The sequence below is a fragment of the Thermobia domestica genome, unplaced genomic scaffold (genome assembly GCF_964235325.1).
Source record: "Thermobia domestica unplaced genomic scaffold, izTheDome1.hap1.1 HAP1_SCAFFOLD_931, whole genome shotgun sequence".
In the NCBI taxonomy this organism is placed as follows: Eukaryota; Metazoa; Arthropoda; class Insecta; order Zygentoma; family Lepismatidae; genus Thermobia; species Thermobia domestica.
In genome coordinates, this window is record NW_027656641.1 from 1 (window position 1) to 72089 (window position 72089).

The following is a 72089-nucleotide window of genomic DNA, read 5'->3' on the forward strand; positions in this document are numbered from 1 at the left end:
GCAGTGAAAATAAATGAAAACATATACCGAATCAGATAGAACAACGAACTACACAATAGATACAATGATGCAGACATAGTAACGCATATAAAACATAGCCGTTTACAATGGATAGGGCATATTGTCGTAAAGAAAATTTTCTTAGTTGACATAGGAGGTACAAGGAGAAGGGAAGACCGAGAAAAAGATTGTGGGACATGGTATTGGGGGATATGAAGAACTCCGAAATACGAAACTGGAAAATAAATGCGGAAGAAATAGAGGCAAATTCTGACAGAGGCGAAGGCTCGACTAAGAGTTGTGGTGCCATAGAAGAAGGAGTATGTTGTCACATGAAAAATCAATCAGACTTGTTTTGTGCTATGTAGAATGTCAATTTCTCTATTTTCTAGACAACTATGAAAACTAAATATTCGAATTTTGTATTTCTTTACCAAATTTTACTCGATAGCGAAATTTATATTTGGTCCAGTAATAGATGTAAACAAAAGCTATATTGTACGTTCGTAAGAAACAGCTGTACCTTGTGTACACTTTAGTACTTTGAAAATGTTCAGAAATGTTCTTTACAGATTCCACACGAAAATATTTCACTCTCTAAATGTAAGAGATCTAGAAGCATATAACAGGTTCTTTAGTTTTAGAACCTGTTATAAAATATATATATATATGTCTAGTTTGGTTGTTATTTGACAAGATGTATTGGAATTATGTGAAATTATGCTATTTTAAATATTTGAATTTCAGATCATCCTTTTTGAAACTGGACGTGATAGATAGGCACGTCTTTAAACACTTTTGATTTAATCGATCTCCTCTAGGTGATGACTATATTTGTTTCTATCTTTAACACTTTCGATTGTCACTTAACACATAGTCTTCATAATCTTCCCCCCTTTTTTTCGAAAATACATAATAGACTAATTATATATGTTGAATAAATCTATTTTGTATAAATGAATAATAAGCAACACTTCTTCAATATATATTAATGAAAGGAGGAAACAACCGATTTATTTTACACACCACAATTCTCTGTAGGTGCAAATTAAACAACTTACAAAGAGTCAAAAAGTAGCCTGACTGAACCGGGACTCGAACCTGAGATCTCCGGCATACCTTGCCGATGCGTTAACCACTACGCCACCCAGTCCACTTCCCAGAACAGCCAAACGCTCTCACACTCCTGCAGTCAGTGCTCTCAACTCAGACCATATGGCTTGTACCACAGTCTAAGCTGCTGTGCTTGGACAATCCAGTGTCCATAAATTGAGAACACCTTAACGGTGGGTGGCGTAGTGGTTAACGCATCGGCACGGTATGCCGGAGATCCCGGGTTCGAGTCCTGGCCCAGTCAGGCCACTTTTTCACTCTTTGTAAGTTGTTTTAACACTTCTTCAAGTTTATTTCTTTCAATATTGTAAAACTTATTATCAAAGTCACCATTAAAAATAATTAATGTCAGTTTTATTGAGCGAAATAATTGTTAGGAGAGGCCAAAACTTCCAGTGACGAAAATTTGATTGAAATCAAAATATCTTTCGGAGCTTACATTTTCTTGACTCGTGTGTTTTAACTCCTGTCAGAATTAGCGAAGTATGCCCGTAAAGTATGCTTTTTCTAAAGCAATATTAAAAACAAAGTCATATTTTTGACGTTATAACAAACGCACGACAAGCCTATATACATATTTGATTTAAAACTTAAATATCTTCCAAATCTTACAATTAATTGATCTACATGCTCTTATTTCTGTCAGAATTAATATAAAATATGCTTATTCTACATGTATTATTATTTAAAGCACCGTCATAATTTTGACATTAGGACAAATGTAAGATAAACGGTACTTTCACTTTTTTCCTTTAAATATCAAATTCAAATATAAGGCGATTAAATTATGATGTCTAAAATACGACTGTTTTGGGGCGTTCTGCACTTAATAGCCAATAAATCCAACATAAGCTGCAATAAAGAGTCATTACTTAAGGCATTTATATTGTGCTGGAGATATTCAATACAAGGTTTTCACATACCAAAATAATAACCACAAGCAACAAACTGAAGGAGTTAAAAATGGATAAACATGTCTATACTTGCTTAAAGTCTTACGCATGCATTGTGCGAATATAGTATTATACATAGATGAAAGGTTAGAAAGTAGAATAAGTTCATACATAATAAATATATACATAGAACTACAAAGTATATATTCCTAGATATCAAATATTGGTAAGATTGGTACTAGAAGGAATATTAGATAACAACAATAGTTTTAATATGTGAATCATATATTCTGTAGCTCTCTCATTTCATTAACACAAAACTCACACCTTTTACTTGAATGCATACCGAGAAGAAACATACGTTAAATTTCGTTACATATATAACATCTATTTTTACATACTTCTTGAATATGAATTCATTTACTGTTAAACAAATTGTGTTATTGGTCATTCAGCATTGCAGGTTTTTCAAGACCGTTTGCTTAAGTCAGAATATGAATAAAATAATCTTTTTAATATAAAAGCATGCATACAATGAAGAAAAGTTCAATACAAAAACTGCTTTCATAGTTTTGGTAATTCTTGAAAATATACAGAACTGGAAGTTTCCCATTATCTGCGTTCGTATAATTTTAATTAATTAATTTATTTATTTATTTATTTATTTATTGTCAATGTTTCTTCGTCTTGTAGTACCATCTCTAACCTATTATTTACACTAATTTACTTGTGAACAGGTCTTCTCGGGCTAGCAGACAGGTAAGTACTGTTATATCTTGCGACGTTTCGAGGGCTGACATCGTCCTCATCTTCAGGCTAATATGATGGTGCAATAGAGTGTATGGAATATATATACTCATGTATGTATGATTGGACTTTTCTGATTGGTGGTTGAAATGGCGGCTTCTGATTGGTGCTTGAAATGGCGGGATATGATTGGTGTCCATGTTTTACTCAGTTGGAATCCTGTGTCTCTGTTAAGGTTCGTTTTTCACATATCAGAAGAGTCCAATCATACATACATGAGTATATATATTCCATACACTCTATTGCACCATCATATTCGCCTGAAGATGAGGACGATATCAGCCTTCGAAACGTCGCAAGATATAACAGTATTTACTTGGCTGCTAGCCCGAGAAGACCTGTTCACAATACGTCGCCAGGAAAGCTTCAATAGATACTAACTTACTTGTACAGTTATTTTGTAATACTAAACGAATCCACAGACATTGTATGACTTATGGGGATACGATTATCCGCCAGTTAAGTTTACTTTCTTAGGTATATTATGAAATGCTATAACAAAAATAAAATAATTATATTATATGAACTAAAATGGTACTTACGTTCTTAGCTGTTGACATATACATTAATTAAATGTGACATTAACAAAAACTTTAGGTTATAAAAATGGCAAGAACATCTAGTTACATATTTATACAATTATACAACCAATAGAATTGCACAAATATTAAGAACCAGTCGAGGTTTTCTTCCTTTTTTCACTCTCTATTTAAAAGTGATTCGCATGTCCTACTAAAGCACCTTTGTTGAATATATACATTTACCTGACTTCGTTCAGTATAGCGTAATATTTAGTCATGTTAAACTTCTGATTTGAGGTAGCCATTTGTAGAAAGCCTGCATGGGATTAATCTGCAAAGAAACCATAGCTTCTTCCCCCCCTTTGACAATGTAGTCCAGTGGAATATACATAGTAAGTCATAATTTCTTCTGAAGTTTTCGGACACAATATAATAATAGTAGAAAAACAAAAGAGAGACAAACACAGCTGAAAAAGGTCCAAGAAAATTACAGATAATAGCACAGCGTGGTGCTATAAATTAGCATCTTTTCTCAGGAGCATCACGTCGCTATGATATCATATACAGGCGAACAGAAAGAGTTACGTGTGTTGAAGTCTCTTAAAAATCAGTCAATAGTGGAAGACACAATAAACTTTTCGTATGAAGTATCACACAGAGGCAATGCATACAAAACAAGTGGTACAGGAATTATGGAAGATGGATTGCCTTGCCATGTGAACTTAAATGCTAGGTTATTGTCTAGGTTATTGGATTGGATGTTTTTCTGGAAATGAGCTGGAATTATCACCTAACTTCATTTCATATGATTTCTTCCTATCAGATTATATCAAGGATTTCGTGAATAAGCCCTCCTATTCCGCGTGACCATAGATTCGACAAAGGATCATGGTTACTATTATTAATCCATACGTGCTACAAAACGATGGCAGAAGGTAGATTACAGGATTGACGTTTGCAGCGTCTATATGGAAGGACATACTGTCGGAACGTAGTAAGCTTTTCTTTCTGTTGAGTGTTTTGATCATTTTTTTTATTGAGTCCGGAAACACTGGAGGAAATTTCGATTGTCACATAAGATTTATTCGTTTTATTTCTAAAACAACAAATGTGACAAATTTGGAGACGTAATTCAATACATTAAGTGGAACCAAAATGTCCTAATAAACATGATCGAAAACGGCATCCTTTCAGGATTATAAGCTGCAAGAGAAATAAGAGAAAGATAAATCTGAAATCTAGCCTTGCGCGATGCCTATAGAACTTAGAATAAGCTGTTTGAAATATAAAATACTGCCTACTATCTGTGTTATTTAAGGATATGTTACGCATCTTTATAATAATTTCTATACCTACTCTTTTATTTACTCCGTTTAATACTTAATATATGAATGATAATAACTGTATTGTTCCGATGTTTCCTCACATCCACCTCAGCGGATTCGGACAACTCGTGCGCAACTCATCTCACTTCTCAGGATTTCCTCTTGCTTAAGTAATTACAAAAATCTTTTGAGTAATTTTCCATAGCAATGACACTTCTAGAAAGAGGATTTGAGTACAAGGAATTTGTATTATAACATTAACAAAACAGTGCAAGTGTTGTGAGATGGGCTGCGTGTGAGTTACACGGATCTGCTGAGGAAGGTGTGAGGAAAACCTAAACAATATAGTTAATAGTATAGTGAATATTAGACGTTGTAAATAAAAGAATGCGTTTTCAAATCAGTATATGTATTATTATTTTCTCTTATCAATATAGAGATATATCTAATATGTACAGTATATACATTCGTGCACAAAACTTAAGGAAATGTTAATTTCGTTAAGTAACTCTTATGACATGTTGATCCTGTGCATGTCAGACATTGGGCTCGCTTGACTGAAATGACATAGGAGCATCCCGTTAGGCGATACAGGCGCACTCTAGACTGCAATAACACGAAAGATATCCGTAGTGGAAGAAACACGTAACCAGTGAATTGTGGTTTTCGGAATGTGCAGTGCATATCGATATGGTGAACTTGTTCTAGGAACACATGACGGCCCACCGAACACGTGTGGATAATGAATGCGCGGTCGGTTCATTGATAGTGTTACTGGAAGCGAAATCAGAACCGGCAACTTTATTTACATCTAAATTCAGTAAGTCATCCCTTGAGAGCCTAACAGGCTTCGCTGTTGAAGTTCATCGCCTTTAGAGTTTATTTACACCGACCATCGACATCGTCAGCTGACATCGTAGTTTCAACTGGGAAATAACTAATTACTTTCTGTTTGCATTACTACAAGGAAGTCCTTGTATTTGTAAATAATATGCAATAAATATTGGTAGCACTTCCCATTACCTATTTCCCCTAAGTCACATTACTAAAGTCTAACATGCGTTAGCTGAAATTCAGTTTTGTTTAGATCAGTTTGTTTTTACTGAGCGCTCATTGTCATGCACCAACATCGAATCAATTCTGTTCTAGATTTGTGGAATATCCGTACAACGGTTTTAAATGGTAATGCAGGGTACCGAAAGAACCTGTACCGTGATTTAGCCTTATACTATTAATAAAATTGTTACACAATTACCTAACAATTCTAAAATACGGAAATGGATATTACTAGTTCGTGTTAATTTCTCAAACATTCTTTTAAGATCCAATAGTCTAGCCAGATTACATTAAAGATTTATTTTTCCTTGCTTTCAGCATCTTATAACTGAGAAGGGACCTTTTTTCTTTTTTTAATTTCGACCCGAATTTATTAGGACATTTTCTTAAAAAAATAATTTGATGTATTGAATTTCTTCTTGACGTATGTCACCATCATTGAAACTTCCCGATGCATATTTACTCTCTATAGCACATTCGTGTATGCAACTTGAGAACAATATTGCATTCGCCGATAAACTAGTTGTGAGTTGAAACGCTTTCAAATTAGGCGTTTGCTTTTTTCAATGTTATTTACAGTTTAATTTGTCATTGAAATCATAGATATTACAATATAGCAAAATAGTATATAATGAATATGATCAATGTTAAACGAAAAAAAATATCTTCTGACTCTAAAACGTGTATCTTCACTGCAAAATAATAAAATATTAAAAATGTGTCTATAATAAATTCTAAAAAAGGATGATAAGATTATATGATATGATACTTAACTATTAATATAAATTTATTAAAGTTTTCAAATAAAGCAAAGGCAGACTTACTCATCTTCCCATGGACAAATCTCGTTGATTTTAGCAGTGGGAGTCTCCTCCCAATTTGGAACAACAGATGACGCCTTCTTCGGTGACGTCGCGCCAGTCGTCGTCGTCGTCTTCAGTTCAGTAGAAGGCCCTTCTGTGGGGGGAATCGTAGTCGTTGCCTCTTTTTGCTCTTGTTGGTGCTGATATCCTGATTTCACTGATGTGTCTATTTTTGCAGTAGAAGAAGAGGATTCTGCTCCTTTCGAACTTGACTTCCCGCCACCAATAGCAGCGGCACTAGAATCTTTACTCGAACCTGGATTGCTCTCTACAGAACCTGAACTCACCATAGGCTTCAAGGACGATCTTTTACGATGGTGGTGCTTTGTAGTAGTAATAGAGCTACAGCTGGATTTTCGCACTTTAGGTGAGTCACTAGTCTTTTTATCGTCTTTCTTATCAGTCGCTTTATCTACTTCACAAGTCTTGTCTGCTATACTTAATTTTCTACCGTCACTACTCCCTGCTTCCTGCTTTGGACTTGCTCCTGTGAACTTATTGGTATCTGCCACAGTAACCACTTCTTCTTCACACACTTCTGGAATAGGACAACTTTCTAATGATACACAGCCTCCAATATTAGTAGTAGTTGAAGTAGTAGTAGTAGTAGTAGTAGTAGCAATAATAGTTGAAGTAAGAGTAAGAGTAGTAGTAGTAGTAGAAGTGTCAGTAGTAGAAGTTACTTGTTCTGATATTATTGTAGAGTCCTCACTACTTTCACAGATAACTTTTGCGCTTAGTGTCGCAGCACACACACCAGATTCTTGAGACAGAGCGATACTTTTTGTGTCGCTAACAGTCTGCTGTTGTGGCGATTGCGGCTCTAGCACAACAGTGGAAAATTTCCGCGACGGAGTAGTAATAGCAGTAGTACTAGTAGTTGATGCAGTTGTAGCTGGTATACTCACTGGTACTATAACAGATGGTGTGTCGTTGTTTTCCCACGGGCAGACTACTGCATCTATGGACGTACCCGAAGCAGCACTATCCAAACTAATTTTCTTCGATGGTGGTATCGAGTCTGAACTTTGTATACTGGATTTCTTGAGTTGTTCCGAGATTTCGCTTGCTTCTGATGACGTCGCTTCCACGTCGCCTCCCTTCTGTTGTTGGGTAGATTCATATTTTCTGGAAGACGGCGGACTCTCGGCTGCTTCCCACGGACAAATATCAGTATCAGTTGTGCATTGGCTTGTGCTACTTTGCGCGCTGATCTTCTTTTGTTGTTGACTCTCTTCCGATGTTTTCTTTACTCTTGGCGGGATTTCAAACGACTCCCAGGGACATACGTCGTCATCGCGTTTCTCAGACATCGTTTCACTAAAAGTTGTAGACGAGGAGTGACCCTTCATTTGTGGATCTCTGTAAAAAAGAAAAAAATAAAAGTTTTAGACAAACAATATATACAGTATAACTGTGATAGATCATAAATAAAAATATATATAATGAGATTCTTCCAATTTGTTACATATGACAATAAAAAATATGAGATTTGCAACAAAATTTGCTGTACAAATATCTTGCCCCGGAACTTCATGGTGATTTCTCTGCGAACAGCATAAGTCAGTATGACGTTAGTATACTTCTTGTTAGAACTTAATAGCTTAAGTGAATAAGTGAATTTGTTAGTATAATATATATATATCATACAATTTCTAGTTTGTGTCTTTACATTAGAAAAAAAATAAAATTCAGGTGATGATGTTAGAATTTTTCAAAGTTTTAATACTGGTTCAAGTTTATTGTACTACGAATTTCAGAAATTTCAGGTTATAAATTCAGCAAAATTTGTATTATACGAATATGTGTAGATATTTTCGTACATTCGAAGACAAGACTGTTCGCTTTCTTTAATATGTGAAAAAATCGTATTATAGCTGTCTTTTAAATATACTGTCCCAAAATTTGGGTGCAAGAATTAGTTCTGAGAATGAGGTCATTAATATTACACACATTTATGGCAAAAGCATTGTATATGATGCTCTAATTTGGTAACATGATTCAAAATACTGTAGTGTTTAATCATATGTAGTAAACAGTATTTCTGAGTCCCGGTAATAGAAATATTCATACTTTAGTTAGCAAATATACCAAAAGCACTATATTATTTCTAAATATGGCTAAGAAAATCATGCTTATTAGATGACAGTGTACAACTAGTTGTCTTCTAATAATATCTGGAACGACTGGAGAAATTTTGTAGTTAAAAACTTATATTGTATTCTGGGTATATTCTAAACATCAAGTATTTGATATTTAAATCATGTGCATTATACTGACTGCAGTTTTCTCTTGTGGTTATAAGTAAAGAAGATCTTAGTTTAGCTGTACATTTAATAAAACGGAACTGAATAATAATTTAATGAAATTTATCTAATATTGGCTTCAAGCATACTGACAATAACTTATTGACTACTGATATCCTTACAATTTCAAATAAAACTAGAGAATACTAATCTACTACCTATTTCAGAATTTTCACTAATGTTAGTATATATGGTTTGAAATCTAATCTGCCTCCATGAAAGATAACATGTAATTTGGTCGTTTGAAATATATACGAAATCTTGTACGATTAGGGCCTCCTAAAAGTGTTATACTGTATTAACGCAAGTCCGTGGCCAGGGAAGGACTAGAGCAGGCGATGCCCACCCTAAATTAATTTTTGCTCCTCTAAAACAGAAAGTTGTAAGAATTTTTACATTTATTCAAAATCAAATATTATAATGCATATTCACGCAATTTTATTTGTCTAATAAAATTAAATTTACCATATTTTGTTTATTTCTGCTTAAAATGATAAAAATGATATTCTTCTTGCTAGATGCACCAAACATCTCTCATTGGTCTTTCCCCATTTCAAGAATTCAAACTCAAGTTACTATTATTGCATCATGATAAGCAATCAAGGCGTGAGAGCAGATACACTTTAAAAGTACTAGCTAGTTACATCGATATCCAGAACGTTAATTGCAATAAATTATAGTAATAAATGATAATAATTTATGTTGGGAGATGGTAAGTTGAGTGGAAGTAGTGAACAAAAGGCAGACTTTGTTTGTGTAACAATATTACTTAAAGTTATTGTAATGTTCATACTTATAAAAGAAAAAAATACTTGAATTTTAATGATTAATAGGAAACAAAATATTTCGCAAAACACTCTGGATTTTGTTTAAAGGTCAGCATTAGGGATGAGATCTTAGGCTGTTTAAAGAAAATGGGATTGAAAATCGACAAGATAAGAGTGGAGTGCTACGATAGAGTACCGGTCCTGAGCGAACAGAGAAAGTGGGTGTAACTCCTGTTGTCTGAGGATTCAAAGAGGAACTCTGCATTTAGGAATTGCTAAAACTATCGAATCAGTTCCTGAACTAAAAGGTTTTTGATATTTATCAACAACTCGATGGCTTTTTCTGGAAAGAGTAGGATAAGTAGGGAAAAGTTTAAAGCGATTGTTGGAGAACGTTGGACCGCACACATAAAATACGTTGATGGCGGTCCAAGATTCCCGAGAACGCGCCTCGTCGAAAGGTGAAGCTACAGAGTTACTGCACCAGATTTTTCCTAAGAGTTTCTGCTTTCTTGTTGAACTCACGTTCAGGGTGCTTGGATAGCTGAAACTTACAAATATACTGTGGCAAAGGAGAGATTTGAACATTCATACTGCTGTGAAATTAATATAATCTTTACGCATTGATCTGGAAAGATCAAGAACGATCTGAAGAAATTATTCAACGAAGCTCTTGATCTCTCTATCGAAGAAATTCGCAGCAGTTTGAATGAAATAAGGGTGTATGTGATTTGAAGCCATTTAAGATTTGCTAAGCTGAAACAAAAGTTAAAAACAAAAAGATGAATTCGTTGTTCGATGTTGTTACAGAACACCATTGCCAAATACTTCAGAATTTGAAGCTGAAAATGGATATGGCAAAGCAACTAATGAAAAAGATCACACGATTGCAGGAGCTCTCAGAACAAATTGGAAAATACTCTAATTAGATTCTAACTAAATGTTTTCCATAGTGACGATCGAGGTCTGGCTCTTTTTTCTGATCTGAGTCTCCCTTCCTCACTCAAAGGCTCTGCTGAAACACCATCGAAATTCGGACCTCACACTCTTGGCTTACAATAAAGATATACCGGTACTATGTGTACTACATTCAAACCAGCTTATCAATTTAGTTTGCGAAGTGCACATGCAAGCTCCTTTTGTTGTAAGTATGTTACGTAAGAAGTGCTTAGAAAATATTATTTGTTTCTTTAATGCTTTCTCAATGTTTATGTGCAAATATCTCATAATTCTGTGATAAGCGTTCTGTAATTCCCAAATATAATAATAATTAACAGTGTTGCAAAGTTTTCTTCACATAAATTAATATATACTTTGTATTTTTCTGCACTACTTAAAACATAAAAAATATATAATTGAATTGAATTATGCACTTTTAAAACATATTAGTATGTTATTGATAAATAATTTGGATTTATGTACCATATTTGTCAGTATAGTTTATCCTTTGTATAATGCGCTACAGGTCTGTCAGAGATTTCATAAATAATAAATAAATAAATAGTATTGTACTGTTCCTTAATCTCTTTGTCACTGATCAATCAGTATTAATTTTTACCCTCTCGAAGAAACAGGGCTGGCTACAGCCTGTCTTCGCGATAGTTCCAGAAACCTTGGTAACTATGGGACTATTCTTCGACAATATCCGAGATGGAACTTATGTAAGATTCTCCATGGATTAATCATGTAATTTTGAGAACACATGAAGTTTCGAGTACTACATGATTAATGATAGAAGATATTATGTAGAAAATACCACATAAAACGCAGTGACGAATGCTCATATAAATAGCGGACTCTCGTTAATTAAGATTTGGATAGTGCGAAAAAATGTTTCTTCTTCTTGAAAACTGTATTGAAAATAATTGTAAAAGTCATGGGCAAATCGAGACTTTGAATATACTGTTTGAATATACAGCAAACAGAAGACTGTAGTTTCAATTCAGTTATCACTAACTAAATTCAATAACTGCGTTTTGGTTATCCAGAGGCTGCCGTAGGATAGAGTGACACAAAAACACAATCCATGATAAAGAAGATGAAGACAAGATAGGTGGTGTAGTAAAGAAAGAGCGTGTGTACCCAACTCATCTGAAGTTTCCAAAATGATTGGAAATTTAATAAGATATATTGAATGTCAATCAAATGCTGTTAACAACAGATTTCACAAAATAAATTAAACTAACGATTTTGGTGACTGTGCGAAAACAATCAAATCGGATCAAACGAAGTTTATGAACTTCTTTAAATGAGAACAGATAATTAAGGTTTAATATGTGGTAGTGTAAGCATGTTTTTTTCCGGTACGTTTGGCTTAGTGTACCTGCGAGTAAATGACATTTATTTGTTTGCGATATTGAATCTCGCAAATAATAAGTTGCCTTAAAGATAAAAGGGCCGATTAAATATTGACTTATGTAATCGCAACGCATCTTTGCTTCAATTTACGACAAACAACGAGGTCGATTAAGTATAGTTGTTTCGAATTTTGCGATCACAGTGTCTTGCAAGATTTTTCTCTTCATTTAGGACGTGTTTACAATTTTACTTTGCGTGCAATTAAGATGCCTATGTTAGTCAAATCCCAAATGAAAACTTTTGATTTTGTTCAATTTTACTTGCTCTTTGCAAAAAAAAAAAAAAAAAAAAAAAAAAAAAAAAAAAAAAAAAAAAAAAAAACAGATACCAAGTTTATTTAGAAATTTTGTTTTAAAATTCGGAGTCAAGACTGTCAATATGATAAATTTAGTTTAGAGCGACGTCATTACACAAATTCCGAAAAAAAAAATACATTTAACGTTGTTTGACGGAAATTGATTGCAAGATGCATTGTATCATGGACATCAATATTTAATCGGTCCCAAAGTCTACGGCTAATTATATATTTTGGGAATAAATTCCTTATATCAAAGTAAGAAAAAAAAAGTTCATATGGACCTGTGGTCGGAAATCCATAGTTTCGTAGTTATAATGTGCCGAAAACGTGAAAAAAAAATGCACTTTAAAAGTGTATAGTTCCACTATTATAGGACCGATCGTAGTCGGGAACTAAGGAACTAGTATGTGAACTATACAAATATCCATCTATCAGAACCTCTGGCACTTGCATAATCATTTTTAGAGAGGCTGTTTGGGAGTACTTGATCACTCTCCACCTATCTCTCTAAAAATTACTGTGCAAGTACTGGAGCATTCTTAAACATGTATATTTGGATAGTTCACATAGCAGTGAACTCAGTGATGTCTTGACCTGACTATGATAGGTCCCATAGTAGTGGAGCTATGAAATTTAAAGTTTACTTGTTACACGTTTTTGGCAATCTATAGTTCCGAAACTATCCACTTTTGAGCACAGGTTCATATTTTTTTTTCTTATTTTGATGTGATGAATCTGTTCTCAAAATGCTGTGACACATTTTTTAACACTGTGCATATATATCAAGAATAAGATTCAGAAGAAATGGGCTAATAACGCCATTGCATTAGTATATATGTTTATAGATAAGATTGAGCAATATTCTCATATGGTTTATAAATGAAATCGTTAACATATGAATCTTAATTCAGTCCATCTTAGTAATGATCAGATATCTATAAAACTTATGTATACAATGCTCTGTTTTGTACCAGTTAATTTCTTTTCAAGATTTGTTGAGTGTTTAATATTTTAATTCACACTTCTATTCGCTGCACTAATAGAAAGAACACAATATAATCGTACAGTGTTGAATTACGCCACATAGAAAGATTGTCGCATGAGGCAAGCATGGATCACATTCCAAAATATATCATCACTGATTTTTTTTCCCCTCTGAGAATAACACTCTTCATAACCTGAAATTTCTGTTAGTTTTGTTATTTATTATTAGGAATTAAAATACTATCATTTATATATATACATTTAGAATAAATAAACTTTAGAGAAGTGAAAAAAACAGGTTTTAAATTCTAAACTGTTTATATATAGTATAGTATATATAAAGTACATACAAGCAGCTGAGCACATATCATTCACAGCAACAAATTCAAACCAGGCCAGATTTAAGAAAGAAACTGAACTTCAGACCACATGCACTCCGAGCAAAGAAGAAACTGACTACTACTTAATTGTGATTGGATAAAACAATTACTGTGGTGCACATTATATATATACATACACGTATATATATATATCATTGTCACACATTCTCGAGTAAGAAAAATAAAACATTCAGAACATTAGTGTTCTTTAAATTCTGCAATACGAAGTCTAAATGATAGTTAATATTAATATATCTTGATTTTACGCATTTTAAAACGTTGTTGTATCTTAAATAGTAATAGCCGGTAAAAATTTAATACCAGTAAATACACATTTTAAGTCAACGGTGAAATAGTTATAGAATTAAAAAGAAAATACTAAAATAATATAATTTGAAATTAATTTTTATCATAAGAAAATCGGACAATTTGAAGAATAGTGGATTTGAGATGAAAAAAAAAAAAAAAAACGTTAATTAGCAGTGTTCAGCAACTTGTTTTCAAAGGAAAGTTTATTAGGTGTATTATTTTTTGTTTATTTTGTCCATTATTACTTACATGTGAAATATATTAACAAATTTAATTAAAAAGAAATGTAACTTATTTTTTGTATTTGTTTCATGAGAACTTTTGGTCCAATAGATTTTCCATCGTCAAGTAGATGTTATTTTGAATAAAGTTTCTTTATCTGTTTGACAACTGAAAGCTTACTGGACTAAAAGAAAGTCGAGTCGAGAATAGTTTCTATTTTAATGAGTTCATTCAACACGAAAATCTCTATATTTAGTAGATTTTTTAAAAAGAAATCTTTAATGTTTAGAGATTTTGAGAACTTCCTAATTGACATTGTTAACAGATGACTGCAAGTCTAATAATATGTTTATCTTCGTTTATTATTTATATATATTGAACAAATTTTAATACGTTTATATTATCGTTTGCATGCTGAATAATACATGCACTGAATCTCCAAGGGAATCTTACGAAAAGATAAAGCCACATAGCAATATTGAACCTAGTTTGATCAGGAGCCAATGCGAATGAAAACGTCCTGCTGACATTAATGCACCTCTTTATTGACATTGGGAAGTAAGAAGGAAAGTGTCAATATGTATGTTTGTTCCTGCACAATGAGAAATAACACTGAAGCACTGGCGATGAAACCATGTTCATGTGTTCCTTACAACCTCGACATCGTGATAGACTACCTACTAAGTTCTTAAATGGTCTTTTCTGTTTTTTCAGATCAGTGTCGTACGTAGAATTTCATAAAGGGGGGGCTCAAACAGTCATATATTAAATAGTAATCGTATAATTTTTATCATAATATCTTACAAAAGGAATCAGTTAAACCTCCAAATTCCTCTTACGTACGCCACTGCTGCAGAGCAATTTCGTTGATGAGATACACAGTTAATGCGACAACTGTATAACTAAACATGCACTCGATCAACTCTTTGCAGCAGTTGATATGTAGATTCAAAATGAGTAGTTAGAGCAAGCAGAATGTACGTGTACATGTGCAAGCATATCTAAAACTCATAGTCGGAACATTTGTTGTATTTACTTGTAGTAAAACTGATGAACTTATATTTAATTAATATGAAGGCTACCTTGAACGTCTTATCGTCACGTGTGTTTGTACATTGAGAAAATGTCTATTAAACATAAATGGGTCAAAATAGATGTTTGAAAGGGTAGTATGGGAAAGCCGAGGTTTCAGAAAGATTTTCACGAGATTAAATGTTGAACTTGCTGTAGCAAGTTATATAATATATTTAACAACCGAAAAAGTTTGTTTATATAGGCCGAAAAAGTAGCCATCATGTGGCTGGATGAGACCTCCTTGTGTAACCTTGACGAATGAGCTCAACATTTAACGTCACATCATAACACATTGTTACCGATCAGAAATCTATCCTTATATGCCTTTTCGAGTCAACAAGAAATAGGTAGTCTTACAGTACTCTTGAATAGACTATGTAATACATGATCATAAAAGTCATCATGTCATCTTCTTTTCATATTTGCGGATATGTCTGCCGTTGGCTGCGGTTTCATCGTGCTAGTGTTTTTTTTTCTTTCTTTAGATATGAACAAACATACCAATCTACATCATCCCTCTCACTTCTCTATGTTATTATGGATGTGGATTTTTGGTACGCTTTCATCCTTACATTAACCAATGCTAGCAGTCAATTTTCTGGAAATTACTTCCATTCATATAAATCTGGGTATAAAGGAATAACGTTCTTCTGTATGTTTCGTATTTGTAAGAATCCCTTGGAAGTGTCTTCGATACATAGATTGATTAAAGAATGCAGTAGATTTAGTAGATCATACGATTACCAGTTTCGTAAACTAGGGGAGATTATTTGAGAGAATTTTAGAAGCATCTCCAGAATTATATCAATAAAACAACAACAAAAAGCGTAGTGATATGATACTGTATAGTAAAACTATACGCACTCAATTTTCGTTAAATCTGATTTTATTTTATTAAAATGATTTTTTCATTGTATTCTAATACTGTTGTAATGCTTAACATTATTACAATTCTCATTAAATCGTATAGTTGAATGAAGTCCACTTAAATTTTAATTATATGAAATTAGGTTAAAAATAAATCTAAAAGGTTTCAAACTTTTCAAAATCAAAGTTAATAAAAATATGTGGTAGCACCCTGAAAATAACTTTGTCGCCTAGATATATAACCTGTCAACTTTTCATACATTCTGTACAATTGCAGTAAACTACCAACTTTATAATCTTGTAGAAGAACGCTTTATTCTAACACTTGACTATTTAAGGCACCTAATTTAACCAAACCATGCTCTTTAGTATGATTATATAATACTAGCATTCTTTCCGAAAAATGATTTAAGTTAAAACTATATTTAATTCTTTTTTGAGATGTATTAATAAAATAAACCACACATCTTACGTGTAGTGTCGAAATCATTTTAAGTTAATGTAGAAAACAGCACAGTTTCTGAACCCTTTCGGAACGTGAAAAATAATGACCACTTGAATTTGAGCACTTTTCGTGATACCTACATTTTTTAAAGTATACTTGCAATTATCTGTTTTAATTTTAAAATTTATCATCCAATGCGTATATATTTATTTTAATCTTGTTGCTGACTTTTAAGTTTAAAAGTTTATATTTAAAAAATATATATTAATGTGGATTCTTTACATGGAAATAAGTAGGAACTGTAATCATGCAAAGATTCAAATCAGTCACAAAGATTTCTGTACACTACTTGTGTTTACATCTACAGGAGTTACGTATGTAGTTTAAATGTAATTATGTTGAAAATCAGACTGTAAAACACAAATCAGGCATTATCAGTCACCATGCAGTTTATGTTAAAACTGTTAGTAATAAAGAAAAGATAATTTCAAAGCCTCAGGTTCTTTTATTAATCATCAGGTGTATACAATAATCGACTTATGATTTGTAAGTTATTTTTCACCTGCTTCGTGAAGCTCAAGACCACAAAATAGATTGATGACAAACATCGGGTAAATAGTGTCTAGGTAAACAATTGGCAATCGAGTATTCAGTTTCAGTCAGTAGAGATATAGGAATATATTTTTTTATATATTCAAAAGAAATCAGTATTTTCTGTTTTATATATTACATATCTTATTTACTGGCTCGAAAATTTCTCTCTCTCTCTCTCTCTCTCTCTCTCTCTCTCTCTCTATATATATATATATATATATATATATATATATATATATATATAGTGTAATAGTCTAATCTCGATGGTTGACTGTAAAAATTTTAAATGACATCTCTGTGTTTTCTGAAGTGTAAACATGCACAACCAATTTACTTAGTACAATAAAAAAAGGAGTACTTAAGTTCGATAGTCAGTTTTTGGTAGTTGATACTTCTTGTTCACCTCAACCATAAGTTGGTGGGCAACATGGAAGTTTTAAAACTTTTTCTCTCCCTTGGGAGAGCTGTTTTATACTTTAATGAAAGTTGATAATTATTAATTGGTAATTGATAAGAATTAGTGGGAAGTTTATAACATTGATTAAATTTCCTAGTACAATGTTATTACATTAGTATAATTCAGAAACTGATCTAAAAACAAAATAGTAACTAGGAATAACAATATTCAGTTAAATATTTTGTCTTTAGAGCTATATGAAACTTTTTTTTTTTTTTTTTTTTTGGTAACTGAAGATTTTGAAGTCAACAGAAATCAGGGAACGGTAAATGATTGAAGGAAAACGACTTGAGGCTTTATTCTTATACTTTTCTTCCACCTGGATTGGAGGAAAGAATGTTGAGTAATTGTGGAAAATAAATAATAAAAGTAGAAAACAAAGTAAAGATTAGTGTGATTACATGAAACAAACATCAATATAAAAAAAATCAAGTACCTATGATACCAAAATTCAGATCTGGCAGAAACAGCAAAAAATCAACATGCAACATTACAACATTCAAATGAATGCTTTGCATATTTTAATCAAATTTTATGTTTTTTCTCTTTCAGAATATAAAAAATGTAGCTTTATCTCAGGCATGAAAAACATGACTTTTAGAAAAAGCAACCACTATTTCTGCCAAATCCTCTCATTTCCGTTTACTGCAATTCTTTTTCTTATCTATTTTTTTGTTCGTTCAAAAAAAGAAATGTATGTGGCACAAGTAAAGAGTAAATGATTACAACAGCTAGCCTTCATCAAGGCTACAAAACACTCAATACAGAGAATACGTTCACATCTGCACAACACTTAGGCAAAGGGCACCTCACTTACAAGCTACCCCATCGACCAGTTGAAGACTTCGACGGACGAGGCATATCTCCCCTGGAATTAATTACCTTGTTATTATAATTTTTTTCTTACACACTAAACACCAAACTTACTTTCTGTTTTGCTTTTCTTGTATACAATAAAAGCAAACAGAGAAGGTCAAATAAAACAAGTATCGTTTGTACACAGAACACACACAAAAAAAAATATATATTTAGAAATACGTTTCTCTAAAGGAATGATGCGACACTTAATATTTGTAATATTTTGGTTAAAATTGCAAGCTCATACATAGCGTGTTTCTTCGTAAGTGCTAACTGTGGGTATAAAAAATAATTATATTTATAACCTACCAAAGGGCGAAAAAGTACAAAAAAAAAAAAAAAAAAGTTGTCGATGCCTTTAGCAAGAGGTTACGTAAGTATCAATTTGACGTGTGCGTTTTATAGTACATAAAGTAAGCAAGAATAAACCTTTGATATGTCTTCTATGTAAGGCAACTGTGCATGAAGTGTGATTTTTCATATGTGCTGAGTAAGGATAATAAAATTAATTGTATATGTATCCTACAATAGGACAAGATGGATATAAATTTTTCGGAATCTTCAACAAAAGGTCAAGTAAAGATCAACTCCATGCGTGCGTTGTATAATATATAAAGTAAATAAAAACTTATCTATCGTAAGTTTTATTATGCAAGACAAATGTGCATAAAATGTGTATGTTGCAAATAATTTTTGTAAATGTAGCTAAGGATCTACTTTTGTAGTATTTTTCGCGATGAGTACATGTGAGAACAGCTGTCTTCCACACCCTAGAAGTACATGACAGAACAACTATTGGATTTTATTAAATATTAAATGTGTTCTAACCTAAATATATGCTATGTGCATATTGGGTGACATGAGGATATAAAGTGTACAAAAATACCTACCTTTTTAATCGAAAAGAATTTAGATTTTCGCGTTTCAATCGTGACATGTTGGGAGAACAGAAAAGCTAATTAAGTTATATATCACCTTTAAAAATAATGTGATAGATTATTCACGTCTGACTCTGTTCACTAGGAAATTGTTTATAAATTTAGTTAATTATTATTATTCAGTTTATATAATTTTAACAAACTTTTGTCTTGACCTTGTAGTTAAAACATATGTTGTGATTAAATTTTAGGAGAAACATATTTTCACTTGGCCAAAAGTCCTCAAGATCGAAAAAGTGAAATTGTCGGCATTACCTGATCATATCGCTTATCCGATCATGTATTATTGTTAAGTTTAGCAAACACTAGTCAAGCATTATTAAGAAATTTACCTAACTCAACTACTATTGTTTGTTGGGACATAACTATTTGCATAACAACATACTGCATTTTTTTTTCATCTTGAGTAATCAAAACGTATTATAGTGTTTTAGTGTCACACAAATACATTATCACTTGAGTGTATATAAGAAGTATTATCTCATCTCAAAAGTAGTGAATCAAAATAGTATATTTATGATTTGTATTTAGCGTAGGAGTTCAAAACCTAAAAGTTAGAAATATGAAAACAAATAGGACTAATGATTTATCAATTTTAGTAGTGGAAAGACTTAAGTAATACCGATTACAAATAAATCGTCTCTTGTTGCAGCATTATTTAATAAATCATAAAATTAAATTTCTAAGAACAATAAACATATTTAGTCACAAAAGACTGAATAGCAATATTTTTAAATGAATTAAAATTGAATTTAAATGAAAAAGAAAATGAATTAATATATTTATGATTCCCTAAATTTAGAAGTCGAGATATTCAGATTTTAATACTTAGAATATCTCGTTTTGTGATCATCGAAGAAAAGCTTTTAACTTTACTAATTAATATAATTTCAATTTAATAGTATGTTTATTTAAAGTTTTTTCTGAGCAGCACAAGCTTTCAACTCGTATAAAAATTACTAAAGATCAGGAAAATATGATAAAAATATAATTAATAATAGATTTATGGGCAATCCTACTAGCTGATATTGCGAAAGATAATGTTATCACAAAAATCCAGGAAAATAGTCTGTCCCATACTTTGATTGAAAAAATATATAACATCAAGCACACAATAGGTTTAATTGCAAATAAGGAATATGACACAAACACCATTATTACTAACCGTTAAAAAAATGTAGAACATTAAAACATGTACACGCTGAAAAAAAGTGAGATACACGCTACCATAGAACTATTTAATAGGAATCCCACCTGTAAGGAATATCACACTCTAGCTCCGTCAAATTAGATTGACTGTGAGAGTGAGCAACTCGTGTATCTCGTACGATGACTCCCATTAGATCGTGAACAGAGCCAGTGAGGCTTTTGTCGCTTCCACGTCTCCTCATGGTTTGAGGGTTCACTTGGAATAAACTGTTGGGAGCACTAGCTGTCGAGATCTTCTTCTTGATTGGTCCGCCAAAGTTGAAAAACCTACAAAAAAGTTCAACAGAAAATTCATGTTGTTATCTATAAACAGTTGTAAACGTGATTCTTAGGTTTTTATGTTATCATAACAATTTGAATTAATACATTTAAACAAAAGTAATTATCTCTAAAAAAAATCTGACAAGTAAACCTTACGTTTGGGTGAATCGAGTTGCTGACTGAGACCCATATGAGAAAGTAGTACTAAATGTGGTCAGTATTTCAGTGAAGTTGTAGGTGCGAAGCTCCAGGGGTTTAGGAGATACAGCTACCAGAACATCACATGGAAGTACAGAATAGTCTTCATACAGTTGGAGGTAAAAGCTCTGTAAGACCTCTTGTAACGACAAAAGGTCAATAACAAATATATGGGTATATATTAGGACTAGGGGGAAGTCATATAGTAAGGGTATATCTGACGGAGGCCATCTTGAAATCCGCCATTTCGAATTAAGGTTAAGTTTTAAAAATAGGAATAGGGTCATGTGATACATGATTTAAGGCGCAAATTTAATCAGAAGATCAATGGTGACGTTAATTTTGAGTTACGCACAATTGGTAAAAAGTTACAGGGAAATTAAATATTGTTGCAGCATATTAGTCCTTTACCCCACCTTGTAAATATTGTTTTAATGATAATAATTAAATAAAAAGCAGGTGGATAAATATTAGTTCTATGGTAAGAGTTGCCTTGATGGCGGCCATGTTGAAATCCGCCATTTTGAAGCAGACAAAAGTTTTAAACAAAACGCATAACAGTGATACCTTATTAATAGCAAATTTTACCATAACTCCAACGGTATAACCATTTTTGCTTTATCATTAACCAGCACATAATTAAATGGATCGCTCCTTACGACTACTGCTTTGACGGAATTGTTAACGACAGATGTGTCATGTGTAACTCGATTGCCTTTGTGAGGTGTGCTCACTGTGAGCAGAGCATTTGTGCAAGTCATGCACTCTTTTCTGAACTACATATTGATTGTACTAATTGAGGACTTTTCTGGAAGAAACACCCAAGTTCAATTATGACTCAATTCCTCTTTGGTCATTTTTCCTTAAATTAGCAACTTGTTTATGCGATAACAAATGATGGTTAATGATAAAGCAAAAATGGTTATACCGTTGGATTTATGGTAAAATTTGCTATCAATAAGGTATCACTGTTATGCGTTTTGTTTAAAACTTTTGTCTGCTTCAAAATGGCGGATTTGAACATGGCCGCCATCATGACAACTCTTACCATAGACCTAATATTTATCCACCTGCTTTTTATTTAATTATTATCATTAAAACAAAATTTACAAGATGGGGTAAAGGACTAATACATATGCTGCAACAATATTTAATTTCCCTGTAACTTTTTACCAATTGTGCGTAACTCAAAATTAACGTCACCATTGCTCTTCTGATTAAATTTGCGCCTTAAATCATGTATCACATGACCCTATTCCTATTTTAAAAACTTAACCTTAATTCAAAATAGCGGATTTCAAGATGGCGTCCGTCAGATATACCCTTACTATATGACTTCCCCCTAGTCCTAATATATATCCATATATTTGTTATTGACCTTTTGTCGTTACAAGAGGTCTTACAGAGCTTTTACCTCCAACTGTATGAAGACTATTCTGTACTTCCATGTGATGTTCTGGTAGCTGTATCTCCTAAACCCCTGGAGCTTCGCACCTATAACTTCACTGAAATACTGACCATATTTAGTACTACTTTCTCATATGTGTCTCATTCAGCAACTCGATTCACCCAAACGTAAGGTTTACTTGTGAGATTTATAAACTATATATAGTCTTAGATTATTCCTTCATAACGTGTCTGATGAAGGCAATGATATATTTCGAAACTATAACACAAATTATTAATACAAGTATCTGCTTTGTCAAATTTTATTTTCATTTAACTTATACATAGTTCTAAAGCTAGAATTCTAGGTAGTATTCTAATATATTCAATTTTAGCTTTATATAGAGCTCAAATTAATGGAAAGAAGATTAGCAAAAGTTCTCCCTGTTGTGAAAATTATTCCTGGCTCGTTTAATGGACATATGTTTCTGTGAATATTTATCCCTGGACTTGTTTGATAGACGTAAATTCTCTATGAATGCCGTTCATTACATCTTTGAAACTTATTTGCCTTAATTAAAACTAAAATCTGACTTTCAATAAATAATAATGTTAGAATTTTGGCAATGTATTATTGCCTTCAGCAGAAACATTATGAAATAAAATTTAAATGCTACAGTTTGTATACCTCAGAAAATGAGAGGAAGTCATTTCTAGGAACCAATGAGATCTTTCCCTTCATTTTCAATGACTTTTATTTGCATACAGATCTCGACTTTTAATGATGAAACTTTCATTAAAAAATAAAAAATAAACTTTTAATTGGACAAATAGGTTACTCCATTACACTTTAACACCCTGTATTATACTTTCTTTCTTTTCTGTTCTTTCCAAAATCCTTCTTCACAAATGATGAATATTCAGGCCACTATCCCAATTCATTAGTTTCTCTCTCTCTTCTCTTCGATCCATTTCATCTTTTTACATTTCCTTATAGTACTTCTTCTTTCCCTTTCTAATCCTTCCACACCTTCCCAGTCTTTTTCGCGTCCTGAGTCTCTCACGTGCTTATACACTGCGTTATTGTCTCTCTTTAATCTAACGCCATCCTTGTTGTTTAATCATTTCAACCACAGAAAGCTCTCGATGAAGATGGTGTCAAAATAACGAAGAAAGAAAAAAAACGCATGAGCAGTTATGCCCATTTGCAAAGGAAAGGTAATCAGTAACATATTTCCTCTTGTTCACGAGTGCAAGAATTACAGAAACAAGAAATTTACTGTTCGTGCTATAAAGATGTAATAATTACAGAAGAAAGTCTCAGATATGGGCTATATAATAATTATCGAAGAGGGTTACTATAGCAGAAAAAAGTTTGCTTTTGTGCCTGATCAAACAACAGTGTATCTCAGTTTAGATTGAAACCATCAATTGAGAAATTCAGAGAAAAGCAAGGGGAATTTTATCTAGTATTTTTAAAGGTAAAGTTCAAGGAAAAAGTAGAGAAGCCTTCGAGAAATTAATGTTATCGAGAAATACAAACGAGTAATCAAGGAGCGTACAGGAACATTGGAGTAAATGTTATGGGCAGTGTCGGAAAGTTAAAACATTATAAAGCAAAAGTGAGATTGCAGCAAAGCTTACCTCTGAGTCCATCTTTATTCAACGTACTAATATTTGTAACTGTTTCGTTATATCTGCGGTACCAATACTTTCTTCTGTGTGGAGTGTCATTAGGTCTATTGCTCCTTTTAGGGGTTTCATTCTGAATTTTGCTATTAATTTCCGAATCATTCGAGTTAAATTATGTAAGTTTGTCTCTGTTCATTTGATTAAACGAAATGAATACTGAAAATGTGTTGATGGTTTTAACTTTGTTAGTGTAAATAAGTTGAGTTTTGGGTATCGCCTTAATTCTTGATTAGAAATCTCTCAGCAATGTGTGTTTCATTGTGTTCTGTTCAATGCCTCGATGTTACATTATTCCTAAATATTTGTAGTGTTTTCCGTCTTCTATTTTGCGATGTTCATCAATTGGAAATCTTTCTATATTATTATTATTATTATTATTATTATTATTATTATTATTATTATTATTATTATTATTATTATTATTATTATTTAGTAGTGGTAGCAGCGATTACAAATAACCCTTACCTCCTACGCTGAGATGGTTGTATTGCTGTAGCCAAGAGGTTCTTGTAATGTTCTGATCGAATAAATCGTGGGTAGCAATCCTTTTTCAGTAGCAATGTATAGACATGTTCAGCTGCTGCATCGAACGTAAACCTTGAGGGATTCCTCATCTCTTGGTGCACTCGTTCCATTGTTTTGCCATCAATATTTATCTCACACGGAGCACCGGGCGCCAAAAACTCCCTAAAGATACAAAGAAGAAGGAAAATTTACCAAATGTTCAACATTTAAGGAAAACAAGACATAATTTATAAATATGTTACCACCTTCAGTTTTCTGAAGAAGTTACCTTAAACGTTTTCGAGTTACGACAGCATGTACGAAAAGTTATTGTGCAGTGAGAAATTTGCAATAACATGGAGGTTTTGCAATATGGAATTACCTACAATAGTAGCATTTTGCGGTAGATGGTTACTGTTTGCTCACAGATGTTCTGGAATGCTTAATCGAACTGAAGGGCCTTCTGCAATAACAAGGCAAGTCGAGTTACCTCGATTCCTGGTAAAACATAGATAAAGAAGGCTTGTGGACTTACTTTCCTTTTCCGTTACCTCTAGTGCGTATACGAAGCGTCTATTGTGAGGAAAACACAATTCATCTGCATCTTGCACTTTAAGTTTATAAGGTTTCTAACTCAAAACCTCATTTTTCACTTACCTTGTTATTGCAGAGGGCCCTTCAATTTGTTGAAATATTGTTGAATAAGACTGTGCGTGATAATGGTAGTCGAATAATAATGATGTTGACGATCTGCAGCAAGTATTTGGTGTAAATGTATTTTATAACGGTGGGAGATTCGGGGGCATCCTAGATTCGAAATTTATCGCTGAGGTGCACTGAAGGGACAGATATGAAAAACAAAATTCGAACGCTGTGGAGGAGCAAAGAAATTCTCATTACTTAAAAAAATGTGCTTGACAATACGGACTATTGTGTTTTACACAAGTCTTCAGACCTCTGGGGAAAATATACAGCATTTTCTACAGAGGACGCTTATTGTATTTAATCTTCTTCGATTGCCCGATAACTTTTTAGGCAATCTAGTGTATTCCTTCTAGTTGCTTGTATATACGAAAGAAAGTTACACGAATTGTAACTAGGAAATACCTTCATACAATACAAAGAACATTTATAAATTGATTTACCTTACCATCTTTTTTCGAAATCCCACATTTACTATAAATATAAAAGTTTATTAAACTTCACTGTCTTTTAAGAGTTTAAAGGAACACTTAAGAACTAGCTAAAAGAAAACATAATACCGTTCAAAGAAATGTATGAGGACCGTCTAGAAAGTAAAGAACGGCTGCGGCGCCGACCCCCCCCCCACTACTGCGATTGCGTGCGCGGCAGTTAGCGCCTTCTTTTACTTCAGTGTAAATCAGGTCTCAATGCTGTGCGGTCACGCTACTTGTTTTTGCAGTGATTCAAAATGGCGGCACCAATCGAAAATCCTGCCAAATGTGAAGTACGGAGTGTCATTCGTTTTCTGAATGCGCAAAAAGTTAATCCTGTTGAAATTTTTAGGCAAATAAAGAATGTTTATGGTAATAGTGCAATGAACGAGTCATCAGTGAGGAAACGGCGCATATTGTTTAATCAAGGAAGGACCAGCGTGCGTGATGAAGATCGAAGTGGGAGGCCATCACTTGTTACGGAAAAACTGAAGGAAAAAGTCGAAGAAAACATTCAGGAAAACCGACGTTTCATTTTTGAGCACGTTACACGAAAACACTTCGCAAACGATGAGGAACTCAAGCAAGGAGTGACAGTCTGGCTCAAGACTTTGGCGGCAGATGAGTATAACATCGGCATCAAAAAAACTGGTCCCACGTTAGAACAAGTGTCTTGACAACAATATCGGTTACATAGAAAAGTAAGGTAAGGTCCTGTGACTTGAAAATAAAGTTTGGTGTTGATATATTTTGCTTTTATTTAACTATGCCAAAACGTTCTTTACTTTCTGGAAGGCCCTCGTATATAGGGGACAATGTCAAAGATTTAAGGTCTACTTGAAAATATAGTGTTGGACAAATATATTTCAAGTCACCCAAATTCAGAGTCAATAGTTGCTCAATCATTTCAAACATTTTGGGAAAAAATATATGATTATTACTTTAAGATTAAGATCAAAATAATATTTTTAAATTTTTATTTCTTCTTTACTAAATACGATGGTTATATTATGTCAGCACTTTTGACAACATTGTTTTTTTCTCTCTCAGGAATAACAATAGTGCTACTTTTACATAGTAGAACAGCACGATATTTATATCAGGGGCGGATCCAGGACGAACTTCTGGGGGGTTTAATACTGCTACTTAGAGCTACTTTTAAGAGCTCTAAACTCTGGGATGGGTTTTATTTATATATATAAAATAAGAAAGTTTCCCCTTCTGGGGGTGGTGATAGCCCCCCTCGATCTGCCACTGATTTATATTTGTGTTTAGGTTATTTATCTGGCTCTTTACTACTAACATCGGCATCCATCTTTCTAAATTCACTGTCTTTGTTGCACGATATATATACATGCAGACGATACCTTTGATGATTTATGATAGGTTCTTGACACATTCTACGTTGTTTCTGAAGAAATATGACGCGTGAACGTTTCCGGTGGGCATAGCTTAAAGTAATTTTGAAAGTCCATTAATTTAATTATATTGAATACACAAAAGAAAGTAATGAGGCCGCGTGGATCAGTGCTAGATCGCTCACCTCTGGTGATACTGGTGTGTAAGGTACCTCGTTCGATTCCAGCTCATGTCAAATAGGCTTTGTGGGCAAACAATGTGAGCGTGGGTTTTCTCGGGGTTCTCTAATTTGCTCCTACTTTCTTCATTTGACTGATTTCGTTCATTGTCATCACCATCTTCCTTAGCCTTAGAACATAATTGTAGAACGTTAATTAAACAAAGAAAAAAAAAAAAGAAAAACACATTTACTATTCCAGATAATGTTTATTTTTTAAATTTTCAACGAACTTAAAAAGTTCGTTACTAAATTCTCTATGTCTGTGTGTCTGTCTGTCTGTCCACTGTCTGTCATTTGCATTTTTTTTTTCAATTTTGAGCCCTCCATTCGACAGAGCATTAAAAACTACCTGAGAAAGTGATGGAATTTTTCGCGTCACTCTTACCGTTCCCGAGATATTGGCCAGAAATGGCCGATTTCCGGAGATTTAAGGATCCATATCTCTGTAACCATAAGTCATAGAGAGATGATGTTGGTGTTGATCAATACCTAAGAGGATGGTGAACATTTTGGTACCAAATAGTAACCGGTGGCCACTGGACAACTGGCTACTGGCAAACTGGCCACCGTTTCCCGGATATTGGCCAAAAAATTCGAATTTTGGGAGATTTGAAGAGCCTTTTCTCGGGAACCGTAAGTCATAGAGAGATTATATTTTGCGAAATTTTGCGAGAAACAGAAGGAGATGTGGATAGATAAAAAAAAAATGACTTTTACATGTAGGAACAATCACAGTTATTCGTCCCGCTCCATACTTTTTAAGTTCGTCCTGACAATACTTTTGGAGCATTCTCAACTGGTTTATTGTTATATTAATATAAATAAAAGAAAGTTGTGGAAACCTCCATTCTCGTTTCCATGGCACTACAGAAATTTTGGTTCGTTTTTTTAAAAAAAATATTGTAGCATACTTTTACGTTGTATACGAAAGATGATTTTCAGTCTCTACTTCCAGAAAAAAACATTTCAAAATTTTAGAGTATGTCAACTTAGCATGACATGATGTTACTGTAAATGGCACCGTGGGAATTTTAGTGATGAGAAATTCCTTTTAGTTGTGTCAACTATTCCACATAGGGTCACCAATATTGAAAAAAATCTACACATCTTCGAATCAGATATGTGATAAGAGGGCAATAACTAGTTGAGACTTTTTATTTTATATTGTAAGTGTATTTTGACTTCAAAAATTCATATTTGGAAACATTGTTGAGACATTAAGAGCCTGCCTTACTAAAAATAATACGAAATTCACCATTTTTCTTTTGCTTGTTTATTCATCAGTGAAAGGAGATAATGAAATGCAAGTCACCACAATCATAGATAATGCTATTCTACAACAGAAAATATGAACCTGAACAATGTTCAGTGTTGCCATCCATAGAAATAACAGTGTTGCCAGAAAAACAATTTCCCTAAAATCTAAGTTAAGACAGCGAGTAGAGGAATGAACTCAACTGCATTTGATTACGTATCATGTTGTTTTGGTTCCTTGAGAACTACTTTTTAATTAAAATTATTATTTAGTTTTAATAACTGTATGTTAAAACTATTTTATTTATTACAAACTAAATACAACTATTATTTAAAAAGTAGTTCACAGGAAACCAAAACAATACGATACGTAACCAAATGCAGTTGTGTTTGTTCCTCTACTCGCTGCCTTAACTTAGATCTTAGGGAAATTGTTTTTCTGGCAACACTGTAATTTCTAAGGATGGAACATTCTTCAGGTTCATATTTTCTGTTGTAGAATAGCATTATCTATGATTGTGGTGACTTGCGTTTCATTATCTCCTTTCACTGATGAATAAACAAGCAAAAGAAAAATGGTAAATTTTGTATTATTTTTAGTAAGGCAGGCTCTTAAGCAAAATCTACATATCTATACTATTATATAAAAGAGTAAAAGTCACTTACTCATCAACGCCTTTATCATATTACCATAGCTATAAACGTTAAATTTGGACAGAAAACTTCTTTAGTCACGAAAGCAAAGACCAAGTTTTTTTAAAAAATACATATCGGTTTTTTTTTTTTTTTTGCCAAGAATAGTGTATCTTACGAATTACTGAAGTTTAAAAATAAAGATACACGGCTTTCAGAGGTTTCGAGAGTTCCATTCTTAAAGGAGGGAAAGAGAGATATTTTTATAACATTCTAATTTGCAATTATTTATTCAGAAAATGCCGAGTTTATTCAGAAAACACGGCTTTGCTAAAGTTGGAGTATGAAATTCGCTATAACCCTTAAAAATGAGCAAACACATGTAGCATAGTTCTCGAAAATTCCGCTTCTAAAGAAGAAAAGGGTGGCAATTTCTATAATATTCAAATGTTGGATTTTACATTTATTAAACCTTATTTTTCCCTGGTAAAGAATGGAAACTTCCGCTAGTATGTTAATAAAACTGTATAAACTTACAACTTTTATATTTTTGTATATTTGCGCTTCATGTATTGTGATACAAAAATCTCACTTGTTGAAAAATTTTAAATATATTTTGCGAAAGGTTTGGATTTTTTAAGCACTTCTTACCTTATACCTAAGACACTGAATAAGTGTAAAGAACTAAAAGTTGTAAAAGATTTACTTACTCAAAAATCTCTCTAACTTTTCTGATGATTTGTGATTGAGCACTATGCCTGAGGTCGTTCACTGCCATCCAAAATCTAATGTTCTCATGACTGTATTCCTTCCGTAAGTAATTCGTAAACTCTTGCAGACCTGAAACAACAACAACGTTTATTTTAATATTAATACGGTACCCAGAAAGACAACAAACTATATAGGAAGATCAAAATATAATATGTGAATTTTGAGAAGCCATAGATGGTGTAACATACTATTATATGGTATAAATTGCGATGCACAATAGCTTCAGTCACATAACTTTGTAAACTATTCAGTTAAATGTTATTAAATCAATAATTAAATGTAATAAACACTAACTCTATAATCATAAATTTTAATAATAATAATAATAATAATAATAATAATAATAATAATAATAATAATAATAATAATAATAATAATAATAATAATAATAATAATAATAATAATAATAATAACAATAATAATAATAATAATAATAATAATAATAATAATAATAATAATAATAATAATAATAATAATAATAATAATAATAATAATAATAATAAACTGAGTTTTATTCAATTTACTGGAGTTATAAAAACCGTAATCTGTAAAATTGTAGTCTTAAATTATCATTAATTATTATTCTTAAAATATCAACCAATATATAGCATTTGGTATTATCCGATTTCAAAGTAAGATAATTAATTTCTACTCTTGTATAAATTTCTGTTGATATACCTAACTTAGAGAAAATTAAGTAAGATATATTTTATTGAGAATTAGCTTTTTCTAGTTATCGAGTTATTTTAAATATTATGTTATTTGTGTTTTTCTTTCTTTCTTTATTTATTTAATATACAACACAACAGGCTTAATGCCCAATTATAGTGTTGTGTACATAAAGTCCATATGTACAGTTCATTATCCAAGTCATGTGGATTTTGAGATACATTTTTTTGATAAAAATCACAAGAAAAAATAGCTCTAGAATTACACTCTGAGGTACATTAATGATAAGTGTTTAGGAACAGAATACGTCAAAATTAAATTTATGTTATCTTGTTTGAAACTGGAAAAGTAATGGCAATTTGTTTCCTGTTAATTAAGCTATCTTATTATTAGAGTACATTTTATCTTGGCACGCTTCCCGCCAGTGCACTTGGTTGGCTTTTAAAGTACTTTCTACTAGCATTCACGTGAACGTCTTAATCTAATAGCCGTCTTATTGGCTTTGTCGTGTAGGTGACGTTAGTTGTCAGCCAGCCCATTAAATGAAGTCATTGTTATTTGGCGGGTATTTGAAGTGCTTAGTTGCTGCACGCGAACAAATGTGTTACACGGACTTGTAAGTGATGTGGCATTTTGCTGTGTTTCCTAGCGTATTGTAACTGTCAACTTAACCGTGGTATGGCAACAATGCATTGCAGACAGATCCATAATTTAGGCGGGAAGCGTGCCAATATAAAACAAACGTACTCTAATAATATATTTGCTACAAAACCATACCACTAACCTATTAAGAAATAGATCATAGTAAACTGTTAACTATGATTTCCATTGATGCGTAAACCGTTTGCTTGATTGTGTATTTTGCTCTTACCCTTATTTTTGCAGTATCTTTTCTATTGTGAGGAATATTTAACATCATCACGTGTACGACCAGGAAAATATGAAAACATTAATAAATGTATTTTTATTAAAAATTGGAAAATAGTGAAAACATCATTTGGTAAACACAGTTTATTATTGTGTACATATAAAAAATAAGAAGAGAAACCAAGATTTACAATTCTCTTTTAGCTTTCAGTAGTTAAACTTGAAACAGAAACCCGTTTGCTGGAAAATGCGGTTCCGCAAACAGCTACTATATAAGCTAACGTAAGAGAATGTGAGTCAAAAGGCCGAACTTCTAACATTCAATACGTATGTGGATACTGTGTGACGAAGCTCTGATCTTCAAGATTATTCTAAAGCTGAACTTTAATTATTTTACTAACCATTCACGGCGAGAGTCTTCCATGCGAAATGCGTCAATTTTGACTTACGACATTTAGAGACTGCTCGATGCACTAAGTTTGGTGTGCTGCACTACCACTTTTATTCGAGAGGTCCTAGAGGTATTTATGAACTTTAACCACTCTGCTTACGCAGGTTGGGCCAACAAGGGAATGGCCTTTCAATACAGATGACAGACGAGGAAGCATCGCTTAAATTAGGTATTTGCAACCCCTCGAATAGCCTGAGAAGAGACATTCATGATGAAATAACCTAAGAAGACAACCGACACAAACTTTGCACTGGATACAATGATGTAGTGCAAGAAGTGTATAACTTTCTGTTTACGTGTGCTACTAGAAGCTGGGACCAGATCAAGTACCCTATGTAATTAATCTTTGCAATGTAATTTTCTGAGTTCTAAAAGGATGCACTGTGAAACAGATTTCTCTCATAAATTACCGCTTAATGACCTATAGAATATCTAGCTATATTTTGTTCCTTCTTAATTAATTTAATTAGTTGTGCTTTAAGTAAAACGTGACAACTATTTCGTAGCTTTGGCATTAAAGTGTGTTAGTACTCTTTTCAAAGATCGATTTATTCTCCAATTGTGATGTAATTCTCTGTATAGGATATTCACGAAACCTAGTCGTTCAAGTAATGTAAATAAACATTCACCATCATAAAAAACAATGGTGCGTAGAGTATTTCTTAAGACAGTTACCTAAAAGTTGAAGGAAAGCATGAATCGAGTAGTAATAAGTAATTACGGAAGAGCTCAGTATTCGTAAAATAATATTTCCTTTGAGTGTGTATTGTCGGTGACCAAGATCTCATTCACTTTGAAAGAAAGATTTATATGCATAATAGGGCAGCATGCTCATTGCATGTATTGAAGTAGATTGATCCTGGTACACTGCCAAAGTTAAAGATTTTATTTCGGTCTCTTTCAGACCACTGCTTCTACTACCAAATTGAAATAGAAATATTTCACTATAATGAAAAACATTAGTTGTAATGGAATTGAATAAATTTTGAACTTGATGCTGGTGTGCCGTAAGATTACAACATGCAATTGATTCCATTGGTTAATTATAACAATTTGGTGTAAACACCTTTTGATGTGACAAATAAAAAAATCTTTTATGTATCAATTTGAATACAGTTTTTCTTCTAATGACCCTACTTTCGTTTTCATAACATCTTTACCCCTTTTTCTATCCTTTTATCCTGTTTTCTTTAAATCAAAGTTGTCTTACGCCGTTACAATTTCTCTTTTACGCTGTTAACCTAATGAAAATCCACCTTTAATTAGAAGATTGCTAACAATACCTGTAGGGTCACTGACAAGATCTTCCATTGAAAGTGCCCATCTCTTCACCCTCTTGTCCGTTGGAACTTCAACACTAAAAGAAGAAGAAAATGCAATACAATATATGAAGTATAGCCCATTCTAGAACAAAATGCAGTACAATACACGTTCTACCTGAAGAATTGAACATTTTTGTAAGTCTTCTACTCATATTCAGGGTTCAGGCTCTTTGACAGGAACAATTTTTTAAAAAAGGAACATTTTCTTTTTAGACTAGACTTACAAGTACAGTATTAAGACATTTTTGGCAGTGTTCTGCACAATTTTACAGGGGAAGAAAATATTTAAGGATGCCATGCTCGTAGTCATCATGACTGAGAAATTATTCACATTCGAGAAAGGATAATGTCTAACAACAGTATTCATCATTTATTTATCTCCCAGAAATTTCATATTATTTGATGTCACAGTCATTGCGATTTCAGAGTTCATTCTTAAGGTACTTACCACGTAATTAATGTAAAATGTTCTTAGTTTTATTTGAACACGTGAGTTTTTTTTTTTTTTTTTAATTTAGACACCATAGTTTTTCAACTCTGTCAACAATCAAGTCTTTCTGACCCAGATCTAGATTGTTACAAATTTCCTGACGTGACTGTAAGATGAGTACAAAATGTATCATCCTATATAACTTATTTATTTAACTAATAGAACAATCTGAATCAGTTATAGTATTATCTCTTATATAAATTATACACATATACTATGCTGTTAAGGAAAGCTGGCATCTGACAGGTGTACGTGCTATATTTAAAAAAGGGGGAGAGGACCAATGACGCCACTATTATTTCATGTTGCTTTTAGGCAGCTACGGTCACTGGACGCGTTATTGCCAGCAGTCGAGTGTTGTATTTTCTTTCAATATTTCGAATACTATTATTTTTATTTGGAAGTCTCAAATTACAGTTATATTCTGAAAGGGGGAAAATATTTTGAATGCACTACACGTTCTGTAGATAGGTGATGTCTTTCCACGTTTGAAAATTGAAGTTAAGAAATGGAGTGAAAATAAGATGTATTTTTATACAACTTCAAGAGCAAAATGTAGTATTTGCATTTCAGACCAATCTTGTTATTTGCCCCCTCATAATTTATGTTTTATAAACTAGTAAATTTCCTTATTGCGGAAGAAGATCGTTCGTCATTGATTTTTATTAGCAAATATTGTTTATAAATATACACTGCATTTACTTCCCGTAACAGATTTATATATCCAAGCCCAAAATTTTGTAGCTAATAACTCAAGAACTATAGATCTCCACTTGACTAAAATTTTAAATATTGGTAGACCTTAAGAAGCTTAATATATATGTGTAAAATACCATGGTATACAGTCATTTGATTCTAAAGTTATTGGCTATCAAACTTGAGGTTTAGACTCACCTAAGTCCAAACCCCAACTTCGGCGGAAAATAATTCGAGGATCAAAGATCTGTACAATTTAATATTAAAATGCTCATAAAGGTCTACCACTATGCGAAATCTGATCAAGATGGATGAGTTCCATCAATCACTTTGTAGTGAAATTTCTTGATTTCACTGAGTTCAAACCCAAATTCGATGGCTAGTAACTTAGAAACTAAAGATCTGTACACCATAATAATGTATTTCATACTATGCTGAAATTGCACAAATCTTGTCAATTTTTACCACCATACCAAGGTTGGTCAAGATTGGTTGGGATTTATCGATCGTGATTTAGTGAAATTTCTTTATTCACCAAGTACAATCCCAAATTTGGTGATCAACAACTCGAGAACGAATGGTCTGTATAATATAATATTTCGTGAAAGTATTAACTACACGAATTCTATTACCATGGCAAATTTGGTCGAGATCAGATTAGTTCAGTCAATAGCATACCACATATAATGAACTCCACCTTTGATGGCAATAACTCAGGAACCAAAGGCCTATGCAATATAATATTTCATATGTGTAATAAGCTTTTAACGTTCTTTCACCATTGCAATTTTGGACAAGATCAGGTGAATTCCATCAATTGTGTTTCAGTGAAATTTCTTAATTTCTCTGAGTTTAAACCTAACTTCGATGCCCAATTACTCGGAAAATTAAAAATCTGTTTTCCACTTTATCTCATACTATACTCGAATGTATACGAAGCTCGCCAACCTATATCACCTTACCAAGTTTGTTAAAGGTCGGATGGGTTTTATTGATCGTGATTTAGTGGGATTTCTTAATTTCAATAATTCCAAACCCAAATTTGGTGGTCAATATCTCGAGAACTAATGATGTGTATACCATAATGTTTCCTGTACGTGCCAAACTACACAAGGTCTACAATCTTACCCAATTTCAAGATCAGATTATTATCATCGATAGCATAACACACACACATAATAACCTTTCAATAAGTTGAACACCAAATCCATGGATAATAACTCAGAAATTCAAGGTCTGTACACCAAAATATTTAACTTGTGTACTAAATTCTTCACCTTCTATCACCATTATAATTTTGGTCAAAATTGGATGAGTTCCATCAAGAGTGTACGATATACAGGATGGTAAGAAACTATTTGAACAAACTTCGGAAGCTGATTCCTAACACCAAAACAAGCAAAAAAAAAAAAAAAAGTCCTCTGTAACTGGTTAGTAAGGGATAGTTTCGGCGATATAAGGTGCCGAAAGCGTGGGAAAAATGAATTTCAGAAGGCTGTAATTAAAAAACAACACCACGTAGAGATTACTTGCCATTATATGAGATCCCTACGTTCCTTTGAAGAATCTCTCGCATACATCTTGCAGAGGTTTGAAACATACATTCTTCAATCGAGCAGATATGACTTCGAGTTTCATGTTCTAAACCGCACTCTCTACGTAGCGTTGTTTTTGAATTACAGTCCTCTGAAGATCATTTTTCCCACGCTTTCGGCACCTTATATCGCCGAAACTATCCCCCACTGACTAAAGTTCCAGAGGACTTTTTTTTGCTTGTTTTGGTGTCAGATATCAGCTCACGAAGTTCGTCCAAATAGTTTCTTACCACCCTGTATACTGTCCCTCTGATGTTTATATGAAAAATAACAGGGCAAACATTAAATTCTTCGGTTGCAGTGTTTTTATAGACAAACAACCTGAAGGTCCTCTGCCTCCTTGCCGAAGCTGAATTGCGCACGCTGAGTCATCACGAAGGTAAATTAAACTGCGATTCACTTATGCAGGATACGACTCCTAGCAACTATAGTGTCCTAGTGCAGCCCCTCGCCACCGGAGAAAATTTTCTGGAGGACTGTCTGTTAATCTGCTTGCAGGTAATGTTTTTAGTTACATCTTCAGTACTTTAGTTACGTCACTGCTGAAGCAAAAGTGATACCAGAAATTTTGAAAGGAGGTAAATGATATTGATGTTTTATGTATTCGTCAATAGCTAATACGTGACTTAGTTCTTGTCCTATAGCATGTTCTACAAACATACCCAGCGCCATCTGCCTACACTGTTGATATCAATAAACGAAGGAGGCAGTTGCTTGTATGGTTTCGGTCAATTACGTGTACGCCCATCCATGGAGGGCTAAAAAAATCCTTCATTAGACCATAATACACATTTTCAGGCTTCTACCATCCAATTCGCATGTTCGTTATATCGGTCGTTAGCATTACTAAACTCAAGTGAGAAGTGGATGACCCCAGTAGTGCCTAGTGGAATAACCCTAATTGAAGTATACGAAGCATGGTTGTAGGGAACGTGTTTTCGAGTTGAGTACGCATGCATTGGATGGTCTGTGTTGACCTTGTGGATCCATACTAGTCGCTAAATCCGATGTTCAATGCGACAACCAACTTTGCACTATCCACTCTACAATTTTATCGATGGTTCGTCAGTTGCACTTAAACAATTCTTTATAACTTTAATAATGGTTTCTTTTGGACATCCACTAGTGTAATCGATCGAGACAAGACTTGAGTCTTTAAGCATAAGTATTGATGGCGTTTCATTATACTTTAAAATTTTCAACATTTTGAAATTTTCCTAATGTATTTTATATACATATTTTGCTAATAGTGTATGCAATTATTTCAATGTGAAAATTAATTTGGAGTCAGAAAAGACTGATAGATTTCTAATAAAGTTGGGTGTAACATCAACATGAATGCATTAACATCCTAATCATATTTTTACAAAGAAAAAAATTGCTTTTACTACATTCATTTTACATTTATCACTTCATTATTTCTTTATATTGTACGAATCACGTTCGTTTTATTTTTGTTACGATTTCAAACAAGAATTTAAAATCGTCCACAAACGGAAGATGTTAGCATACCGAGTGTTAGAAGGTAAGAAATTTATGACTAACAGAATTATAATAATAGACTATATACATCTCTCCTGCAAAATATATGTTGTGATGAAGAACTACTATTGCTCTGATAAGAAACTGTTTACCGGAGTTCAACCTCTAGTTTTTCATTTTATGAAGGGTTATTATGTTTTCTGACAAACTCATATTTTGATAGTTCTCAGTGGCGACTAGTTAAACACTTCTTAGACGATTTTTTTTTATTTCGTTCGTTGCAACACTAATTTCATACGCTACAACTTCCCTAAATAATAATTTATGAACTAATCATAATTCGAAGCTAAAATCTTCCGGTTTAAGAATTATTAAAAGCATTTTCCTCAATCTAATAGCCTATTTCCGCCTTAGGATAATCATCCAGTGGGTATTTAAATGAAACAACTTAATAGAAACTAAGTAAAAACATAACTACTACTAATTTACCGAACATCTAAAGTTCTGTTAAAGCAAATAAATTACTTGCGTTGTCGCTAATCTATATGTTGGGCGGAAAATCGAAAGCCAATTTAACTATTTTTGTTCTTAAAAAAGAGAGAGACAAAAAAGAAAGTTTTCAACTTAAACTTCTGTCTTTTACAATTACAGAAAATGGGTTTATCGGATATATATATATATATATATATATCCTCGTTCTTAATAGAAAAGAGAATTGGCTATTTCGTTGTACTTACAGTGGGCTATTGAGCAGCCAATAGTTGACGTCATCGCCAATCCACGGATTAGACGGCTGAACAGCTGTGATAAATGGGTCGTACTCCGTGTAGGTGTCACAGTTCTGCATCAAATTGTCCACCGCCTGAGACACCTTCAGCCGAGTTCTCACCAGGCAGTTCTGCAGAAACTCCACCTGCGGGAAACAAGGAAAAGTTTCAGCTCCACTACATAACTCATTGCGTCTCACTGAAGATCACACAGTTCACAGGGTCATTTCTTATTTTTCTTTCTTTCGTTTTTTAAAGATACGAAATTGTGTTAAAATAAATGTAACACCACAAAGAAAAGGATCAGAACACGTATTGAAACTACATGGAGATTGAATTATTCACCTTGAAACATAAAAGGTCAAATGGCCAGTCTCGCTTTCAGTTTTCCTTGGAGATATTCAGTGTAAAACAGGATTCGGTCATGCATGAGAACTTTGATAACGGTAGCAAAGAATGGAAATTACTATTCTCTCTCTAACAGTTTTAGCTTGTCAATTCAGCGTTACAATAATAATAATAAAAAAAAAAATCCGCAGAAAATTTCTGCTAGTTTAAATCATATAGAATAGGATTATGAACGTGTTAACACGAATACCGATCAGGACGCTTTCTTTATATTTAGATAGTCTCGAGTTAACGTGGGAGACAATAGAGAGCTCAGCTTTGGTGCTATGGGTCCGTGCTTCGATTCTAGGTCATGTTAGTAGTGAGCACCATCGTGTCCGTGGGTTTTCTAGGGGTTCTTCCATTTCTTCCCGTATTATACCACAATTATTTTTATTCATATTCAATTTCATTAATCATTCGTGTCCCTTAGCCTACAGGGCACATAAAAGATGATGATGATCTCGAGCTAGCGTGATAAATTTTATTATATGTTTTACCATTATTTTTTATGTTAATAAATTGACAGCAAGGAAAAAGTAATCGAAAATTAGTGTAATGACTGTAATGTAAACAATAATATTTAGAACACATTTTCCCCATCTTTCTTTAAAAATAAAATATCGGAGTTATTTTATAGATCTGATTGTTTTATACATTCTTACCTATGCTTATTTATCTTTTCACGAACAAATTATAGTCTTACTATTATGTAAAATAATGTATGTAAGTGTCATCAGATTTTCCCATAGAAAGGAGCCACCTACAGGCATCGAAGTTTGTGTACAGATAGATATTTAATAGGTCTAATCGTGTATGAAGTCATTTCCCGATTTTCTACTCAAGGTGAATTGGGGTCACATGTTCCGGAGCTTCAAAAGATATAGAGTACCTCAGAAAGCCCTCAACTTACAAGGGAAGTTCGAGAGAAAGCACTCGCTTACGGAGAAACTAAGCATGCTATTTGAAGGACCAATTCATGCTGGTTAGAACAAGCCAAAAAAAAAAAAAAATCCTTTACGGTTGAGAACTGTTCGAGGGACTCAACTTGGAAATTTATATGAAAAAATGAGTATTTAAACGCGTTAAGTATTATTAGCAATGAATACTGAATACGAATTGAAACTATCGAAGGTAACAGATAAAGCTGTTTTGCAATAACTAACGGGTTTATTACTAAAAATTAGTAATTATACAGTTCACAATAATGATAGGTTAGAAATGAAAATTGACCACTATTATTCTTCTGTTCTATGAAGAAATTACGCAGGCAAAAGACTAACTTGCAGCACACATTGCATTTTATATGTGCAATTGCGTTGCATCTGTCAAGAGAACAGTTCGCATAGCCAAAGCGAAAAGCAAATCCAACAAGTGATTCAAAAGGTATATAATTTGTTGCCTGCCTTGTGGAACGCAAACTGAAACAATGTAATGTGTCGCGGTGATCGGAAATGATTCATTAGCATGGACACGAACTTTATTTGATTGCTTCGTTTGTATATCATCATAATGTCCGGATAAAGAAATTTCATACTATGTATATACAAATCTCCTGCCATAATCTTTGATTGGTCGGAATCCAAACACATCAAATGGTTGTACAAGTCATGTGCAGTTCTTTGTTATATTGTCAACCATTACGTCTTTGCTATTCGTAATCCAACTTGCAATGGACAATTTTTCAGTGAATGGATCCCAGTGATCAAGCAATAGCAAGTTCAAATCATCTGGTCACGAGGAGGCGCAATCGTGCATTTAACGTTGAATCTCTGAAAAAGTTCTGAACCTTCCAGGATTTTATTAGCTTTTTGTAATCAGCATGAATTGTTTTTTCAAATGGCATGCTTATTTCTTCTGCAGGCGAGTGCTTTCTCCTGAACTTCCCTTGTTAGACAACCTAAATTTTATTCTATTATGTTGCAAAATGTTCAGCCCGTCTAAAGAATGGACATTTCTGGTAATACAGAAGACATATATATATATGAGTGACTGACTCATCAATGCTCAGGTCAAACCGCTTAAACTAGAAACTTGAAATTCTGAAAGCATAGGCTTTGTAACATAAGGTACCACTAAGGAAGGATTTTTGGAAATTCGACGGGAAAAGGAAGGTGGCAATTATTATGGTAAAATATCTACACCTCCGAATCTCTGAGGGGTAGAGACAGGAAATTTGCTATATGGACTTCCCATTTAAAATAATAAGACATGAGTTTCAGCGTTTTTTTTATATATATATTTTCTCTAGAAGGGAAGAAAAAGATGAGAGAAGGAACAGAATAGGACTACAATTATTATAATTAGATGACCATATTTCGAAATCGTATGAAAAAGAGGGTACTTCACCAACTGAAAACAGAAGTCTTAATAAAAGAGACGGCGATGAAATGTATTTTGGCGACGAGAGTGAAGCTGCAAAAGAGAATGAAAAAGAACGGGAAGAGCAATCAGAAGATTTCACGAAATATACGAATCTTCTCTAGAATTTGTAGATTTACCAGCCAAGGAGAGCAAGACAAGTAGCATTATTTGGCAAAAGCATTAAGAAAAAAAAACTTACAAAATAACTTATCTAATAATCGAAGACACGAAGCATTAGCGAACACCTCAAAATGGAAAATGACAAACTAAAACAAAAGAATGAAAAACTTAAGACTGAAATGCTATAGACTTATATGTTTATCAAATATAATCAGTAGACTATTTGAAAGGACAACAACAGAGAGGATAAACAGAAAGCGAAGAAAATGACAAATTACAATTTGGATTCAAAACTGAAAAAAAAAAAATAATAAAATTGATGGAAGAGAGTAAATAATAATAATAATGATGATCAAAAATATCAAGTTTTAATTTACGCAGACATCAGTGGGACATTAAATAATTTATGGTGGCCTCCTTCTTCAAAGAACGAAAAAAAATTATGAATAGAAGCAAGACACTGCATAACACAATGTTAAATTACTGTAGTGAGAAATAATAATGCAAATACCGGGAAAAACATAATAACAGTAAGTACAAAAGGGATGCCTACAAGGTTCGACAAGGTCCGTTATTGTGGAACTTGACAATACACGCTTGTTTGGAATATCATATAAATATATGCAAGAAGCCCTTTGCGTTGTCAGATACGCTTATGAACCAGCAATTGTTTTCTAGTAATATCAGAAACGAAGTAGAGAAAAAAAGAATGAACACTATTAACAGAATTAGAAAATTGGTACATGGAAACAAATTAAAATTATCAGCTAACGAAACGAAATACACAGTCTTTGGGAAAAAATTGAAGTGAAATCCAATATTAAAAATCAAAGAAACAAAAATTGAAAGTGTAAACGAATTTAAGTATCTTGGAGTCTGGGTTGATAAACAGCTAAATCTCACAAGCATATCTAGTAACTGAAACTGAGTTTATGAAACTGAGGTTAAATATCTTGGTATATATATATAGACAGCTAATTAACCTGGGAACAACATGTCAAATATGTATGTACAAAGTTCTCCCAGGTGCTCTTTTTATTAAGAAAACTGAAAAATACAGTTTCCTATGAGTATATGAGGAATTCATATTTTACATTTTTTCACAGCATAATTGGATATGGAATTTTGCTTTGGGATAACAGTAGCCAAAAACATGATGTTTTAGGTTTGCAAAAGAAAGCCATCAGGATTATTATTGGAACACATGATAAAGAACACTGTAAACTATCATTAATCAGGCTTAAGATAATGACAGCAGTTAATGTATATATATATTTATCAAATGCTACTTTACACTAACTTAAACCTGGCAAATATGGCACTCAGGGATGAAGTACATACATATAATACTAGATGGTGTAAGAAAATTGATATACCCTTCATTAGATTATCGAAGATCAAAAATAGTTATTTAGTTATAGGACCAAAGCTGTTTAATAAACTAACATCCTCCATACAGCAGCTGCCGTTTAAGGTTTATAAGAAAAAGTTATATGATTGGTTAATAGCGAATCCATTTTACTGGATTCAAGAGTTTAGTGAATGTCAAGAAACTGTGTCATAATTTGCAGTGTCACTTTATTTCAAATATTATTAGGTTCTATTAACCAGCAACTGATTGTCTGTATATTATAATTACTTTTTCTTATATCTGTACCTATATGTATCTCATTCGGATCTTGTCTATTGCTTGTGAAGTCCAATGACAATAAAATATTCTATTCTATTGTATAACAGAAACCACAAAGAAAACAAAAGAAAGGCTACTAATAAATTATTAACTATCGCTACAAAGCATTTTAGAGTGGACAAAAGAATTGTTAAATTATATAACACAAAAAAATTTTAATGGCAATCTTACAGTATTGTTCAGGTATATGGGAACACTGAATATTCATGAATATCAAATTAAATTCAATGGTAGCAAGTGTGCAAAGTCTAATTTTAATAAGAACAAATAATATAAATCAAAACAATCCCTGCCGAAGCACAACAATTACTTGCATATGAAGAACCAATACAATTAGGAAATGTATCAAAACCTGAATCAAAACGAATGAAAGAACTAAAATAGTAGAGATAACAGGAGAAATGTCTGAAACGGACAATGACATTGAAAAATTAGTGAGAACAAAATGGAAAAATGAGTGGATAAATTCTAACAACGGAGTAGGACCAGAAGTATTATACCCAATTTAAAGGGAAAAGATGGAGAATTTAAGTACAGAAGTGATGGAATATGTGTCGGGACATGGACCATTTAAAACTCATTTGGAAAGGATGCATATAATAAAAATGATAGATGCAACTGTAGAGACCTACACACTCTGGATAATGTTTCCCTGGAATTATGCTGTACATATAACAATTAATAAAATAAATAAATTATAAATGAACTCAGGATGAAATTAAAATTATATTAGAAAATGAACAAAAGCATGAAAAAAATGTAATTTCGTAGCCAGACATATCATTTAAACAAATTATGGAAAGACAAGAAAAAAGAAGGAAGTAATATTAGCCTTACATTCAATGACTGGACTGGATAAATGAAAGAAATCTGATAAGAAACAATTTTAGCTGTAAGGAATTTGAAGAGCTTAGAACTTCATGTCTTAATATATTTTATGTTAGTGTAACGCTACTTTTGATAGTGCTTTTGTCAAGAGTATTTTAGTATTTTAAAATTCCAACAAGAGCAAAGGACGCAGCGTAGGAAAAATATAAAAAGCGAAATTTGGACCAGTTACCAGTTTCCTAACAAACCAGAAAGAAACGACGAGAAAACAAAATAAGAAATCTGGAGTACCAGTTAAAAAAAAAAAAAAAAAATCAGCAATACTTCTGGTGGTGGAAACATGTAAGAGGAATAATAAACAATAATCAGAGTGAAAAAAACAAACAAATTAAAATAAAATAAGTGAGGAAAGAAAAACTATTAATATACCTCTGCTTTCTTTTCGTTTCAGGAAGCTTTCTTGTGTTCGTTTATTCTTTGTTTGCCAAGTTGAGTATTTCATATAATAATAAACAAATGAAGAAAGAAAAGAAAAAAGTAGAAAACAGGGGTAGTTTAAACAATTGAAGGCTACAGGGGGAAAAGGAGACAAGTCAGTTTTATATATATATATATATATATATATATATATATATATATATATAAAACTTTACACAACTTCCCTTTTTCACTGACCTACCTGCTTCTTCCCTTGTGGGCGAAATCTTTAGCATTAAATTTCTTACTTACTAACCTTCTTACTGTGGGATTTAGTCCGTGCAAACTACATCTTTCAGTCTACATAATTCTGCTGTTTGCTCATTTTCGACCATTTCTTCACTTACCTCCTTTCTCGCCTGTGGTCTTCATTTATATAATAAGTTAAAAATAGAGCCTCCCCTCAACTTGCTGAGGATTAAAAGCCGAAAGGAGAGAAATATAAAGAAAGAAATAAAAAAAGTAATAAAGAAAGCAAAGGATAGAGGCAAGTTTTGAGGCTGCCATAAATAAGATCGTAAAAAAATCGGCCAAGGTAAAGAGATGTGGAGGCCATTAAAAAATATCGAAATCCTTTAAGGTTAGAGGTATGAAATTAGTAATTGAGACTTTTTATTTAAAATAATTAAAGATGTATTTCAACATTTTTTTGATATTTTCCCTACAAGGGGCAAAAAAGGCGTGAAGAAAAAAGAAGAGGATTGCCTTTGTTAAAATAAGATAATCATATCTCGGTATCCCTTAAGGTAGATATGAAATTGGGTATTCAGATTTTTCATTTAAAATAATTAAATACGTGATTAACCGTTTCTTGATATTTTCCCTACAAGGTAAAAATGGAGGAAAAAACAAGGGAGTTACAATTGTTGTAATAAGATGGCCATATCTCGAAATTCTTTAAAGTTAGAGACATGAAAATTGGTATTTATTCTTTTAATTTAAAATAATTAAAAATATGTTTCAGCGTTTATACGTTTCCATGAGAAGGGAAAAAAGCAGGACGATAAGAGTTCAGTGGACGATAATTAATAGTGGAAATTTTCACATCTCAGAATCTTTGAAGAATAGAGACATTAAAATTTGGTATATGGACTTTCCATTTAAAATAATTAGACACGTGTTTCAGCATTTTAGATTTTTCGTCTAAAAGGAAAGAAAACGAGGCGGGAAGAAAATGTGTAGGGTTACAATTGTTAAAATTACATGACCATATCTCGAAATTCTTTAAAGTTAGAGACACGAAATTTGGTATTTAGACTTGTCATTTATAATAATTTAAGAAGTGTTTCAGCGTTTATTACGTCTCCCTTAGAAGGAAAGAAAAACGAAGGTGGAGTTGTGACAATTATTATAGTAAAAAATCTATTTCTCCGAATATCTGAAGGATAGAGACATGAAAGTTAGTATATGAAATTCACATTTAAAATAATTAAACACGGTTTCAGTTTTTTTTTTAATATTTACACTGGAAGGTACAAAAAATAGGTGGGAATGGAAAAAAAGGGTGCGGTTACAATTATTATAACAAGAAAAACATATCTTGAAATTCTTTAAGGTTGGAGACATGAAATTTCGTAGTTAGACCTCTCATTTAAAGTAATTGAAGACGTGTTTCGGCGTTTCCCTTAAAAGGGAAGATAAACATAAAAAATGTGAGTGAGTGTTGTGGCAATTATTATAGTAAAATCTCCATATCTGCAAATCTCCAAATCATACAGGCATGAAATGTAATATATGGACTTTCCATTTAATGTAATTAGATCCATGTTTAAGCGTTTTTTTGACTTTCCTTAGAAGGGAAGAAAAAGAGGCGTGAACGAAAAAAGGATAAGGTTACAATTGTTATAACAAGAGGACCATACCTTCAAAACTTTTAAGGATATTAAATGTAATATTTAGACTTCTCACAAAATACTTAAAGGCGCGTTTCGGCGTTTATGGTGTTCCACTCAAAAGGTCTTAGAGTTACTTATTTGAAATATTTCGAAACAACTTCGTATTTACTGTGGAAATTGGCGACAATATGACCAATCAAATCAAATCAAACTAAAAAAAAAAAAATGATATATTTTGTTTCTCACCTCCTTTCGTAGATCCTCAACAGTCTTTTTCTTAGCTCTAAAGCTTCTGGTTCTACTTGGAATGGGTGCAGTTTCGAGGCAGTTGAGATATCCCGGGGGCGGGCGATACACGCGCCAGTAGGCTCTCTCCTGGCTGTCAGTCACGATCTTGTCCCCCTTTTTCCGCTCCTTAGCTAGCCGGACCTGCAACACAAAAACAGAAACAAAAATAAAAAATTAAGATCTCATTTTCATAGCATCACGTCACAATTCAATGCAACCATGTTTTGTAAATATGAGTACATGCATAATTTTAATTAACTTCGCTTATCTGTTTCTGTTAAATATTGTAATCAATTTTTCACCCATTTCTGCTGATCGTATTTTTTTTTTCAATTGATGCTTGAAGTAGTCTGTGTGTCATTGTTAGGAGTACCGGTATGTATGTCACGCTATTTAACAGTGTATTGTTATTATTATTATTACTATTGTTATACAAACACAAACACATCACTTGTACTTACATCATCAGCTGTCTGCTTTAACCTATTTGGTGTTTACTATGTATTCACAAGAAGGATGGAAGTTTCCAACAACAATATACTGTTACTGCTAGGAATGACATCTATGTGTCAAGCTACGAATTTTCTAAATGACCTGGTAAACGGTTATTTGTTTAAGGAATCCACATTACACGAAAATATGCGGGTTTCTTATTCACACTTCGCAAGTTGATCCCACGTACCTTCCCAATAAGGGGACTGTGGGCAGCCCACAGATACCATATTTTAAAAGGCCACGTTCCAACTTTTGTTCTTATCACTTTTGATGTGTGATACTTATTTACCACAATATTGCACTTTGACATTATAATTGGTTCACTCTTTTTGTCTTCACATTAGTTAATTCCGCCTGAGTAGGCAAAGTTTCAATGGTTTGCGTGATGTCCTATGTTACAAATTTCCTTCTTACTGGAGGAAATTATCGACAACTGGACCGTGCAATTAGATATTCAAAGGCCCTAGAGTCCGCCGAATCTTTCACTATACGTTGTAATTTAATACTTCCAGAGAACAGTGATGCCAACCCGTCGGAAAAATCCCATTTTGTGGGATTTTTTGGACATTAATTTCTCCAAAAGAGATAAAGGAAATTTTCGTAGAAATTGGCAGCATATATGAGATTTTTCATACACTTATTTCATCTACGCCAATAAACTTCTTTATGGGGGGGGGGGAAGTAAACTAATAAGACTTCAACAAACCTGAAATCAGTCCTAATGGTCAAATTTTGATACTGTAAAATGCATGCTAGTAAGAAAGTGATTTATACAGTGACTCAAAAATCTAAAAAGAACACCATTGAACTTATTGAAAACTCTGGTATTAAAAAAAAAAAAAAAAAAAAACAATACCAAGCGGGAAACAACTATCTTCCAAAATGTTACATACGTTATTACTGGAGTAGCTATGTGGCTTCACTTATTTACTTTCGTTACGTTTCATCGAAGCTTACGACCCAAATGAGTGATGCAAATGGTAATTTCTAACAACAAAAGGTACTTGTTTGCGTCAACATTTTTTTTATTTTCTCTCTTAATTACTTATTTGTAAACTGTTTGATTAACATAGAAGATCTGAATTGAGTCATATATTGAAGGAGGTGAATGATATACAGTAGCTTCACTTTTTCTATTTTATAAATTTTGAAAATTTTGTAGAGCGTGGGAAATTCTAGAGTAAAATAGGAATTTTTACTTCTCGAGATGAGATTTTATAACATTTTAGGTTGGCATCACTGCCAGAGAGGCTTAGTCACTTATTCACGCAGACACTTCGGGCCTTACGCAGAGTCGTTTTGACGTATGATTAGCACCATATTAAAGGCCTGCCTAGTTGTGACTACTGCAGGAAACATGTTAGTCGAACTCTTTAGTATGGCACTAATCACGCGTCAGAACGACTCTGTTTAATGCCCTTTGTATTTAGTCGTCAGAACGAACATATTTTTACTAACCGGGAACAGCAATGTGATTCACTGCCTTATGTGACATGTTCATTTTTATACAGTGAAACCTGCCTATGTTGGCCACCATAATCGGTTCCATTGAAAAGTGGCCAACTTAGACAGGTGGCTAACTTACAGTAAATAAGTGTGATTGGTGTATTTTTAGAATAGGATTCCTAGTATTACTTGATTGTAAGATTTTTGTAAGCAATCGCATGACAGCTACTTTTAAATAAGTATATAGAGTAATTATAACAATACACAGTACTAGAAAAAATTCGTATTTTATGGTGGTTAATTCTAGACGTAAATGTAAACAAGCCGTCAGGCGCCAATAGTTGACAATTGAGATGTTTAGCTTTAACCTTGACACTTTTCCGGAATTACTAAAGGTCTCTACTGATGAAAGGAGCCGATATAATTAATGGTTTTACCAAAACAGACTGGGTAAATAAATACGTTCAACTATTTCCTGAATTCCTGTACGTGCTTTTTCTTATTCATATCTTCCTTCACTACCCCTTTATCAGGGTGGTGTTCTGGCCATTGACATCCAAGAACAAATCGTGGGAATCAATGCCTTTTTGTCTTCAGTAACAAATACATAACATCTGCCTCTTCTATGAGAATACAAAACAGTCAAGAAAAATAACAAAACGGTATTTTGTGTCGCCAAGATACGCACGTAAATTTATCATCATCATCATCATAGGGTAAACATTGTTTCAATGCTGCCAACTTTCCAGATAGACAGGTGGCCAACTTACAGAGTAATAAGTAACGAATGTCTTATGGGAAAACACAGGTTCAAGACGAACCGGGCCAAGATGAGCAGGTGGCCAACTTAGAGAGGTAGCCAAGTTGACAAGTTTTACTATAGTTATATGTAAGTAACGATACATGTTGATAGGACGTCATACTACACATTGTTACCTTAATTCGATTCAACTTAGAAAATAGTCCACAGATGTCTGTTAAAATGAATATACATTTTTTGAGAGACTCCGCAGAAGCGAAAGTAACATTCATGAGTAATCGCTGTAGAACTGGAGCGAAGCAAGTATAGCTCAATTTTCCCCCAAATTATTACGGTGAATTACTTATGAACGCATTAGTTTGAACCGCTAAACCAATCCTAACCAATCTCCGTATGATGACAGTGACTAGTGGTGGGAAGATCAAGTTGCTCATATTCGGAATCACACCCACGACAGAGGAATAATAACCGAATAAACACTTCTCCCATATAGTTAAGACCGTTCAATCAATCCTCACCAAAAATTTGTAGGGTGTTAGTGACTACTGTTTTGAAGGACATAGTGTAGTCATATTCGAAATCACAGAAGAACGGAAAAATAATCACTCAAAACACTTCATCTTGTAGAGTTCAAAAACCCCAACAATCTAGATGAAATTTCGTACGGTCATAATGACTAGTGATAGAAATATCACAGGACTGTCAAACTTGGAATCGCACGCCCTATGGAGGAATAATCACCAAAATTCCACAAAGTACAATGGAAAGTGAAAAAGGAGCCAAAGGACACAAAATTAATGTTAATAATGGAATAAATTTTTCGGAATATGGAACATCGAGATATATTTTGTTCGATTTATTTTAATTTTGTGCACATCGACGTTTTGTCGATGGTAACCATATTCCCAACTATGAAATGGTGTCATCTGAACACTTTGAACGAAGCCAGAGTCCGCCAAACACAGTATTTCAGATTAGTTACTAATAGTAGTTAACATTTGTTTTTCGATGTAAGATATTTTCTCTAAAATACACGTAATGTAATTGAATAAGTAGTCACGAAATAAACCGATATGGGCAAATCACCGTTTCACTTTAACTTTGGGTTTTAAATACGTATCTAATCATTTGTTCATTAGCATTCGAGGAGAGAGCTAATATGCGTAAATTGCCGCTTCACCTAGTGATGCCAACTTGTGGAAAAAATCTCATTTTATGTGATTTTTGACATTAATTTCTAGGGATAAAGGGAATTTTCGTCAAAATTGACAGCAATATGGGATATATATGCTGTCAATATATATTTAAATTGGGAAAGTTAGCTGGGAAATTTGGAAAAGTTAAGGTTATTTAAAGAAATCGAATGGCAACACTGATTCTCAAATATTTCTGAATAACTTCTCATCCAAAGACACCATTGCCACATGTTGCATATCTTTGGAAAGGCCATTCCATCACCTTTCAAATCCGCTATGTCTCACCTCTGTAGAATTAATACAGGGTGAGCAATAAGCCACATGAAGTAAAACAACGATTCACAACCTGTAGCTCTCAAACCGGATCAGGTTCCATGTTTATATGGATATTTCTGCTTAGAATCAGCCATACTACCATTTTGCGAAGTATTGCCCCTTCCTCCTGGGACACCCTATATATATAATCATGGACACCAACAAAATTCTTTATTAGCTGAAAGTAGCTTAATGATACTTGAATAAACGTGAAATCAGAGCTATTGGAAAGTGTATGTTGGTGTTGGAAATGATTTTGTGAATTTCCCAAAAACAAGTGCCAAGAAGTGTAAATTGCACTCTGCATTTTTTTTTAAAACCAATGAACGGAAGAAAGTAAATTACTAAACAAGAAGAAATTTCTAAAACGTCCCACACGAAATAAGTGGACAATAAAGTTTGTCTAGTTTAATTGCGTTCAGTACATTATTATTACACAAAAGCATGATGAAAATACTAAATTCTGACAACAAAATATATTATTTGTTTTTAACAACATTTTTAATAGTCTCTTTCAATTAAGAAAAAAAAAGATACTCATTCATCAAGTATTTGAGAAACTTAGAAGATAAGAATTTACGAATAATTCACTCAAATATTCTTGAAGAAAATAAGTGACATAAAGTAGTTTATAATTTCCATAATTTATAAATTTTGAAATTTTTGTAATTAGTATAGCGTGTGAGAAATTTAAGAGCAAAATGGAATACGTATACTACGGTACGATACACAATGCTGGTACATATACAGAGCATGGTTTCCGTACGTCTTTTGCTGGTGAACTTAAGACTGGTGCAGAGATAAATACTTCACTGCAAATGATCCAGTATTATGAAAATGTTTACATTCATGAGGAAGATGTAACTTGCATTCCACGCATTCCATTGGATTATTGTTGTGTAAGTATACTTTTATAGTTTTTAATACACAGTTCACATTAATGTTTTCACCATTACATAGCACACATGAAACACTAGCACTATTCGAATACTTTTTTCAATCTGAAATATTCGCTTTCCGTTTGTCTTTTCTTATGAAAATCTCTAGTAATTCCGGTAAATAGTCTGCATCACTTAATAATTCCACATAGGCATCATAAAATTTTTCTCTTGTTAATAGTCCAATAATATGCGTGTTTGCATACAAATAAAACACATCATTTTCAACACTAGGACTTACTATAATACTCCAAGCGCGGGTTTCCAATAATTCTGGACGCATAGTCATACAATCATGAGCAAAATCATGATTAGATCCTGCCGTACATCCCTCACATATTAGTGTTTCATTAAAATTCCATTTTTCAATAGCCTTCTTTATACATTCGCGATCCACTTTTTCACTATTACAACAACAATCTAAAGCCCAAAATCGTGATGTTCTTGATAATACAACTGGAGATGTTGGTGGCGTTGGTGAAACTGTTAGCACCGGTGAATCTATTGCGTCAAAATCAAATTCTTCATCTGACGATGATTCGTATATTTCTGTTTCAGCATCAGATATTGCTTCAATATTGCTATTGCAAAGATCCTTCTTCTCATACGACTGCATGGTGTATCTTTATATATTTTGTCTCTTATAACCTGTATTTAAAGTATTTTCATAACCGCAAGATAATAACGTGTTCAGCATTCAGAACATTAAAGTTCTTTTCTATTCTTAAATACCATACGGACATGTTTCAACATGCTCACCTACCACGTCCCCAATCTTTCTTTTATGTTTTCGCCGACAATGTCTTTTGTTTACCTACCGCGGCACCAAAGTTATTTCTATTAGTTTTTGTCTCCAACCTGTGATGTTTATCTTCCACGTCCCCAATCTTTCTTTCTTTTGTGTTTTTCCCCGACAATGTCTTTTGTTCATCTACCGCGGCACCAAAGTTATTTCTATTAGTCTGTCCCCAATTTGTAATGTTTATCTTACACGTCCGCAATCTTTCTTTTGTTCACCTACCGCGGCACCAAAGTTATTTCTATTAGTCTGGCGGTATTCTGTAATATTTACCAAACGTATCAACGGCCTTCCTTTGTATTTAAATTCAAGTTTTACCAACGCCCTGCAAGCACACATCATCACTCCTACCCAACCGGTTTTCCAAAAGCGCGCGAAAAGTTCAGTTCATGTCTTAAGTTCACCAGCAAAAGACGTACGGAAACCACGCTCTGTATGTGTACCAGCATAGTGTATCGTACCGTAGTATACGTATTCCGTACACGAGCTTTTACCGCGCTCACCGAGTATGCTATGCATACGATCCGTCAAATTAAAAAGTCCCGCATGAATAAATATTTCCCTCCCATCATACAACGTTCACCTCCGAAGCTTGGGGTCCCGGGTTCATTCTCAGTACGTACCACATAAACTTTTACACAATGTAAGTGTTCTGAGCTTCTAATAAAATTGTTTCCTCCCAAAATAAGTTGCTACGACTAATTTATTAGGAGATCATATAAAATAAGAAGCGAAGCAATACGTAGAAACAAACCATGGTTCGACCAAGAATGCATTAAACTAGCAGAGAAGAGAAAACAGGCAAAATTGCGGTGGCTACAAAATCCGAATGAAATAACTACACAAAATTTCGCAGATATCAGGCGGGAAACTTCCAAAACTTTTAGAACAAAGAAACGCGATTTTTTGAAAGCTAAAATTAAGGAACTTGAAGATAATAGTAAAAATAAAAATATTCGGGACATGTATAAGGGGATTAACGAATTTAAGAAAGGCTATCAACCTCGTGCTTATATATTAAAGAAAGCTGACGGAACAGTTCTCACCGATACGGATAGCCTCTTAAATAGATGGAAAGATTTCTTTGACGATTTGCTGAACACGCAGCCAAAAACTAATGCGCGTGGAGAAAAGGAGATACACACCGCAGAACCGTATATTCCAGAACCCAATCGAATAGAAGTAGAAGCCGCTATAAAGAAATTAAAGAAACACAAATCTCCGGGTGTGGATGAAATTCCGGCTGAGTTAATTTTAGCTGGAGGCGAAAAATTGTGGAACAAGGTACACAAACTCATTCTCCTTATCTGGAACAAGGAAGAATTGCCACAAGAATGGAAAGAATCAATCATTGTTCCAATTCACAAGAAAGGCGACAAAACTGACTGTAATAATTATCGAGGCATTTCTCTTCTGTCAACATCCTATAAAATCCTTTCAAATATTCTATTAGCAAGACTGACCCCATACGCAGATGAAATTATTGGAGATTATCAGTGCGGATTTAGACGAAATCGATCTACTATTGACCAAATATTTACAATTCGCCAAATACTCGAAAAAAAGTGGGAATACAATACGCCGGTACATCAACTATTTATTGATTTTAGAAAGGCTTACGATTCGGTTAGGAGAGAAACATTGTACAACGTTCTTACAGAACTTGGAATACCGAGAAAGCTAATTGGATTAATTAAGATATGCTTAAGTGAATCCCAAAGTAAAGTCCGGGTAGGAAAATTTTTGTCCACGAGCTTTCACGTCGAAAATGGCCTGAAACAAGGAGATGCGTTGTCGCCATTATTATTTAACTCTGTGCTGGAATACGCTATAAGGAAAATCAAAGATAGCAACCAGGGCCTAGAGTTGAACGGCATTCATCAGGTGATGGCATATGCTGATGATGTAAATTTAATAGGGGATGATAGGAGAACAGTAGAAATAAATGCAGAGATCTTATTAAATGCTTGCAGGGACATGGGTTTAGAAGTAAATGCAGAGAAAACTAAATACATGGAAGTGCGTCGGGACCGTAATACGGCAAATTGTGGAGGCGTTAAAATATTAAATAATACTTTTGATAAAGTGGATACTTTCAAATATTTAGGATCAATATTAACAGACGAAAATCATATTCACGAAGAAATTAAATGTCGACTAAAGGCAGGGAATTCGTGTTACTATTCGGTTCAAAATCTCTTGTCGTCGCGAATTCTGTCGAAGAATTTGAAGCTTAAAATATATAAAACGATAATCATGCCTGTTGTTCTATATGGTTGCGAAACATGGTCACTTACTCTGAGGGAAGAACATAGACTGAAAGTATTTGAGAACAAGATCCTGAGAAGAATATTCGGACCCAAGAGGAACGAGAATGGGGAATGGCGGAAACTTCATAACGAGGAACTACATAGTTTATACGGTTTACCCAACATTGTTAGGGTCGTCAAGTCTAGGAGGCTTAGGTGGGCAGGCCATGTAGCTAGAATGGAAGAAAGTAGAAACGCTTTCAAAGTCTTGACTGGAAGACCCATAGGAAAACGACCATTAGGAAGACCTAGGCGCAGATGGGAGGATAATATTAAGATGGATCTCGCAGAGATAGGAATACAAAGTAGAAACTGGATGCAGTTAGCTAAGGATAGAAGTCAGTGGAGAGCTTTTGTGAACGCGGCACTGAACCTCCGGGTTCCATAGGCCATAGAGTGAGTGAGTGAGTGAGCGAAGCAATATAAAAACCGACATAATGGTGGGACTCAAATATTTCATTTTTCCAAATTATATATATATATATATATATATATATATATATATATATATATATATATATATATATATATATATATATATATATATATATCAATGTGAGTTTCTATTAGTCAAACCCATTTGTATAATACAAGATTCGAACACCGGTATTCATCTTATTCTGAGTTTCTATTAGTCAAAAACCATCTGTATAATATGAGATTCGAACACGGGTCTTCATCTCATTGTCAATAATGTAAATATATTCAATATTATTATTAATTTAATCACTGATACGGAAGTAAGTGATACAGAATAGCGTTTCATCATATCAACCGATTTAATTCAAATTCAAATTTAAATTTCCATTATTATTTTTAAAAATATCCAATATACATTCTGTACAGTCACGTATACAGACTCGAAAAAGAGGACACGACCTTTCCAACAATACACACATGTAATCACAGCTAAAAAAAGTATACAACTTCGAAAAAGAGGACACGACATGTCATCAACCACTAATGACCTAACCGACCGTCTCCCAACACAGCCATTAAAGGATACGGAGTTTTCTAAATTAATTTTGGAACATAACGGTACCTGTAGATTTTTTGTACTTGGCTACTTCTATCGTAACATCAGTGACACAAAGAACTATAATCTACATTGGCCAAGTCAAGACAGGCCCGTAGCCAGCCCAAAAATGTAGGGGGAGGGGCGGCAGAAGATAGAGGGGACCGATCCAACCATATTATAGTTCATTTTCAAGCCTATCGAGAAAATTTTAGGGGGGCAGTAAAAATTAAGGGGTCGGCCGTCATACTCCCCCGTGGATACGGGTCTGAGGCAAGGCTATGTATTTACAATGTACATTTATATTTACAGTATACATTTAAACATTTTAAATATAATATACTTTATGTATATATTAATGATTTAGCTACTCTTAAAGTATCTGATCTCAATGTGATCTGTGGTCTTCACTATTAAACGAAACTTGTTAACCATGAAATACGCAGAACGTGAAATCATTATTTATGTATAGACCGGTCATCTAGAAAATTTTTGTTGTGATATGTATTGCTTTAGAAAAGTCAATTTAAGTCTCCAAATTCGAATCCAGAACCTCTTTAATGCTAAAGATAATTGCTATCCACTGCTTTGTTTACTGCTGCGATCAAAAATTTATTAGCTTTGAAGTGTCCTGTAATTATTATAATCGCGTGCTCTCTTATATTCACCTGTCTGGTGTGGTCATCCATAATTGTTAAATAGCTATCACATTCCTTTTTTTATTGTTGTTGTTTTACAATAATAGGGAAATAATAATGTATATCACACAGAGAACAATGTAAAATAGCTGTGGGATTTGGGTTCTATAAAGCGTTTTGAAACACACTATATAGGTTTGATACTCGGAAACACCTAGCAACCTCTTCCTTTCGGTGCATTTAATTGAAACAATCAACGAGCATTACACGTTCGTTTCCCGTTATCTCCTGTTTACAGAACAATGATCTCACATTTCATTAGAGAGAAAGAGACAGTAAAGAGACCTTTTTTATTTTTATTTTTTTTTCCACCCACGCTTTCTCCCCCTCCGCACAAACCCACTCCCTTTCTAACTCAATATGGAGCATCTATATACTACCCCTATTGATTCAATCAAGCAGCTTTTTAGTCGTTGGTCGGGCCCCTTGCTTCAGTGGCTTGGTTCTGAAAATAGTCACATCATCTATGTGATAGCAGCACATAATAATTGTGTTAGTTTGTCAACGATAAAAGCAGAGAGGGGGAGGGGGAACAATTCGTTGTATGTGTGTGTGTGTGAGGGGGAAGGGGAAGAGGGAGAAAGTAAAAGAGAAAGACGAAAACACAATTTTCTACCATAGCTAATTTCCTGCTTGTAACAAGACGCAATGAACAATGACGGTTGTTCTATGGCTTGTGACCGGATCTATGCTTTCCCCTTCTTTCGCACCATTTTTTTTTTTGTAAAAAAAAAAAGTTCAAGCAAACTTCATAGAAGAGAAATTGCTTTGCTCTTGTGATTGTTCATTGTTGAGGATATTGTTCAACAGATTTTTGTTTTTTTCTTGCTTCTTTTTATTATTATTATTAGCCAAGCACAACAACAGGAATATTGTCATTTTCAGACTTTGCAGGATACACAAAAAACATCCTTGTTGAATTGAGATTCAGTATGTAAACTGTACATTGCACTTGCGATCTTAATTACCTTTGTGAGAGTGAAAACTGTTTCACAGAACAAAAATTGGAAGTCTTTATTACACTACGTTTGAAATCTTGTAAATCTGAAAAAAGAAAAAAAAATGTTCAGTACATATCAAAATTCCCGATCTCAGCTCTTGGGCTTAATAAATGAGCCCAAACCGGTGTGAGAACGTGTTTCGTAAGTGAATCGCAAGCGAGAGCTCTAGCCCGAGAGAAAGCGAACTTCAGTGAGGTTAGGGAACGGAACAAGAGGGAGGGCCAAATGTTTCAGAGATAAAAAAGGAGGATTTTACAATATTTTAGGGGGAGGGAGGAAGATATTCAGAATTTACATATAGCTAACTCATATATGGTTTCACATAATAACGTACAATAATTCAGTTGAAAACTGTGGCAGTTTCATTGAATATATATTTTGTATTTTTCGTGCTCTGGGGATAACACCTCCAGTACTAGTCACCTCTGAAAGTAACGCTGTTTAAACGCAAGGAAATGTGTAAAATCGCTTCTTTGTCCTCCGGGTTGCCGGGTCTCAATCGAATAACCGTTTCAGTACGAGTTCAAATCCTCGACCCAGTGACGGTCCATAATCTAACTCACATCACCCGACTGACGCGGTGACCCGTTTCAGCTCTGGCGTGTTCATTCTATCTATGCAAATTAGAACGTTATATTCGCAATAGGTGAAATCGAGAGTGGTTGTTCGGAACAGATAAATCTACAGAGATGACTAAAAAATTGCCCTGTTTATTTAGTTATTTCAAGAGAAAATTTTATTTATATTAGTTTGACACAAAATTCGTTTCCATCCTATAATTCAATGTATTTTATTCATGTTTGAAATGCGAAATATGCAAGGTTTGCTACGTCTATAATGAACATCCAATTTTCCTTTTGAACATTTGCAACTTTTCATTATGATACAGTTTGGACTTCTAAGAGTTTCTCTTTCTGATGGGAATTTAGTAGCAAAATAGTTCTCATTCATTTGTGTGTGTGTGTGTGTGTGTGTGTTCAGTTTGCATTAGAAGTCTGGAATGGAAGGTATGACCTACGCTACCTACTGGGTTTATTATAATGTATTTCGGATCAGTACCTTCAATGAACATCACCGAATTTGCGACCGAACCACGCACAAACAAAACATGTGTATTAAACTTTTGACGTTATCCTAAATGCGTCTCAAAATTCTACAGTTCCAGTAGAAATTGAGTATTTAATATGACCACCAAGTTTGGTATTCATTTTGAAAATTACTTAATAAATTTTTCAAGCATCCTCTATATATTCGAATAGCCCTGAAAAAAATATAATATCCAAACGTTACTTCTATATTGCAGTTGGATTTCTGGAAACTATACTTTATAATGTTACGTTCTCTTTCTGCTACGTTTAAATTGCATATTTTTATCTCTACTTCCTTTTCTTCTTCTTCTTCTCCCCCTTTTCACTCTCTGTCTTACTTCTGTACCTCTGTTTAATACACACCTATCGGTTTCAATTTTTCATTATGTGTGTGTTTAAGTTTCTCTCTCCGTCAACTTATGAATCTTGTTTCGTCTCGTATTTATTTTTTCATTTTATCGTTATTAATACATGTCTCTTTTGAAATTAGAATTGCGCTCAAATTGTTTGCTGATTTTAGAATGGGAGAGACGAAGAGAGAGGAGAGAGAGAGAGAGGGTCTCTCTTTAACAGGCACGATTATGGGATAAGAAGGTGTAAATTGGGTGGCCTTGCTGCACGGCGTTTGCTATCGCATTTTTTTGATTCAAAGTGTAGAATGTCTCTTAATTGTATTTTAATGAAGACTTAGCATCTCTTAACAGTTCCACACCCTACGTTCAAAAGTTCCTCGTATGCAGGTTTGCAGCCACGGGGGCCGTAAACAGCAACTTTTTAAAAACAATTTTTGATTTACTTTGCTTCCAGAACATTACAATATTACCTTTTGTAGGTGTAATTATATTAAGTTCTCGAATTACATAATTCTAAGCAGTGTTGCAAACTTTAACAGTTTCTATCATATCTCCAGAATAGTTTGAGATATCGACCGAGACGAGATAGTGTACTTCACATCTATTGAAAACTGCATGTGGTACCTAGCTAAACAGTTTTTCGAAATAAAAGATTTTGAAGAAATTCAAATTTTCAACCGCTTCTAATTTCGTATTCATTCGAAATTCGTCATATCATGATCAAATATTAGACACTAAAATACTTTGAATGTACATTTCCCGGTTTATCTAAGTTCTCCCATCAAAATATGCATGTTTGTGATACTGTAGCGTCCTTAGTTTGCAATACTTACTAATAAATATAACACTGTAGGTTTTCTTTTAAGATCTCTATTTGAAATATGTAATAACCTGACGTAGTGTCATTTGAAAAAAATACAACTTTATGTTGAGTTGGCAACAATGTTAACCTTACGATATCATCGAGTATGCTAAATAATGTCGTTCTGCCGATATTTATATGATACTAAATTTTTAGCGTTGTTTGGCCACTAGTTTAAGAGTTATAAGGGTATATCAAGAAAAATGCTCCATTCTGTATATTGGAGTGACCAGATTTAGAAAATTAAGTAACGGGACAGAGTAAATTGGCATAATATAACAGTCCACCCAGGTATAGTCATTGTTATGTCATTACTCATGCCAATAAGAGAGAAATCTCTAGCTTTTTAATATAACCAGTTTCTGTTTATTTAAGCTTATTTAAATTTAAATTATTATATTATCTTTAACCAGTTTTTGTTCATTTAATCTTATTCAAATTTTAATTTTTATATTACCTTCAACCAGCTTTTGTTTATTTAAGCCTATTCAAATTTTAATTTTATATTATCTTTAACCAGTTTATTGTTTATTTAAGTTTAATCAAATTTTAATTATTATATTATCTTTAACCAGTTCTTTTGTTTATTTAAATTTATTCAAATTTTAATTTTATATTATCTTCGGCCAGTTTATTGTTTATTTAAGCTTAATCAAATTTTAATTATTATATTATCTTTAACCAGTTTTTTGTTTATTTAAATTTATTCAAATTTTAATTTTATATTATCTTTGGCCAGTTTTTATTTGTTTATTTAAATTTTAATTTTTATATTATCTTCAACGAGTTTTTTGTTTATTTAAATTTTAATTTTTATATTATCTTTAACCAGTTTTTTTGTTTATTTAAGCTTATTTAAATTTTAATTTTTATATTACCTTTAACCAGTTTTTGTTTGTTTAACCTTATTCAAATTTTAATTTTTATATTATCTTTAACCTGTTTTTGTTTAATTAAGCTTAATCAAATTTTAATTTTTATATTATCTTGAACCAGTTTTACTTCATTTAAGCTTAATCAAATTTTAATTATTATATTATCTTTAACCAGGTTTTGTTTATTTAAACTTAATCAAATTTTAATTATTATATTATCTTTAACCAGGGTTTGTTTATTTAAACATATTCAAATTTTAATTTTATATTATCTTTAACCAGTTTTTGTTTGTTTAAACATATTCAAATTTTAATTTTTGTTATCTTTTAAGGTTTAACATGAACTGGAATTATGAACATCAATTGTCTCTTGAATTTATATCCTTTTAATGACTAAACTTCTTGTAGAAGAGTTGTTCGTTCCTTTAAAATATTGTTGAAGTCCATACAAGAGGTTCCTAGTAAACTATGCTTTTGAGTCCCACTTGCACTGTTGTCGAGGCTCCGGGCGATTTGCTGAAAAAAGGAACAATCCCATTAAAATCGGGACATCTGGTCACCTTTATATATCGTGTGTTCTAAAAATGATGCCCATGGACTACAGAGCAGGGTCATTCCATGTCAAATCACCTAATTTTAAAACATGACCGTGCTTCAATGTCTCAGATTCTCTTCAAAATTTTTTCATACATAAATACCAGTGAAATTATACTAAATTAAGTTTTTTTTCGATTTTTTGGATAAGAAATGGGCCGGGCATATACGTTATTTATTCAGATGGTCTGTCTTTCAAGCTTTCCAGCCATATATGATCCATGTCTTTCTTATAATTAGAACGGTGACTAGAGGAATAAACGTAGTGTGACGATTTCCATAAATTCCTTGTCGTCGTCTGAAGATGGCGGCTATTTTTCAAAATTGTGGGAAAAGCTACGGTGGGATTTTAGGAGACTTTTAGTATGTTATTCCTGACACTTTCCTCTACTTCCATACCAATTTTTAGCTTATTAATTTGTTCCTTTATTGGCTGAAAAATGAGCTATCTTTACTGGACTATAGCGGCTGAAGGAAGTTCTAGAGGCTGTAACATTATATAGCATTTTCGCTTTATTTTGACCTATATAATAGCGCTCTGTTGTTCATGGGCGTCAGTTTTAGAACACCCGATATATAGTTTTGTACACACTTAAATGACACACAGTCAAGAATTACTTCTGTCAAAATTCGCTCGTGGCTATATTAGCGTACGCGTCTTCGGTGTGAGAGAACTGGGTTCGAATTCCGGTGGTTTGGATCTCACGTTAAGCTATAGGTGCACCTCTCCTATAATCTCGGTGCTAGAAGGGAAGGTAAACTCCAAAGCAAACCAATTTAACTCCTTCCCAGAGATAACTCTTAGTGAAGCCGCTGAATTATGGTCAATGTGCCCCATCCTTTTTTCTGAATTATGGTCAATTTGTTCCATCTTTTTTCTCTAAAGAAGAAAACAGTACCTTTATGAAGAAAACAGTACCTTCCTCAACAGAAGGGCAAAATGAAGCAAAAATTAGGAATTCCTATGGAAACAAATTTGAAAGTTTCTGTAGTTTATTCGAACACATACACACAAGGTTTCTTTCTTTTTTTTGTTTTTGGTCGACTGTAATCTGTTCCGTCAAAACTCATTTCACCCCAATAAATTTAAAATAATCTCTCCCTCTTGCGCGAGTGGATCGAAACATCGATTATCATTTTATCTACGTTCAACAAACATGCTTACTATGCTTGTGTCTTTGGCGATAAACGATTGTCGTCCCCCACATTTTCTTCTGACAAAGTGAAGTGGGAGTAGAAGCTGCAGTGAACATGGATTTCTCTGTTGATGTCCAATGACTTAGAAGCTACGATAACAACGGATTATTGTTGTAAGTTATTTTGGGTGAATTACGTAAGTAAAAGCCTTAGAGTTCAAATAAAGATAAAGGATTACTCGATATTTTCTACAAAGGAGGTCAGTAACTCTAAAAGCAGCTGGAAACAGAGGATTAAGTTCATGATAATTAAATTAGTTAATCCTGCTTTCATTTCTTGATGCGACAATGTCTGCAACGATAAGCGTTGGACCAGAAGTAACCTAACTTGAATTACACACCTATGAGGATTCTTGAGTCGAAAGCTTAAGATTTTGGTTGAAGTCTCAAACTTAATACTATTAGTTCTCCCGCCTCCGAGCCTTCGGCCCGTTCTACACTATAAGTTAAAAGTGTTCTTAAGTAAAAACTCTAGCTAGTTACACTTAATTTTTTTTTAAAGTTGGTTCGCTAACTCCTCTAAACTCGTACCATATTTGGGCAATTATTTAAGGACTTTGTTACACAGACAAGCAACAATGATTAGAAAAATAGCAAATCACACTTCATTTTAATTCAGTTTTCTTAAAAAAAAAAAAAAAAAAAAAAAACAGAAACTGATTGAAAAGAGATTCAATTACTACTAAGAACGAATGGTTAGAAACTGGCAATTATGAGTGCAGCAAGAATAAGTCACCTTGCATTCTTAATATTACTCCATATTTTAACTTTTTAAAAAAGTTTTACGTCCTACGGTTATACCTGCTAGGCTAAAGATACAGTGAATATGAGAAATGAATGAAATGGTGGAATGAAGAAAGTGGGAGGAAACGGGAGAACCCCGAGGAAACCCACGCACACGGTGTTTGTCCACCACAAAGTTCACTTGGCGAGAGCAGGGTTTGAACCGGAGACTCAATGCACCAAAGGTGAATGCTTTACCACTGAGCCACAGCAGCCCCCCATATTTTTTTTTTGTTTTAATGTTGTCTTTCATTTGTAATATTGTCTTGTTTCTTTTAGTAGCTCTATTGGTATCTTAATATTTATCTTCTAATTGATCTTGCATTTGAATATGGTCTCTTATTAATATCTTTTGTTAAAATAATTGTATTTTAGTATTAATTTCTATTCACATAACTATCTTCTACAGTAATAATTGTCTGATATTAATAATTTTAATATTTATGTTCTATTTGGATATGATCTTTTAATATTCTCCTCTATTTTATCAATTCCATTTTAATATTTTTCTTTTACTATTACTATTTAAATAATAATATTCTATTGTAAATAATTATGTTTATGGTAGACAACATCGTATTCATTTTTTTTTTTTAAGTTTTCCCGTTTCCTTTTACAGTTTAAGTAAACCAATTCTTTCATACTTTCATTAAGCAACGGCCTTAGGTATAAACGAGACATTGAAGAGTTCATTTCATTTGTCATTTAATTGAAAGTTTTGGAATTATGGCCTTTGAACACTCATCAATTCAATTGACAGCTGATGACCATAAAGTTGAGAGACTGAAATATCTACATGACCATGTATTGTGATCTGATTTATTGCTCTGATTTCTTGAATGTTGCCATGATTTCTTGCGTGTGTCTCCACTGTAGGTTTTCTATTATCAATAACTTCAGAATATTTGGATTAATTTCAATAAAAGTTATTTTTCATTTAGAGATAACGTAATGTTGTGTACGTTACCGAAAACTGCATTAAAATTGTTAATTTCGCCTCATGTTATTCGTTTAGTTTATCGTCCCTCTCAGCAGCTAGGCTATATGAGACGTGGACCAATAGCTTAACGTGGAATCCGAACCACATGAGCTCTCGCCTGGAATCGAACCCGGGTCTCCCACGCCAGTTTTTGTAGGGGAACGTTAATTCTTGACATGCGCCTTTAAGCATTTTAAGTCTTCAAACAACACAGAGGTTATGTAAGACATGGCCTACTTTTCACGTGGCGGCCGCGATGGCTGAGTGATTGAGCGTTCATTTCTGGTGCATGGGGTCCTTGATTAGATCCCAGTTCGCGCCAAGTGAACTTTGTGGTGGACAAATACCGTGTGCGTGGGTTTTATAGGGGTACTTCTCTTTCCTCCCACTTTTTCATTCCATCAATTCTTCTATCATCATTCTGTTGCATTTATCATCGTCTTCCTTTAGCCTAATGGGCATAATCGTGGGACGTTAAACTGAAAGATTTCATTTCATTATCTTCAACTTATTCGTAAAAAAAAAAAAAAAAAAAAAAAATAGCTTTCAAAAGGTACTTTCGGTTCGAACTGTATAAGCAACTGGATTGTCTGCAACGGGTATATTCCATTTGTCATCTGTCTCCTTGTTTTACTGGCTCTACCTCTGTGTAGTAATCCCGTTTGCAGACACTTCCAACTCTTGGCTTGGTGCATCGGATTTAACGCCCACAGGGAACGACGAAGATAAACAGATTGCGCCCAACAATGTCCATCTATCTCCACACAGCTACATGATAAATGTTGATTCCAAAACCTTTATTTGATCTCTCCACTCCATCCGATTGAATCCAACTGTCGCGCGCTTCCCTTCTAGTTAGCAAAACACCCTCCAGCATTTAAACATAAATCTAATTGCAGTGCGTAAATGATTTGCAAGGAAATGTATTAGTAATATGGTGGCGCAATTAGGATGTAAACAAGATAAACGATATTATTAGTTTACAGACTAAAACGGATATATAGCGATGCATATTAGTTTCAGAAGCTGTAATATAATTGTGATTAACAAAATGTTAGAACAAATTAGAAATCATCAATTCAACAGTAAGAATTTTATTACTTCAATTGTATTCTTAAAGATGAACGTTCTAATAATTAAAGAAAAAAAAATAAAGACTTAAATTCTGCTACGAGTAGTTATTCTATTAAGATACGGTGCTAGCGGTCCCGGATTTGGTTCCCGGTGGGTACACTCGGTCAAAAAAGTGTAAAAATTTTTTTCAGGCCAGCTATCCTGAGTAAGGATTTCCTCATTCACACCAGATAAATGCCGAGATGGTACCTAACATGCAGGTTCCAGACCGCTTCCTTTCTTCCTCCCCTTTCCTCGCCGAGAGACGTCATCTCTCATACGTCACAGGGCTATTGCCGAAAGCCTAGAAATCTAATTCCTAATCTATCAAGATAGGTTCTTTTTCTACTGGTGTGACTAAGACAAATTATAATTCCTGTATCTGAAATCTACATAGGCCAGAGGATCTACTCTGATTAGCCAAACAACGCTCGTTCAACTAGGTGATGTTGTAGTGAGTGCATAGATTACCAAATTCCATTATTTCAAAATTTTAAAACCGAACTCTACTACATCTGAATTCAATTCACTCTGCAATTGCTTCACGATGTTGGCTCAACACCGAAGATCTTGTATATTTAACGGAAATCGGATCGGAAACAACGAGCATAAAATTAGCATTCAGATTCAAAGATCTCTGAAACAAATTACTAGAGGGAAAAATAAATTAATTTGAATAATATTAGAAAGTCAGACAACATTGAGATGGAACCAGAAGTTTTCTGGTCGTTATGAGATTAGAGTTTTATTACGATAGATTTTATTTAAAATGTTGGAATTCACTGATTTTTAAAATGCCTCCTCAACTTTTCCAATGCTTCTCCTGAAAAAAAAAAAAAAAAAGAGGAAGAAATCTGAATCCAATGAAAGTATGAACTTTCAAGTACGCTATCATAAGACATCTTCGGTAACTAAATCATCGTAAGAGTATCCACGTATTCATAAATTCCATATCTTTTTTTTTTTTGTTTGTTTGTTTGCTAAGGGTATTTCAGTGTTCAATTTGAAATGAAAGCCTACTAACTCCGATGTATCATTTTTTAAAAATCTATTCCTTTTTCATTTTATTTTGTATTTGTTCCTTTTGGAACTTGAAATCCTCTTTTAAGAGGATACTCCAGGCTTAAGCACAGGATTTTCCTTCTTCTCTGTTTTTTGTTTTCCATTTTAAAAAAATAATCTGAGAGTACTATTGAAAAGCTTAGACGGTAATTCAATTAAAAATGAAACATTTTTTGCTTCTTTCTTTGATATATACGTTCATAATCTTGGCTGAATTGTCTTAACTTGTGATAAGTAAAAATAATGATTTTATGGCATAGATTGACTAGAGTTTTTTTTTTAAAAAAAAGAAACAATGAGATTAACCCTACAATGCATGATCTTTTATTTTGTGAAAGAATACTTTTGCAAGAGAAAACAAAAATGAATAACGGAAGTACCGGTATGCTTAATAGTGCCATCTATACGTAAACTGTGGAATTACAACTAGCTTCGAAAATTCTTAATCTGATTCAACATGCATTAACAACTTGATACAGTTAGTAGGAAAGCACTATTTACCATTATGATCCATTCTGTCCCACTATGCATTGTAGGGTTAAATTAAGATGTTTCTACCAAAACTACATGAAAAAGAACTATATATAGTCCAGTGCATTTCGGTTTTACTTCAGAATTTTATGATAACAAGCTGAACATTGGTATATATAGAACTAGCTGCGATCAACATTCTTCAAAAATGAGCGTGTAACTATTACGTATGACGCTATAAATGGTAGTAACAATACTTGTATTGCTAGTAGTAGCTACAACATTCGGAATAATTTCTGACGTAATCCTACTACAATTAAATGTCAAACATAAATTATAGCTTAGTGAATCTCCTTAAGAGTCAGATACGGAAATTTTTCAATACTGGAAAAAGATTTCTCTATTTAATATTTCATTAAATTGACTGGACTATATTATCCATTTTGTGTTTTCTGTTGTTTTGTAAAAGCAAGATGTCTATGACAATCTTGCTTATATGATCACGAAGTATCGTGTGAAATATGTCAACCTTTAGTCATAAAAAATACCTCGTGAAGAGGTACAAACATTATAACGAAATTAAATTAAATTATTGTAAGAGATAATGTACTTCAGAAATACACTCAGGTTATATAACTCGTTCTACTGCATCAATCCAGGCTGAGACAAGTGTAAATTTAGCAAATCTTTGTCAGTATCTCTCATATCAGTGCTTATAGTTCAAGCTCCTCTGTGTCATCGTCCTTGACTAGGGTGTGTGAACAATTTTTACAATGATGACCAACTCAATAACTTCACATCATCAAGTAGTATAAGCTACTTCTTTGGCACTCGTAATTTCGTTTGTAACCAACATACTGTCACAAGATGAAATGATGTGTAAGATATTTTTAGGCGTGAGATCATTTTCGTTCGGAATATGTTTGCAATGACCAAATATCACCATCCATTCCCAATCCATTGGTGATAAATGCTGACTCCGGTGTACTGCTGACTCCGGTGAGAAACTCGGTGTAAATGTTCCTTTCATGTTGCTGATGTTGGTGCAAGTGCAACGGGCTGCGATACCGCAGTTCTCATGTATTGGCAGTGAGTCGCTTCATCTAGGTTATAATCGATATCAGTCATATAGAGCGAGAAGAATGGCAGTTTATGAGTATTAAACAACTCGGAATTCTTCTATGTTGAAATGTGACGATTTAAAATTGAAGGGATAGATTCTGTCGTCATTTCTTGGTTTCCAAGCGGGATTTTTTTTGTACTAAGTCTGTTGTTTAATACAACATTCTAATCAGCAATTTTCAGCTTGTTATAAAATTTAGGGTTGCATTTTTTTTTTGTCTAATTGCATTGGTCTCTAATAATAATGTTTCAATATCTATTATAAATAGAATAACTCATATGACAAATCAATCCAAAAAGTCTCAGCTCTGTAACCTCTGTGGGCCTCTGTTCACAGAATATTAATTCACACCACGTTTTGAGATACTGTATTAGTATTTACAAAGACGTTGTGTGTATGTGTTGACAATTTCACGTTGTTTAATATGCAATGCTTGAAGCCTGGCTGGTAGACAACTTCCAATTCTCAAGAACATGCTGGGTTGCATATAAACAAGGTAATGAGGACAGAAGCGTATTATCAATATAACAGGATTTGTTGACTACATAGCTAGAGATAGCAAGTTTCTTGTCAAAATCTTGGATTATGTTTCTCTCTGCTTATTGAAACTTGTCGAGTGTAATTTGTAGCTTTGTATGCAATCTTCTTTACTTTTCTGTTATGTATATATATTCATTCTGTTATTCTGCTCTGTATACGTTATTATTGTGTATTATGTTATTCTGTTATGTATATATAGGGTGTTAATGAACTAGACCGACAAACTGAAACAGGTAATTCCTCACATCAAAATAAAGAAAAAAGTTCATATGGGCCCGTGTTCAAAAATGGATGTTTCAGAGCTAGGACTGTCCAAACCCGTGTTAACTACAATTAAGTATGAATATTTTAACGAACGAAAATCGCAGTACGTCATTCAAGATAGAAGAGCTCTCTTAAAAGTCGAGAAAAGGAGAGATACACATATCGATTGATCGACTTTGTCTGAGTACAGAATAGAGTATCGGAGGAAGAACTGAAATGATCCGAAGTCTATAACGTTTATTTTATAATCGTTATTATCAGATTTTATAATCGTTCTAGGCTAATGAAGACAGAGAGATCACTCATGGCTATGTGCGTAGTGTACGCGGCTTTAGCACTGGAGACCTGGCTTCGATTTCCAGTGGAGTTCATGTTCGGGTCCCGCGTTAACCCGTAGCACATCTCATAGCCTCGCTACCCAAAGGGATGCTAAACTCAAGTCTGATCAAATAATGGAAACAGATGATAAATAAAAGCTATTATTGTGAAAGTATTCGTGAAATAGAGTATAGGAGAGAACAGGACAATCACGAGAAAACTCACGGACACGATGTTGTTTACCACAAACTTTCATGATCTGGAATCGAACAAATTGCCTCTTGCACTAGAAGTGAGTTCTCTATCACTAAGTTAACATGTCCCCACTTTGGAGGAAGAACTATGATTCTGACAGATGTACAGTCCGCAGCAAAAAACCTGCAACATGAGCATGTAAATTAATTGTGAAACTACGCCTAACAGCCCAGGGAATCAGTATAACGTCTAAGTGGCACCAATCATGCCAGAAGAAACATTTGCGTCCTCCCCTGCACACTTATTTTGGAGCACAAGACTTTGTTGTTTCACAATAAACTTACAGGCACATGTTGCGGTTTTTTTTTGCTGCGGACTGTACCATCTAGTATGTAATAAACTAATATACAAAGTACAGCTGCTCAGAATATGGAATTTTATTTATTTATTTATTTAACAATAAGATACAGCTCAAAGGCCATTTATACTGGATATCCAACAACAACAATAACAATGGAAAGGATTTGGAAAGATGTCGGCCAGGGCCAATTTAGTAGGTACAATCCCGGCATTTGCCTGGTAGGACTGAGGAAAACCCTGGAAAACCCCAGTTAGGATGGTCGGCAGCGGGAATCGAACTCACAATCTGCCGAATGCGAAGCCAACACACTACCCCTTGAGCTACTTCGCTCGTAGGAATTCCTTCGTCCGGAAATAGTAAGTACGTCTTTCTAAGTCAGTTATTCTTAACTGGTGGGCCACGTACCTCCAAGGGTGGCTGACTGTTTGCCATTGAGTCATCGTTTAGGTAGTTTTTTAAATACATTGTATTATTGTTGCTATTAATGTAAGGAAGAAGGGGTCGAATGGGGCTTTCAAAGGAGGGATCGTAATATGCGAAAGGCTGAGAACTACTGTTTTAGGTTGATTGTATAAAATGAAAAATTCACGAATAGCATATGAGACATTATTTAGATTCGATTTGTAAACCCTTTAGCACTACTAGGCGATCTAATGCTTAAGGGATGGGGGAAAGAATTATATGATTACTAATCAAAGAAGTTCATGGTCAGATAGCAAAAACATGTAATAGCAAGGTAGTGCGTCGAAAAATAGCACAAGCAACTTCAATTCATATTTGACAAAGTCTAGACATCAATATGTTAAGATATTCACTGAACACCCTTCGTATTAGCATACGAGTGTTTTATATTACGGTTTAACAAGCGTGTTTCTACAAGATCTACGTAGTCAACAGTAGTAAACTAAGTTGCATGAGTAGCTTCAAGAGGTACATTAACTATTTATTTATCTGTAAAATATTCTGTGAAAAGTATTTTAAATTTGGACGACGCCAGTTTTAATTGTTTGGATGGGGAGGGGAGAAGCGAACAGACAAAAATGTTTGGGGACAGCAAACAGAAAATCGTAATTTTATATTACTTTACCTATATTACAATACAACATGTCTGCGGGAGCAGGTGCATTCTGGACTTATTTCAACTTAAGAAATATTTCTGAAGCTCCTTTCAGAGTTTGAAAGATTCATGTCTAGATTGTAAATAACGCTTATAAGATATGGTGTTGTAGATACATTTCCATATAATTAATTATTCAGTAAAACTATATCTACACAGTATATTTCACGCAACTTTGCTGATGTGATTTGATTTCCTTGTGCTCTGAGCATTCCAATTGTAGAATGAACATTGCAGTTTCTTGCAAGTGATAAACGGATGTAAACAGAAAAATGTCTATTATAATTTGTGTAGAATATGGAAACAGGGCACTAAGTGTTTAAAAATTAGATATTGGCTGTTACGGTAGTTACGAGATATAGTAGGTGGAAATAGAGTTAGATTATGATGAAAGTTAGAATATAATGGAAGTTAGAACATAATAGGAGTCAGATTATATTGGACGTCAGAGTATAATGATATAGATTGATGTGTAAGAAGATTAATGTACTTGTGAAGTAAGATTGATATACGTAGATAGCTGTGTTATATAACGGCAAAGATTAAAAGTAAAGATACAGAAGAATTTAAGTGTGTATCTTTGTAGATTTTAGTTAACTAACAATTTAGAGTATTCCCCATTATTGTTATTTCCAGTTAAAATGCAGGCTGGTGCAATCAGAACTTACTGGCGCATTGGGTCATGGAATTATGGTGCCATTGTGTGTGCTAATTTTCAGGTTGGTCACTATTGGGAATATTAATTTGTCTTTTAGTTTCTAGCAGTCGAGACAAGTAATGGCAACTAGTTATACATCTTGCCAACGAAACCTCGACAAGTAACTATCTGCCAACAAAATCTCGGTAAACATTGAAAATATCTCATTTGGAAGGATCCCTGATTCACATTTCCGTTTTAAAGAAAGTGGATGATATTTCAACCACACCGTAGGGAGAGTGAGGATTGCCAAAATGATTCATGAGTTCTGTTAACAGAAAATTATGCGCCAGAAACAGAAGTTTACAAGGTTTGTTCTTTCCCCGGTTTGACCATAGCTTGGCAGAGTTCAACCCAATTTGGGATCTTCCATCAAACAAGAAGGAGCTCGAGTTCCGAGCCTTCTACCTCATACGTGTACTACCAAAACCGAAATTACTTGTGCAAACTGTCCATTTCGTAGTTAAATAAAACTCTTGAACCCTAGACAGTTTATATCTTCACCAATTCCTCCTATCTTGCAAAGAAGAAAAGTATTATTAGTGTAGAATTTAGTTGTTGCCCAAGATTATAATAAATATTCAAAAATACGACCATCGATAATCTATTCCTTGAGATTTCCGGTATGGATTTCGGAGCGCATGTTGAAATTTACCCAGTTTGGCGCGCCACTGTTTTCTGCAGGAGCCGTTTATGTTATG

General features: G+C 33.5%; 1 protein-coding gene across 1 annotated transcript; it reads right to left on the bottom strand.

Annotated features, from left to right (window-relative positions):
- Positions 1-6539: 6539 nt before the first annotated feature.
- Positions 6540-47261, bottom strand: LOC145677485 (uncharacterized; the record flags this gene model as incomplete). Its single annotated transcript, XM_081747963.1, is given in 9 exon segments — positions 6540-7940; positions 18457-18507; positions 20690-20911; positions 24647-24868; positions 30037-30166; positions 33368-33441; positions 38407-38582; positions 46384-46566; positions 47108-47261. Coding segments are annotated over 9 exon segments (2582 nt in total), but the record flags the coding sequence as incomplete, so codon positions are not given.
- Positions 47262-72089: the final 24828 nt, after the last annotated feature.